General features: G+C 46.5%; 2 protein-coding genes across 2 annotated transcripts; both read right to left on the minus strand.

Annotated features, from left to right (window-relative positions):
• Nucleotides 1-1,154: 1,154 nt before the first annotated feature.
• Nucleotides 1,155-35,066, minus strand: LOC114599865 (papilin-like). The gene is given in 18 exon segments (XM_077929526.1): nucleotides 1,155-1,269; nucleotides 1,271-1,377; nucleotides 1,379-1,458; nucleotides 4,618-4,749; nucleotides 5,366-5,533; nucleotides 6,780-6,947; nucleotides 8,440-8,607; nucleotides 16,027-16,194; nucleotides 17,592-17,759; nucleotides 20,673-20,840; nucleotides 22,416-22,583; nucleotides 23,902-24,069; nucleotides 26,500-26,667; nucleotides 28,849-28,992; nucleotides 31,354-31,494; nucleotides 33,139-33,273; nucleotides 34,508-34,579; nucleotides 34,951-35,066. Coding segments are annotated over 18 exon segments (2,532 nt in total). The 5' UTR covers nucleotides 35,045-35,066.
• Nucleotides 35,067-51,674: 16,608 nt separating this feature from the next.
• Nucleotides 51,675-60,364, minus strand: LOC144327875 (actinia tenebrosa protease inhibitors-like). Its single transcript, XM_077929482.1, has 8 exons — nucleotides 60,190-60,364; nucleotides 58,077-58,244; nucleotides 56,735-56,887; nucleotides 56,049-56,204; nucleotides 53,900-54,037; nucleotides 53,612-53,794; nucleotides 52,050-52,226; nucleotides 51,675-51,888 (listed from the first exon to the last, which is right to left on the minus strand). Exons 1-8 carry the CDS (start codon nucleotides 60,362-60,364, stop codon nucleotides 51,863-51,865), a joined length of 1,176 nt encoding a protein of 391 aa, XP_077785608.1. The 3' UTR covers nucleotides 51,675-51,862.
• Nucleotides 60,365-68,413: the final 8,049 nt, after the last annotated feature.

Genomic DNA, 68,413 nt, shown 5'->3' on the forward strand with positions numbered 1-68,413 from the left:
AGACCCCCTCCCACCTCTATGCTTCTTGTGGGGTGTGAAACACAAGAGCAGTCAAGTTCAACATTCCTAGAGTGAACATGTTTACAGATGGGGAGGAATGTTTGTCCAGCCAGCAGGTAAACTTCCTGTTTCCTTCTGGGCTGGGACAGACTTCCTCTGCATGTGACTAGAGGTGGGCGTGGCCTCACCTGTGCAGGTAACGACAAAAGCACAGGGCAGGGCAGCCATCTCTCTCTCTTTGACTACATGCATCAAAGAAGCAACATCTGCTTAGCCAAAGATGCTCTCTTGGCCTCCAGTCAAGAGAGGACAAAGGGACTGTCTCCTTATGAGATAGTTTCCAGGTGTACGTTACTTTTCTAAGCTGCCTTCTGGGATCCTCTTGTGAACAGAATGTGAGTAAACTCTTTTTATACTTTTACAGAAGACAGTGTCGTGTCTTATCTTTTATGAGGGAATAAGGGGGAAATAGCAGAACAGTTATTATAGAGGCTTAAGCGAGTCTCAGCAAACGCATCTGCTGTGAGTTTAAAAAGGGAATGTTACTCTGATGAATTGTGAACTTGTTTACACAAGTTGGAAAGGCTATAATCAGACAATATATCCTCTCCTGCATCCCTGAACATTCCCACAATCCTGAGGCTTGTTGGCTCATGCAGGAAGGAAGCATCCCTTGACCTGATGTCCTTTGACCTGATACCCCTCCATTGTCCTGTGCTGCGCAACTTGCAGCTGAATCTGTGGCTAAGCTTCAGGTAGGATCAGACCTTCCTCTGGGGTGGGTCTTTCGTACGTGCATCTCACCTCTCAATGCTGCAGTGATGAATAGGTGTGTGTGAATGGAGCTTGAGAGTGCTTGCACATCTGATGCAATGAACTCCTCTTTTTGTGTGTGTTTCCAATGCCTCTTGGAGGTTAGGTTTGAAAAAAGGCTGTTTTAACCTGTGGGATTGTGGCTTGTTCTTCCAGTGGAAACTTCTTTCCCAATTCCTGCAAAGGGGGTGTGCAGTCATTTCACAGAACCATGGAATGGCAAGGGACCCTAAAGAGGCCTCTGGCCCAAACCCCTGCAATGCAGCAATCACACAAATTTCTCACACTGAAATGTTGCACCTGGCTTTCCTTTGGGGCCGTGGCCTTTTGCAAGGATCCCCTCAAAGGCAGTGGGGGTACACCAGGCGGCGGCAGCCCCCCCGCAGAGTGAGTCTAGAGGGAAGGAGAGTCAGCTTGATGCCCCCAGAGGCTCCCAGGGTGTGGGTGATGTAGGGGCAGCAAGGAGTGGCTTGGAGGAACACAGCCAGGTGCCTCACCTCTAAAGGATGGGCTTTGTGCATAGGAGGCCACACCCATCACTGCAGCACTTCTCTGGGCCAGGGCAGTCACCATCATGCTGGCAGAGGCTCTTGGGAGCCACACAAGCAGAACCAGGAGGAACAGGTGGCCACTCTCCAGACTTGGCTGCAAGGGAGTGTGGGATGTGAAACACAAGAGCAGTCAAGGACAACATTCCTAGAGTGAACATGTTTACACATGGGGAGGAATGTTTGTCCAGCCAGCAGGTCAACTTCCTGTTTCCTTCTGGGCTGGGACAGACTTCCTCTGCATGTGACTAGAGGTGGGCGGGGCCTCACCTGTACAGGTAACCACAAAAGCACTGGGCAGGGCAGCCATCTCTCTCTCTTTGACCAAATGCATCGAAGAAGTAACATCTGCTTAGCCAAAGATGCTCTCTTGGCTTCCAGCTAAGAGAGGACAAAGGGACTACCTTCTTATGAGATAGTTTCCAGGTGTATGTTACTTTTCTAAGATAAGTCTGCCTTCTGGGATCCAATTGTGAACAGAATGATGTGTGAGTAAACCTTTTTATACTTTTATAGAAGACTGTGTTGTGTCTTATCTTTTATGAGGGAATAAGGGGTAAATACCAGAACAGTTATTATAGAGGTTTTAGCGAGCCTGAGCAAACGCATCCACTGCAAGTTTAAAAAGGGGGATGTTACTCTGCTAAATTGTGAACTTGTTTACGCAAGTTGGAAAGGCTATAATCAGACAATATATCCTCTCCTGCATCCCTGAACATTCCCACAGAGAGGACAAGCCCAGTGTCATTAGGACCTTTAGGAAAGGAGAAGGTCCACCCCAGGGCCTGCAGCCAGCATGCCAGGTCAACCCCAGCATTCAGCACCAGGATTGGATCTCAGCCTCCGCTCTGCTCCTCTTCCACCTTAGCCCAGTCCTGGGAACACTGACTCTGCAAGGTGGTAGCAGCAAGGACACAGTCTTCTCCTCGGCTTGTCAAAGAGCTTCACCCAGCAGCTCTAAGCAACATTTGGGAGGGCTGCTGGGGCCATTTCAGGTGGGTGCCTGGAGCTAGGCTAGCCCTTGTTCCAGAGATGCACCCACCCACCCATTTTACCTCCCTGCTACAGATACCAAGAGCATTCCCATGAACAAAGGCCAACTGTGTCAGAGAAGCTTGAAAGTCACATTAAGGAGGAATCTGCTCTTGGTCCTCTTTGCCCTCTCTTCATGTCCACCTGGACTCTTCCTGGGAGCCCAGGAAAGCTACCCAAGACTCGTACTTGGCTTGTGGTTCTCCATGGAAGACACATCAATAACAGTCCAGGAGGATATATAAGAACATAAGGAGAGCATTTGCAGGATCAGCCTAATGACCCAACTAGTCCAACATCTGGCCAACCAGATGCATCTTCTGGGAAACCCACAAGCTGGACCTGAGCACAAGGCCAATTTTCTCCAGCTGTGGTTTCAGCAACTGGGATTCAGAAGCATCGCTGCCTCCAACTATTGTGGCTAGCAGCCTTTGATAGCCTTCTCCTCCTCCTCCATGGATTTGCCCAATCCTCTTTTAAAGCCATCCAGTTGGGTGCCCATCACTGCCTCATGGGGGAGGGAGTTCCATAGATTAACTCTGTCCTGCTTACTGACATGCTTTTTGTCAAGAGGTTCTGCTCAGCTTCCCCACTTCTCCCCCTCCCCTCACAGTCACCCAAGAGATCGAAGAGCACCAGGGAGTTCTTTAAACTGAAGTGACCCCCCCAACATAGAGATGGCCTTTCCCTCCCTCTCCTTCCCCTTCTCTCCTACATGTGTGTGGAGGGAAAAGGAAGCTTTAAAGCAATTAAGAAACCTAAGGATGGTAAATGTACACCTCTAGGCTGGGTGGAATGTAACAAACTGGGTGGAAGGTCTGCACAAACTGATAGTAAGAGGCACCCCTAAAAAGATCAAGGAGGCTCCTGCAAGCTGGTCTCAAAAGGAATGAGCAGGAGGGGGAGCAAAGAGCACAAGACCCCCCCCCCTTTTTGTGACCTTGCTATTGTGGGAATTGAAAATTCCTGCTGTTGCTGTGTCACACAATGTAGTGGTCATGTAGGATTGCTATGAGGAATTATGAAAAATGAAGCAAGCCACTGTGTCAGCAGTGAAAGCATCACTTTGACTGGGTTTGGGTCATTGACACGATTTCTGATCGATCCCACAAGCCTCTGCATCTCTGCCCCATTTTCTCTATGCCTGACCGTCATGTATAGAGCATTCTACACAGACCAGTTGCTTCACCGGGCATCCTGGGTACATAAAAATGAGATAGCTTTGAAGGAGGGAGATTTGATGTAGCTTTTGTTAATCTTTAGGTAGATCTTAGGGCCAGGAACAGAGTTCACATGGAGGTGGTAAAATGCCCGTCTTTCCTTTTATGACCTCCGGGGTTTGCTAAATGCATTCCTCCTTGCTTCCTGTTTATTTAGCCTGAACATGTATGCATGCTCAGATAGTAAATAGTTCTTTGTGGTTAAGAGGCTTCCTCTGATCTGACTTGGTCCCCACGTGGGGATTTTTTGAAACGCTCAGAGGAAATCTGATTGGTTCTTACAAATGCTGTGTTAAAGTTCTTTTGTTAATAAAAACAACCCTATTAATCAGGGTCCAGGGACGCGGGTGGCGCTGTGGGTTAAACCACAGAGCCTAGGACTTGCCGATCAGAAGGTCGGCGGTTTGAATCCCTGCGACGGGGTGAGCTCCCGTTGCTCGGTCCCAGCTCCTGCCAACCTAGCAGTTCGAAAGCACACCAGTGCAAGTAGATAAATAGGTACCGCTCCGGCGGGAAGGTAAACGGTGTTTCCGTGCACTGCTCTGGTTCGCCAGAAGCGGCTAAGTCATGCTGGCCACATGACCCGGAAGCTGTACACCGGCTCCCTCGGCCAGTAAAGCGAGATGAGCGCCGCAACCCCAGAGTCATCTGCGACTGGACCTACTGGTCAGGGGTCACTTTACCTATACCTTTAGTCCTTCCTTTGCCTTCAGAACGCAACATCACAATGTATGCTTGGTAGAAAGAGGAGTGTGTTTTAGCTCTTGGTGTAAGTCAGAGCACATTGTGGTCCTCGAATCAAGATGCACCTTGCTTGACAACCGTCTCTGGAGTCTAACCCAGGCAGCTCTAACTCTGACATTTCCCTAACACACACACACACACACACACACACACACACACACACACACACTTTGTGTGCCATGGAGCTGGCTGAGTTACCCCCCCCCCCCAAGGGCTTGCCAGGAGCCCCACAGCACCAACCTGACCCCGCAGCCTCTCACCTTTCACGGGCTCCTTGCACACTTGACCACACTGGTTGCTGCAACACTTCTTGCCCCCTGGGCAGTCACAGTCCTTCTGGCAGGTCATCAGGCAATTGGCAGGGTCCGGAGGGGGGCAGACGCCGGGCTTCTCTGCAAGAGATCAGTCAGGTGTCTTGGGTCATGGAGAGGATGGGTCCAACGAAGCATTTTTGTTTTCAAAAGCTGCGCCCCATGGAACTCAAGGGGGCTGACAAGACACTCCTCAAAAATGGTATCTCAAAGGCATAAAGCCAGTCCTCAGATTGAGTAATAAGTCCAGCACAGGGGAAGAAAGGCCATAGCTCAGTGATAGAGCCCTTGCCTTGCATGCCAAGTTTCCTGGATTCAAATTCCAATGGCATCTCCAGTAGGGCAAGGAGAGGCTCCCTGTCTAAGACCCAGAAGAATGAACGGTCTGACTCATTGCAAAGTATTCTCCTACGTTCTCAAAAAACGACAACCCAAAAGGCCTTTTTGATCAACCGCGTCCTCACCAAATGCGTAGAACCAGATGATGACGGCATTTTAATTTATTGTCACCCACCCTAAGGTCCCAGGCTGGGTTGCGAGAATTTAAAACGGCAGATTAAAGCTTTCAATTGCTAAAAGAAAATATAACAGCAAAAAACAGGGTGGGTCCTGAAAGATACATCTCAGGTGTCAGCGATCCACTGTGGAGACAGAGCGCAGCCTCAGTCGCCCTCCCGGCATCTGCCCAGAGACCCACCTGGGCCCTTGCAGGCCAGCTGGCATTCCTCTTCGGTGGGGAAGTTATTCAGGTTCCCTCTGCAGTTGCCATAGTCGAAAGGGGTGCACTCTCTGCTGGTGGAGTTGAAGTAGAACCTTTGGACGTAGGTGTCGCAGGGACCCGGCTTCTGGGGAAGCTGGCAGATATCTGCAGCCAGAGAGCAGAAGCGGCCTTGGGTTTTGAGCTGCTAGAAAGAATGAAAGGGGTGGGGTCTGGTGGGGGGGGGACTGTTGGATATGCACAAATGAGCTTGCAGGTTCTGGGATGAAATAAAGGCTAGTTTCGCCCCTGCCCACTGCATAAGTGTTGGTGCTGACCTTGAAAGCCCTAAATGGCCTCGGTCCAACATACCTGAAGGAGCGTCTCCACCCCCATCGTTCAGACCGGACACCGAGGTCCAGCGCCGAGGGCCTTCTGGCGGTTCCCTCACTGCGAGAAGCCAAGTTACAGGGAACCAGGCACAGGGCCTTCTCGGTAGTGGCACCCACCCTGTGGAACGCCCTCCCACCAGATGTCAAAGAGAAAAACAACTATCTAAAGACATCTGAAGAAGGCCCAATATCACTGGAGGCCCACAATATCTAGTGTCATGTATGGCATTTCTGATTCGCGGTAGAGGCTGGAGGAAGAAATAGGAGGCCACCGGTGATGGTGAGAGAGCGTATCCCCACAGGGTCTGTCCCCACCCTAGTTTCCTAATCACTGTACTCCGACTTTTCTTTCCATGAAGCCTCTTCTCTCTGCCCCTAGGGGCTGGGCCACCCTTTCCCCATGTCCTGCAGAGAGAGAGAGGGAGCCCAAATAACAACAACAACAACAACAACAACAACAATAATAAAAAATTTATTTATACCCCGCCCTCCTTGGCCAGAGGCAGGCTCAGGGAAGCTAAAACTAGTAAAATTACAGTAAAAACATAATAGGGAAAAAAATACAGGTTAAAATGCAATTTAAAATGCAGCCTCATTTTAAAAGTCAAAACCATAAAGCGAGGGAAACATAAGGGTCAGACTGAGTCCGAACCAAAGGCCAGGCGGAACAGCTCTGTCTTGCAGGCCCTGCAGAAAGATGTCAAGTCCCGCAGGGCCCTAGTCTCTTGGGACAGAGCGTTCCACCAAGTCGGGGCCAGTACTGAAAAGGCCCTGGCCTTAGTTGAGACCAGTCTAACCACCTTGCAGCTTGGGACCTCCAAAATGTAGTCATTTGTGGACCTTAAGGTCCTCCGCAGGGCATACCAGGAGAGGAGGTCCCATAGGTACGAGGGTCCTAGGCTGCGTAGGGCTTTAAAGGTCAAAACCAGCACCTTAAACCTGACCCTGTACTCCACTGGGAGCCAGTGCAGCTGGTATAGCACTGGGTGAATGTGATCCCGCGGCAAGGACCAAGTGCTTACCTGGGTCCCTGCAGGTCTCCTCACATTCCACCAGCGTTGCAAACCTGTTGGCGTTGCCCTTGTGGCCTCTGTAGGTGAACGGGTAGCAGCCTGCTCCAAGGCGGCTGTAGTAAAACAGGTGGATGGAGTGGTCCCCCTCTCCGGGATTGCTGGGCAGCCGGCAGATATCTGGAGCCGCAGAACAAAGAGAGATGGGAGAGAGAAATGGACCTGGGACTTCTGGGCAGGAAAAAGGCACGTCAAGACCATCCTGGCTGGGAGTCCTGGGAGTCCTGCTCTCTGCCTTGCAGGCTTTCCCCAACTGGCCTGGGAGGGCAGGGCCCGGACTGACTCCAGCTGCAAAAGCTAGGGCTGCTGAACAGACTCTCGGGCTGAGGTGTTGTGTGGGGGTTTTTGTTGCAGGCTTGGGGGGGTTGCTGCTATTTATTTATTTTTTTGCATCTTTATTTGAGACCTTGTTGTGATTTATGTGGAAATTGTTCACTTTGCTTGTGTATTTTTTTAATGCTTTATTTGTTATTTATGTGGGCATGTTCAGGGAGGCAGGAGAGGATATATTATTTAATTACAGTGGTACCGCTGGTTGCGAACGGGATCCGTTCTACTTCAGTGTTGTCTATACTGACTGGCAGAATTGTTTCTCTAGGATTTCAGGCAGGCATCTCTCGCAGTCTTACCTGGGGATGCCAGCAGGGATCTCACCTGGGGCCGATGCTCTGCCACTGTTCCTTGGCTTTGGCTTTTGCCCGGTTAGAGTGGAAGCAGGTTATTTCAAGGGACAATATCTGATAAAGACACTTCCGCCTACAAAAGGAGGTGGGGTTGCGGGCTTCACGCTCCCACTAGCTGCCGGTGGCTGGCACTCAGCCTCCGCACGATTGAGGGAATCCCCGGCCGAGTTATCCCCTAGACAGCCAATCAGCTGGCTCGGGGGTGGGGCATGGCCTGCCCTATTTAACACAGGCATGGCTGGGGATCTCCCACTTTTGCTGCCTCCAGCTGTTCCTGTTTCCCACCTTCCCGCCCTTTACGGTTTTCATTCCCTGACCTTGCTATGGATTTGGTTGAGGTGCCTGATAGGAATTTTTCCACTTGGCAAATTGGCACCAGCCACTTGGTTTTCGCCTACCTCGTAGCAAATCATCACAACTTTCTGGATATTGGCTGTTAGGCATTGGTATTGTTCTGTAGATTGAAGAGGGGAGGAAGTGCCATCACCTGCCCCACATATTGAAGGGTGGTCCAATAAAGGATTATGGGGGGCGTGGCCCTGTCCGAAGCCTGGGGAGGTGAGGGCCTAAGCCACGCCCCCTAGCGGTGAACCTGGGGGGGGGGTTCCTAGTTGATGTGCACCAGCAGGACTCCCCCTACTGGTGGTTAACCCTTCCCGGCCTTCTAGAGGACGGGCTGAAGCCGGATATAGTCAGTTAGGACCAATGCCTAAGCCAATACCACTCATCACATGTAACCAATAAAGTTGTGGCCTTATTTAGCCCATTAACCTTAATAATTGTGTCATGTGTCTTTATTTCCTGGGCGGGGGTGGGGGGGTGGAACTTGCCACGCAATGAACCCACGACAAGAATCTTGGGCCAAGGGACTCTTTTGCCCACCCGTTGGATGGGCGGCATGTAAATATTAAAATCATTATTATCATTACCCGGCTTCTTGCAGGCGTGCTCACATTCCGAGAGAGATTCAAACCGGTTCTCGTTGCCCTCGCAGCCTCCGTAAATGAACAATTCGCACGTTTTAGTTGCGGGGTTGTAATAGTACCTGGGCATGGCTGCCTTGCAGGGACCTGTCTCCTTAGGCAGCTTGCAGATATCTGGAAGGATGTGAGAGGGTCAGGCAGGAGGGTTGAAGTTGCTTGGGCAAGAGTACTGGGAAATAATTCATAATGAACTGGAAAAAATGTTTAAAAGTACTTTCCCCAAAAAACCAGAGTCCTTTTTGTTGGGGATAATTCAGACTGAAATTCCCAGGTGTCAGAAAAGGTTATTTATGTATGCCCTTACTATGGCCCGCATTTTGTTAGCCCCCAAATGGAAATTGAGCCCAACTAAAGAAAGGACGCCGGTATCGCTGTGGTCTAAACCACAGAGCCTAGGGCTTGCTGATCATAAGGTCGGCGGTTCGAATCCCCGCCACGGGGTGAGCTCCCGTTGCTCAGTCCCAGCTCCTGCCAACCTAGCAGTTTGAAAGCACGTCAAAGTGCAAGTAGATAAATAGGTACCACTCCGGCGGGAAGGTAAATGGCGTTTCCATGGGCTGCTCTGGTTCACCGGAAGTGGCTTAGTCATGCTGGCCACATGACCCAGAAGCTGTACGCCGGCTTCCTTGGCCAATAAAGCGAGATGAGCGCCGATTGGAGTAAATTTATGGATTATATAAATAATAACTGTAGAAATCCGAAGACTCTGGCAGGACTGAAACACATCTTACGACCTAGATTGGACTGGATATAATAAGAAACTGTGGAAAGGTGACTGAAGCAAGAAAATGTTGAAGGGAAGGAGGGAAGTCAGTGCTTGGCAGAGTGTTGGGAAAGAATGTGGGTAAATGACTGTTGAATATCATTATACTTTGGGACTTCCGGTCGGTGCCAGCGCTTAATGGCGGTCCTTGCCTCAAGCTCCGAGGCAGGACTGCTCCGCGAGTTCGGGTCTGACCCGCTACGGCGAGCGGGGGACCCCTAAAAATCACAGGCGCGGAAGCCTGTGAACAAGGAGACTCGGTGGGCACCTTTGCGCCCCCCGGTACTGTGAAGGAGCCTTTCTAAAGGCTCCGGAGCGGCATCGGGTGTGAGCGCGGTGCTGAGAGTCGCTACCCAGCCCGTGGAGTGAAGCCGCGTCGCCATTAACGGAGAGCGCCGATTCCTTCCTGAAACAACAAATTGACTGTAATACCTGTGAGTAAGATCGAGGGATTGAACGGGACTTTAAATCTTGAAATTTGGCTGAAAACGGGAAAGGCACAAATTAAGGAAGTCTGCCTCCCGGAGCTGCATGATAAACAAAGCAACGAAAAGAGTAAGCTGTATTTGAAAGGAAAAATAATCTTTCTAAGCTGTCAAACTTGACATCGGACTCAGACCTCCCCCCAACAGGCAGGAGAAGGGGGGAAGAAAAATTGAATATTGTTAACCTGCGTGAAAATAATCGAGAAAAAAGATCTTTCACTGTCAAATCCCCCAGGTCGGGCTGCCTGAGCAAGGCACCGGGGAAGTGAACTGTCAGTTTAAACTGGATACAAAGTGGGGTTTTGTCTGAAACAAAGTAATCGGACTTTAGTGGAATTACTCTGCTGAACTTTTGGTTATATTGAAACAATTGTGGATTTACAGTGTGGACTCTTGAACTTTTGGCTCATTGCTCTATGTTTTCCTGGCTCCTTTGTTTCTCCTTTCCATTTGGATACAATTGAATGCTCCCTCTAGAGGGTTTAAAGAGAAACTGTTACATTGAAAAAAGAAACAGTGGGATTTTCCACTTGTAAGCTTTTCCTGTGAGAGCGACCTTGAGGACATGAGTGGCCCAGCTGAGGAGATAGCAACCAGATCTAAAACAAAGCAAGGACAAAAGAAAAGGGGCTCAATATCAAGTACAATACCAGCTGCACAGGAAAAGGCAGTAGCAGCATCTATGGATCCTATGACACAGGCACTGCTTAAAATAAACCAATCTCTGGAAGCACTGACAAAGTTGTCTACAGAGAACTCCAAAAAATTGACAGAACTGACAGCAAGATTGGACTTGAACACTGCAAGTGTAACATCTAATACAGACTCTATCAATAAATTAATTCAAGAAAGTTCTGAAACAAGAAAGATTGCTGAAAGTGCAAAAAATACTGCTGAGGAGACAAAGGAAAAGTTTGTGCCGATTATAAAAAAAGTGAATGAACATGATGCAACCTTGTCCTTACTGGAATTACAGAGGAAGGAGAAAAATTTGAAATTAAGATTGGTTGCTGAAAGTGAGGGGGACAACCTGGCGGAATTCCTCACAGAGAACTTTGCAGCTTTTTGGCAAGAGGAATGGGGAGAAGATGATGAGTTTGAAATAACAACAGCCTTTCGGCTGGGCAGGAGACAGGGTAAAAAACCAAGGGATTGTCTAATTACATTGAGATCCAAGGAAGAAAGAGATAAAATATTGAACCTGCATTACCAAAAGGCCCTGGTGATCCAGAATTGTCAAGTACAGATTTTTAAAGACATCCCTAAATATATCTTGGAGGTGAGAACCCTCTTTAAAGACTTGGTCGACCTGCTGAAGAAAAACAGTATACCTTTTAGGTGGGAGTTCCCACAAGGACTATCCTTTAATTTCAAAGGAAGGAAGATTAAAATAAGAACAATTCAAGACAAGGAACAGTTTCTGGAGAGATTTCTGGAAGACCTGAAGAAAGGAACTGTAGGGGAGAAAGAACCACCTGACATTGCCAACCTATCATTTGGACTTTTACCACAACCATCGGAGGAAGAACAAAAGCTTGGAGCAGTCGGAGGAATAGGCACCTAATAACAAAATGTCTCTGCAACTTTTTAGCTGGAACTGTAATGGTTTGAACCTTCCCCGAAAAAGACGTCAAATTTTTCACATTTTGAAGAGAGAACAATTAGACCTAATATGTTTGCAAGAAACCCATATTGCCAGGATACACAGGAAATTATTGATCAACAAGAGACTTGGACAGGAATTTATTTCGTCAGATAAAGTTAAGAAAAGAGGTGTGGTGATTTATGCAAAAGAAAAATTGGTTCCAAAAATGATATTTAAAGATGAACAAGGAAGATATCTGGCAATTGAAATACAAATCCAAGGAGAAAAAATTTTGATAGTAGGAGTTTATGCGCCAAATGAAGGGAAGGCCGAATTTTTTAAGAAGTTGCATGAGACTTTAATGGACTATTTAGACTATAAAATTGTAATGATGGGAGACATGAATGGAGTCGTTTCCACAAACATGGACAAAGTACAGAGACAAGTGATTTCCAAGGAAGGGAGACTACCAAAGACTTTCTTTGAAATGACTGAAACTATGGACTTGCTTGATATTTGGAGAACAAGGAACCCTCTTGAGAGAGAGGGAACTTTTTTCTCTGAAGCAAAAATGACTTGGACAAGAATTGACCAAATCTGGGTTACTAGTAGTCTGGCGCCAAGGATAAAAAAAGTAGAAATCTGCCCAAAAACCTGCTCCGACCACAACGCGGTAAAGATGGAGATGAAATTAACAACAACTGGATCCTTTAGATGGAGAATGAATGACACCCTATTTAGAGATGAAGAGATTTATAAGAAGGCCCAAAAAACATTGAAAGATTACTTTGAGATAAATTTGAGAACAGAAGTGGAGAAAAGAACAATCTGGGACGCTAGCAAAGCCGTGATGCGAGGTTTCCTAATTCAACAGAACTCTATAAAGAGGAAAAAACAAAATGAAAGGAAAGAAAGGATCTTAGAAAAAATGAAAGAAGGAGAAAAGAAATTGAGGTCTAAACCAAAGTCTCATGAGATTCTGAGAGAAATAAAGTATTATCAGATGCAATACATGGAACTGATGAATCAAGAAATAGAATGGAAAATAAAGCAAATGAGACAAAAGACATTTGAATCAGCAGATAAATGTGGGAAACTTCTGGCATGGCAATTGAAAAAGAGGCAGAAATTGAACACTGTGACAAGTCTAGAAATGGATGGAAAGATTATCCACAAACCTAATGAGATAAGTAATTGTTTTCAAAGTTTCTTTAAGAAATTGTATGTACAAGGGCCAGTTAACGAACAAGAAATAGAAGAATTTATTAAAAAATATGGACTACCAAAAATTCCAGAACAAAGTAAAATGATCCTGAATGAGAGAGTAACAGAACAAGAAATAGAGGGTGTCATTCAGAATATGCAATTGGGAAAATCACCAGGACCAGATGGTTTGACTGCCAGATACTACAAAGCGCTGAAGGAATGGTTAATACAACCACTGAAGGAAGTTTGCAACGAAATTTTGGAGGGGAAAAAGGCACCTGAATCGTGGAAAGAGGCTTTCATCTCACTTATACCGAAAACAGAGACTGAAAAGAACCAGGTTAAAAACTACCGCCCTATATCTTTACTTAATGTGGATTATAAAATTTTTGCAGACATTTTGGCAAAAAGACTGAAGAGAGTGTTGGTAGGGGAGATTCATAAGGACCAAACTGGCTTTCTTCCAGGGAGACATATGTCAGATAATGTGAGGAACATTATAGACATTTTGGAACTGTTAGAAGTGGACATTAATAGGAAAGCTGTTTTAATTTTTGTGGACGCGGAGAAAGCCTTTGATAACATCTGCTGGAGCTTTATGAAGAAGAATCTCCAAGGGATGGGGGTAGGCCAAGGTTTTGAAAACGGTATAGGTGCAATATATTCTAAACAAAAAGCAAAGTTAATTGTAAACAATGTGGTAACGGAAGAAATATCCATAGAAAAAGGTACACGACAGGGATGCCCAATATCCCCTTTGCTCTTTATATCAGTCCTGGAGGTTTTGTTAAACATGATTAGAAGGGACCAGTTGGTTAAAGGAGTTCAGGTCGGAGTCAGACACTACAAACTAAGAGCATTTGCAGATGACTTAGTATTGACCTTGCAACAGCCAGACACTAGTACTAAGAGAGTACTAGAACTAATTGAGATATTTGGTCAAGTAGCAGGATTTAAATTGAACAAACAGAAAATGAAAGTGCTGGAAAAAAATTAACAAGGGAGGAAAGAGAGAGATTCCAGACTGAAACAGGTTTGGAAATAACGAAAAAAGTGAAATACCTGGGGGTAAACTTAACATCTAAGAATGTGAACTTGTTTAAAGACAATTATGAAAAATGTTGGTCAGAAGTAAAGAAAGATCTAGAAATATGGTCAAGGTTGAGACTTTCCTTGTTAGGCCGAATTGCCACTATTAAGATGAATGTATTGCCTAGAATGTTATTTTTATTTCAGACTTTGCAGATTTTGGACAAGATGGATTGTTTCAAGAGGTGGCAGAAAGACATATCAAAATTTGTCTGGCAGGGCAAAAAGCCCAGAATAAAATTTAAGATTTTAACTGATGCAAAAGATAGAGGGGGGTTTGCCCTGCCGGACTTAAGACTCTATTATGAATCGGCAGCTTTCTGCTGGTTGAAACACTGGCTACTTCTTGAGAACACAGACATTTTGGATCTGGAAGGGTATGATAATAGCTTTGGTTGGCATGCATACTTATGGTATGACAAGGCAAAGGTGCATAAAGGGTTTAAAAACCATATTGTTAGAAAAGCATTATACAATGTTTGGATCCGATATAAAGATTTGTTGGAAAGTAAAACTCCCAGGTGGTTGTCACCAATGGAAGCTAAGGAGGTGAAAAAACTTAACATGGACTCTAAATGGCCAAAATATTGTGAAATCTTAGAACATGATGGTGAAAAGGTTAAACTTCAGAGTTATGAGAAATTAAAGTCCAAAGTTCGAGATTGGTTGCATTACCATCAGATAAACGAGACATTTAAACAGGACAGGAAAATAGGATTTCAGAAGGAGAGGTCAAAACTAGAAATAGAATTGTTAGAACCCAATACTAAGAACCTGTCAAGAATGTATAATTTGCTGTTGAAATGGAAGACACAGGATGAAACGGTGAAATCAGCTATGATTAAATGGGCACAAGACATAGGTCATGACATTATGTTTGCAGACTGGGAACAGTTATGGACCACCGGTGTTAAATTTACGGCATGCAATGCCTTAAAAGAAAACATAATGAAAATGATCTACAGGTGGTACATGACCCCAGTCAAGCTTGCAAAAATTTACCATTTGCCCAATAACAAATGTTGGAAATGTAATGAGACTGAAGGTACTTTTTACCACCTTTGGTGGACCTGCCCGAGGATTAAAGCCTTTTGGGAAATGATCTATAATGAAATTAAGAAAGTCCTTAAGTGGACCTTTCCTAAGAAACCTGAGGCTTTTCTCCTGGGCATGGCTGGCCAATTGGTGCCAAAGAAGGACAGGACCTTTTTTATGTACGCTACCACAGCAGCAAGAATTCTTCTGGCAAAGTATTGGAAGACGCAAGAACTACCTACTCTGGAAGAATGGCAGACAAAGGTGACTGACTTTATGGGACTGGCAGAGATGACTGGCAGAATCCGCGACCAGGGGAAAGAGACAGTGGAAGAGGATTGGAAAAAATTTAAAATGTATCTTAAAAATTGTTGTAAAATTGAGGAGTGTTAAGATGTCAAGGGGTAAGAAGCAGAGAATTACAGCTGTAACTAACAAATTAAAGAAAACTCAATGAAAGGGAATTAAACAGATAAATTGACTAAAGGGTTGCTAAAAAATTGTAAAATAAGGATGCAGCGAAAGGGAGGTATGGGGAAGTCGGGCGAAAGAAGGTGCATGAAATTAAGAGTATGAAATTATACATGTTTAAATGTTTTGTATGTTTCTGTTTTGTGTTGTGTTTGTTTTTTATTATGTGTTTGAAAAATGAATAAAAATTATTATAAAAAAAAAAAGAATATCATTATACTTTGTTTGTTGGTATTAAATGAAAAACCAATAAAAAGCATTAAAAAAGAAAAGAAAAGAGGAGCCCCTGGCCTGATCCAGAGGCCTCTTCTCATGTTCCTAGGATGCTCATGCTCACACTGGTGCCGCCACCAACCCCACTCTATTCTTCTGTTTTTAAATCATTTTAACAGATTTTAGTACTGTTATCTGCTCTTGCTGTAACCCAGACCTGAGACCTTATAATGAGAAGGACTTAAGAAATTAAAGTAAAAGCAACAAAAGCAGAAATAATAGCGGCAATGATAAGGTGGTCTGCCCCGAGCTCATTTAAAGTAGGAAACCAAAATATTTCCTTTTGTGAAATGCTAAGTGGGGTGCGGATTCTGGGCAAGGACTGCAGATTTCCAGGGCTGCCCCAGGAGGTTGGCTGTGCATTGATGCAGCTTGTATCACCTGCAAATGTCATAGGATCATAGGATCTCAGAGCTGTAGAGTTGTAAGGGACCTCCGAGGGTCATCTAGTCCAACCCCCCCTGCAATGCAGGACTCACAGCTAAAGAGGCCCTGACCGATGACCACCTGTCCTCTGCACAATGCTCCCCCTTTGTCAACAACAACAACAACAACAACAACAACAACAACAATAATTTATTATTTATACCCCACCCATCTCCTCTGCTCCCCTTCCTTGGTCTGACCTGGGTTGCGGCATCTCCAAATGCATTCCATCTGGGTCTCAAACTGGTTGTCGTTCCCTCCGCAGCCTCCGTAATAAAACATCTCGCAAGTCTTGTTTTGTGGGTTGTAATAGAATTTGGGGAAGAGGGCCAAGCAGGGGCCAGAATCCACAGGGAGCTTGCAGATATCTGTGGGCACAGAACAGAGAGTGGGGACAAAACAGAGGCACTCTCAGGCATCCCCACGGAAATGAACTGGTGTCGAAAGCCAAATCCTGCACATTGGAGAAGTGAGGGTGCCTGGGATGTGTGGCGCACTCTGGAGCCAGAATCTCTGGTCCCCCACTGACTTATCAAATTAGGCAAGCTGGCATTTCTATACCACTTGGAAAGAGAGGGGCTTTTCGGTTGCCCTCAATTAAGTTAAAGGAACCACCAAACAACAGGGAGTATTTACAGCAAGAGAGAGACAGTGTCGCACAGTGGTTAGAGTGGTTAGACTAGGACCTGGGAGACACCAGCGCTCAAATCCCCACTCAGCCATGAAGCTCACTGTTAAACAAAAATCTCCAAATGGGTCTGAACTTCAGTGTCTAAAACTCCTGGTAAAGGACAAGGATCTGGATATTATGCTCAGGGTGGCCAAATTCTGTGTGACTGCCATAAAACGTAGGGAACAAGATGTACTACCAAAATGATTAAGGTTTTAAATGATAATTTTTGGTTATATTTTAGTGATCAAGATATACACACACACACACACACACACACACACACACACACCCCGTATTTTTTGCTTTATAAGACGCTCCAGACCACAAGACGCACCTAGTTTTTGGAGGAGGAAAACAAGAAAAAAATATTCTGAATCCCAGAAGCCAGAACAGCAAGAGAGATCACTGTGCAGCGAAAGCAGCAATCCCTCTCACTGTTCTGGCTTCTGGGATAGCTGCGCAGCCTGCACTCGCTCCATAAGATGCACACACATTTCCCCTTACCTTTAGGAGGGAGAAAGTGAGTCTTATAGAGCAAAAAATTCAGTATATCTTAATTGCCGCTACATCTGAATTGTCTCTGTTGTACTCAATTGCAATTCAATGTATCCCTGTTGTGTTTTATGATTTTCCTGATATTGTAAGTGACCCGGAACTGGTCTGTGACCGTAATAATACAATTCATTCATTTACTGGGTGACCTTGGCCCAGTCACTGCCTCTCAGCCCAGAGGGTTGTTGTGGGGCTTGAATGAGGAAGGGGGAGAAACTTGAGTTCCTTTTTCTCCAAGGAAGGGTGTGAATGCAGTTAAGTAAAGGTAAAGGTACCCCTGCCCGTACGGGCCAGTCTTGACAGACTCTGGGGTTGTGCGCTCATCTGAATGCAGTTAGTAAGGCATTAAGCCAAGAAAGGCCCTAAAGCACTGGCAAGTATCTGCACCACTGTGACATCTGTTTATTTTGAGCATTCACATATTGCTCATTTAAAAGCGAACAGTGTTGCACCAGTAAAAACCAGCCCAGTCAGACAGAAGTTGCCCCATAAGAAGGTATGGGGCTAGAAGGTAGGGAAACGACCCCCAAGTCTGCCCACCTTTGCTCCCGCAGGTGTCCAGGCATTCCTCCGTGGTAGCAAACCGGTTGGCGTTGCCCTGGCAGCCTCCGTAGGGAAAGGGCAAGCAGGTCTCCTTCGACGGGGAGTAGTGGTACATGAGGGAGTAATCAAGACACGGACCCGAATCCCGGGGCAGCACGCAGATATCTGCCAGCAGAGAGCCAAGAGGAGGAGTCAGCAGTCCCCACCTTCCCTTCATAAGAACATAATGTGAGCCTGCTGTGGTGGTCACATGGGATTGCTATGAAGAATTATGAAAATACGGAGCAAGCCATTGTGTCCGCAATGAAAGCATTGCGTTGACTGGGCTTGAGTCATTGACAATAATTTCTGATCAAATCCCACAAGCCTCTGCATCTCTGCCCATTTTCTCTACTGCCCATTTTCTCTGCCTGACAGGCACATATAAGCATTCTATAACACAGACTGGTTGCTTCTCCGGGCATCCTGGGCCATAAAGATAGGAGGTAGATTTGATGCACCTTTCCTTGGTTTTGTTAATCTTAGGGCCAGGAAATAGAGTTTCACATAGGAAGTGATAAAGATACCTATCTTTCCTTGCCATCCTTCCCCTCATGTTTACTGCTTGTTTATGACCTCTGGGGTTGCTGAATGCATTCCTCCTTTTTAAGGTAAAGGTAAAGGTACCCCTGCCCGTACGGGCCAGTCTTGACAGACTCTAGGGTTGTGCGCCCATCTCACTCAAGAGGCCGGGGGCCAGCGCTGTCCGGAGACACTTCCGGGTCACGTGGCCAGCGTGACAAAGCTGCATCTGGCGAGCCAGCGCAGCACACGGAAACGCCGTTTACCTTCCCGCTAGTAAGCGGTCCCTATTTATCTACTTGCACCCAGGGGTGCTTTCGAACTGCTAGGTTGGCAGGCGCTGGGACCGAACAACGGGAGCGCACCCCGCCGCGGGGATTCGAACCGCCGACCTTTTGATCGGCAAGCCCTAGGCGCTGAGGCTTTTACCCACAGGGCCACCCGCGTCCCTATTCCTCCTTTTTAGTCCTGTTTTGTTTACCCCAGAATGTATGCATGCTCAGATTAGCTCTTTGTAGTTTTAACTTTGTCCCCACGCGGGGTTTTTGAAATGCTCAGAGGAAATCTGATTGGTTCTTACGAACACTGTGTAAAGGGTTCTTTTGTTAATAAAACGGCCTGGACGAGGGTGTGGCGATACGCACTTCCTCCAAGAGCCTTGCCGGTCAAGCCTCGTGTATTATTTTAATCAGGGTCCAGTCCTTTCCTTTGGCTTCAGAACACAACAGCCCACTGAATCAAGCCAATGGGGGCCCATCTAGGCCAGCACCCTATTCTCCCAGTGGCCAACCAGATGCCCATTATGGGAAACCCACTAGTAGGGTCGAAGCACAAGACCAACTCTCTCTTCTCCTGTGGTTTCCAGGCACTGTCATTCAGAAGCATCGCTGCCTCCGAGTGTGGAGGGCAGAAAAGAGCCATTGTGGCTAATATCTATCCATAGCTCTCTCCTCTTCCACAAATTTGTCCCATCCTCTTTTAACGCCACCTATTTTGTTGGCCATCACTGCCTCCTGTGGGATCCTTTGCTTAAGAGGCTCTCCGATCTTTCAGACAAGTCTAAACTTAATTCTCTCCTCTTAGGCAAAGATCACAAAGATCTGTCTGGTAGCCAGATTCCGCGCCCGGATTTGTAGGCACAGATCATCCTCTAGTATAAAATACGGTAGCTTACTAGGGAACTGCTGAAGTCGCCCTTTGGGGCGCCTCAGGGTCAATTTTTATGGTAGCCCAAATCTCAGCTGTAGGGGTGTATGAATATATCTCAGTTTTAACTCATGAGCTATTGCTGCAATCTGCTCCGATTGTATATTTTTTTCTTTATGAACGCTGTTTTTATTGTGTTATGTTATGTGAGCTGGTCTTTGACCATAGTAAATTATCTATCTCACCTTGCCATTGTAACCTACTCTGTCCACCCCCCAAGAGGATCAAGGCAAAGTGTTTGATATGGCTCCTGTGGGAGGGAGTTCCACTGTTTAACTGCACTGCTTGACATTTGGAGACATTTGGAGTATAATGGAACGGGCTACTCTGGTGTTATGTACTGAGTTGAATAGGATCCAAAATGCAGCAGTCTGATTGGTCCTAGAACAATAGGACCCAGAATGCAGCAGTCTGATTGGTCCTAGAACAATGCAGCAGTATGATTGGTCTGCAGGAGCCACCCAATCCAGCTCCAGGTGGAAGTGAATCCACAACCTGATTGGCCTACAGGAGAATCCCGGAATTAGCCAATCACGTGCAGCCCATTGTGTAAATAATGTATATAAAGCAGTTACTTTGAGGGGACATTCATTCCTCCTCACCACTATGAGCTGAGTAAAGAGCATGAAATCCACTCTCGACTCTGAGTCTATTTCATCTGGTGATATTACAGTGCTGCTGATTGTATGCATTGTTGTGCTTAATGAATACCAAGAACGTAAGAAAAGCCTGCTGGGTAAGGCCAATGGCCCATCTCATCCAGCCTCCTGTTCTCCCAGTGGCCAGCCAGATGCCCATTATGGGAAACCAGGATTCGAGCACAAGAGCGACTCTCTTCCCTCCTGTGGTTTTCTGGAACTGGGTCCCTCTAACCATGAAGGCAAAGCACAGCCATCATGTCTAGCGGCCGTCAACAGCCGTCACCTCCTGATTTGTTTGTTTAAATATTGTGTGCCTCCCCTCCCCTCCCCTTTTCCCTGCATTTTAAAGGCACATTGTTGGTCACTTTTTCTTTGGCAATTACAGTCATACCTCGGGTTACAGACCCTTTGGGTTGTGTGATTTCGGGTTGCGCACCACGCCGAACCCGGAAGTACCAGAACGGGTTATTTCTGGGTTTCGGCACTTGCGCATGCGCAGAAGCACTAAATTGCACTTTGCGCATGCGCAGAAGTGCCGAATCGCAACTCGTGCGTGCGCAGATGCGGCGTTGCGGGTTGCGAACGTGCTTCCCGCACGGATCACGTTCACAACCCAAGCGTCCACTGTGCAATGACGATGACAGCTCCATTGGCAGGAGTCCTGCCTTACCTGGGTTCCGGCACTGCTGTACGCATCCCTCCAGAGTCTCGAACCTGTTGAGGTTTCCCCCACAGCCTCCGTAAACAAAGGGAAGGCAGGACTGGTTGTGGTGGTTATAGTAGAACATGGGGAAGTAGGCATCACAGGGACCGGGGTCTGCCGGGAGCTTGCAGATCTCTGCCGCCACAGAAGAAACAAAGACTCATCAGGACAAGGGCACCGTGGGAACTGCGAAAGAGTATCATGCCCACCCCTCTTAAAAACGCTGCCCCAGTTGGTAAAGGTAAAGGGACCCCTGACCATTAGGTCCAGTCGTGGCCGACTCTGGGGTTACGGCGCTCATCTCACTTTCCTGGCCGAGGGAGCCGGCGTACAGCTTCCAGGTCATGTGGCCAGCATGACTAAGTCGCTTCTGGTGAACCAGAGCAGCGCACGGAAACACCGTTTACCTTCCCGCTGGAGCGGTACCTATTGATCTACTTGCACTTTGACGTGCTTTTGAACTGCTAGGTGGGCAGGAGCAGGGACCAAGCAATGGGAGCTCACCCTGTCACGGGGATTCGAACTGCCAACCTTCTGATTGGCAAGCCCTAGGCTCTGTGGTTTAACCCACAGCGCCACCCGCGTTGGGTCTAGTCGATGGTAAATGGATCAACAGGAATCTGCAAGTTTCTTGCATGGTCTCCCCCTAGAATTGCATCATAGAATTGTAGAGTTGGAAGGAACCCTATGATTCATTGGAGGTCTTTCAGCAGAGGTTGTGGGGGGTGGAGTGCATCTGTCAGTGATCCTTTAGCAATAATTCCTCCATTGGGCTACTAGAGGACTCTTGGGATCCCTTCCCACTCTGCCAATTCTATGATTCAATTCTAGGATCATCACCATCATTATATTCATTTGTACCCCACCTCCCCCCCAGATGGAGGCTCAAGGCAGCCTACAGACGAAATAAAAATTGCTAAAAACACGGACTTCCGGTTTGCCGCAGCCATCGGCAAGAAGCGTGGAAGAATGGAGTAAATTTATGGACTATATTAGTGAGAACTGTAGAAATTTGAAGATGTTAGCAGGGCTGAAATAAATCTTATGACATGGACTAGATATTACTAGGGAACTGTGGATTAGAGACTTTTATAAGAAAACCTGCTGGAGGGAGGGAGGGAAGTCAATGCTTGGCAGAGCGGAAAGAAAGATAGATGTAAATGGATATGAATTATCAGTGTATTTTGTTTGTGTATATGAAATGAAAACCTAATAAAAAGCATATTAAAAAAGAGAGAAATTGCTAAAAACATAGACGGGAATCATTAAAAAGCAAATCAACACGAATTAGAATTATCTAGCCATGATCTATTAAAACACGCAGATAATTGCAATAAAAACGGCACAGCACCAGCCCTTTCCTTAAAGACAGTCAGTTCCCAAAAGCCCGTGGGAACAAGGACAACAAGGGGGGAGCCAGCCTAGCTTCTTGAGGCAGGGAGTTCCAAAGTTGCCTGGGAGCAAACACAACGGAGAAGGCCCATTCCCACATCCCCACCAATTATGCCTGTGAGGGTGCTGAGAATGGTCTCCCCCCGAAGATCTCAGAGGCTGGGCAGGTTCGTATGGCAAGGAGAGAGTCCTTCAGATCGCCTGGGAGTCCCTCCCCACTCTACAGTTTGATGAGTCCCTCTCCTTCACTCCACGGCAGCAAGGCTCCCCTTCGACAGCCAAGCCTTGCTGGTGGCTGCTTCTCCCTCGAGGTCTTACCAGGGTACAGGCAGGTGCTCCGGCATTGCTCCAGTGTCCGGAACCGGTTCTCGTTGCCATCACAGCCGTGGTAGGTGAAACGCTCACAGGTTTTGTTAGCGTAGTTGTAGTAGTAGCTGAGCTTGTGGTTATTGCAGCTGCCGCTGTCCTCTGGGAGCTTGCAGATATCTGGGGAACAGGAGGGAAGAGGGGAGGACATGGGAGGGAGCATACTGAGGATCCTGGGTTTTATCCCCACCATCTCCAGCCGAAATGTTACAAAGCTTACAGTTCTGACCGCAAGCCAGATACCCCTCTGGGGTTCTGTTGACACAGAGACCCAGACGTTTCCTAAAACTGGCACTTGATGGAGCCATAGAAAGCCATGGAATATTATTCAAGCTGTGGTGATTCAGGCAATAAAAAAGACAAGGGTATGTAGCAACTCCTCTAGGAAGAAAAATTGCAGCATTTGGTATGCTACAACAGCGGCAAGAGTCTTGATAGCACAAGGGTGGAAGAACGAGGAAATCCCAGCGAAAGAACAGCGGCAAGAAAAACTGACGAGTTACACAGAGCTGGAGAAATTGACCTACAAATTGCGGGACAAGGACAACTGTGACGTTAAGGAAGAATGGGAGCTTTTTACAAATTATGTAAAAAGACAACAAAATGAACTGGACTCCTTGGCAGGTTTTGAATACACATACACAAATTTATTGGTTGGTAACAGGGGAGATACCTGTAGATAATGTAAGGATATGTATAATTTCATAACATGCAGAGAATATGTGCTGAGAAATCAGAGACAGGAGCTGAGGGAAGTCTCTGGGGGGGGGAGGGTTAGAAGGGGGGAAGGGCGGAAATAATGAATGTATGTTTTGATAATATGTTATGTTGAAATTGTTAATAAAAATGTTTTTTTTAAAGAAAAGTTGCAGCATTTGGGACTTTTCAGTTTAGAGAAAAGAAGTGATGTAATAGATAGGTCCAATGTGTGGCTCGAGACCTTTGGCAACATTTGACAGCCACCCAGCCTTTGCACCATCATCCCAAAGCTAGGTAAGTGAGGTGCTGGGCTTTGGGAAGGAGGCACGAGGCTCTGGCAGGATCCTGGCATCTCCCCTCCTTCCCAAAGCCTAGTTAGTGCTTAGGCAGCTTTGGGAAGGAAGAGGGAGGGCTCTAGGACTCTGCCAGAGCCTGCGTCTCCTTCCCAAAGTCCAGCACCCTAGGAAGGCTGGAGGGGAGGCATTAATTTTGGGCTTTCCTCACCCTCAACCTGTGTGACAAGGGAGTGTGCAGCCTGCGGTTTCCGTGTCCAAGTACACTTGCAGCCCACTTCGTATGGACTTGTGGACATGCAATGAAGCCAGATGTTGGAAGAGTCAGGGCAGAAAAATGAAAGTCCTTCTGCACCCAGTGCATAGTTCAAAAGTTTAGCTCCCTCACACAGGAAACGGTACCTGCATCTCCCTCTCGTTTCCACCTGCCTGCATCTGCCTCTCACCTGGGTTTCTGCAGGTCCAAAGACACTGCTCCTGAGTGGAGAACCGGTTGCCGTTTCCTTCGCAGCCACCATAAATGAACATCTGACAAGTCCTGTTGCTGGGTGAGTAGTAGAACATGGGCTGGTAGCTTTTGCACCGACCTGGGTCCATGGGGAGGCTGCAGGTATCTGCCACCAGAAACCAAAGAGGCATCAGAGGAGGGCAGTTCAAGAGAACTGCGGGCGGGTGGGGGTCTGGGGAGGAGACTTCACGACTGAACGGCAATGTCACTACCCGGAATTTCAGTGAGCGGAAGAGTATCAGCATGTGAGAAGAGGCCTTGTGAGATCCAGGAGGGGAGAAAGTGGGGCAGGTGGCTCCTGAGATCATAGAATCATAGAGCTGGAAAGGAACCCTGAGGGTCATCTAGTCCAACCCCCTGAAATGCAAGAATCTCAATTAAAATCACTGGCTGGAGAATGGTTTTCTGAAGTCCAACATCTACAGTTGTTTTGGCTATTTGAAGGTTGCTAATAAGGGGTCCAGATCTCTCCAACCCAAGGATGCACCGTTCTCATCACTATTAATTTAAAAATAGCTTTGAAAACACCTTCTCTGCTTGGCCTCTAGCACTGACGAAGAGTTCTGGAGACCCTGAAAGCTTGCAAACAATTACATATGTTGAATTTTGATTGTTCTAATATGAGTTTAAGATGTCTGCTATACTTATTCCCCTTGCTTTCTCCACTGTGCTTTGAAATGAACTGCCCTGAGATCTTATGATGAAGGCCAGTATATAAAATTAATAAGTAAAATAAATAAGGTATCCATGACAGATGGCCACCCAACCTCTGCTTAGAAACTTCCAATGTTTAAGAGTCCACCACCTTCTGAGGGATTCCTTCCTGATGTTTGGTTGGAATCTCCTTCCTTGTAACTCAAATCCATTGGTTCAGGTCAGGGGCAGAGGAAGGGGGATGCGGTGGGTGCTGTCCACCCCAGGTGTCCCCACTGAGGGGGGTGACAAAATGCTGGCTGGCACTCACTGCGAGGCCTGCAGCGCGCCCGAGCCATGAGTCTCTCCTGGGAGTGACGCGGTGGCTTGGGCGTGTGCAGGCTCCCTGCTGCCCCAAATGGTCCGCCCGCCACCTCCCCCTCACCTGTAGGGCGGCTGAGTGGGAGGAGGCAGGCAGACTCCTTGGAGGCCCTGCAGAGTATCCTGCCCTGGCTGGCTTCGCCCCCGCACACAGGTCACGCACGCTGCCCCAGGCGCCCGATTGGCTTGCTCCACTGCTGGTTCAGGTCCTCCAATCTGGAGCAGCAGAAAACAATTGTTCCATCTTCCAGGTATGTGAAGATGGCTTTCATATCACCTCTCCATGATGCAGGACTAAGGAGGAAACTGGTCATTTTTTATTTTGTTCCCATTTCATGGGAAATCTCTGACATCCCTCAGTGCAAGGTGCTAACCCGCCTTCCCTTTGTGCAAGCAGCAAAGTGATGTGGCCTTGTGGACTTGGCAACTCAGGTACTCTGAAACTCACCCTGGATATAGGATTGCAACCTGTGTAAACCAGGACCTCCAATATCCACCCCATTAATTTGGCTTAGAAGGATGCCATGGTCAATGGTATTAAAAGCTGCTGAGAGATGAAGGAACACCTTGATGGCCACCCCCTTCCTTCCCCTGTCCTTCTGCCAAGAAGGCTGAACAGGGCCAGTTCAGCTCCATAACCAGGCCTGAACCCAGACAGAGATGAGCCAAGATGACCAGTTTCATCTAAGAGTACTTGCAATTCTTGCTCTGCCTGCAACCCTCTTTCCATAAAATTTGCAACCAGCTGATGGTTGTCAACAGCCAGCGGGTCTGATTCTTTCCGATCAGAATGAATGTTCAGTAAACCAGACCGTTGCATGACCTCCGTGGGACTTTTGTGCAGATAGATCATTCGCTTATCCTGATTCATTCATTGCCGAATAATTCATTCATTACTGATTCATGCTGAGGCTGTTAATATTGTGCATATGGAAGCAAATGGGATGAATACAAGCAAACTCTTCTTGAAATAAAAAAATACTCCAGTCCAAAAATATGGTTCAAAAGCTTTACTTCAGAACTTAACTCCAAAACAAACTTGGAACAATAAAGTTACACTCAGATAGATGCATGATATCTTATGCTGATCCCAACAGGTAAAATATCTTAGATTATGAATATCTCCCATCCAGAGCTGAAATCAAAGCTCTGCCTCTCTTGCAAACAACTTCCATCATTAGCCTGAGGCTGTTTTCTTAGAGTGAGAGAAGTTCTTTCTCTTCAGTGGCTTCAGAACAAAACTGAGACCTACAGATTAACATATGCATAGGCTGGCGATTGCATCATTTTCATGTGATTTAAGTTAAATACCAGTCTCACTTAATCATTAGCCGTTAGGCTCTCTACTTGGCGTCAATGGAATTTTCCATGCCGTGCTACACAGTATACATACAGACACATTACAGAGTCATTTTCCATTTCAGTGTACTGTACAATTAAACAATTATACTTAACAATTCACCCATCCATCCGTTCCTGATCTGCAAACCAACCTTCCAACAGAGCTCGACATCTCACCTACCAACTTCCCCACAGACGTCCATGCAATCCTTTCTGGTGTAGAAGCGATTGGAGTTCCCTTTGCAGCCGCTGTACTTGAACCTCCTGCACTTCTTGGTGCGGGTGTGGTAGTAGAAATAGTCCAAGGACAAATTGCAGGAGCCAGGATCCCTGGGGAGGTTGCAGAGATCTGCCACAAAACAGAAGGGCGTAGGAGAGGAAGCAGGGCAAGTTGAAATAATGGGAGACCACTGTCTTGACCTCAGAGAGGAATGAACCAATCATCATCATCATCATCATCATCATCATCATCATCATCATAATGTTGTTTAGTCGTTTAGTCCTGTCCGACTCTTTGTGGCCCCCTGGACCAGAGCACACCAGGCACTCCTGTCTTCCACTGCCTCCCACAGTTTGGTCAAATAATACTAATAATAATTTATTATTTATACCCTGCCCATCTGGCTGGGTTTCCCCAGCCACTCTGGGCAGCTTCTAACAGAACACTAAAATACAATAGCCCATTAAACATTAAAAGCTTCCCTAAACAGGGCTGCCTTCAGATGTCTTCTATAAGTTTGGTAGTTATTTTTCTCTTTGACATCTGGTGGGAGGGCATTCCACAGGGCGGGTACCACCACCGAGAAGGCCCTCTGCCTGGTTCCCTGTAACTTGACTTCTCGCAGCGAGGGAACCGCCAGAAGGCCCTTGGCGCTGGACCTCAGTGTCCGGGCAGAACGATGAAGCCCTGTAGCTTCATCAGAACTGGCAGGGATCCTAATTTGGTTCGTGAGGCTGTTCCCTTCCCCCAACAAGCCAAGCCCATGTGCCCCACAGGTAGGTGATACCAGGTGTAGGGCAGGTAAAGGTGCCTTAAAATGTGCTCTGAAACAGTCCTCGGAGGGGCTTGGATTGGGCCCCTTTTATTGATTTACTTATTCCTTAAAATTTATACACTGCTTGATTGTAAGAACAAACACACCTCAGTATGGTTTACAAAAAAAGAGAAAACGATATAACTATTGGAAAATCAACAGCAACTACTTGAGACATTCAAAAAGTTAAAGAGCAATAGGCTGCTAACAACAGACATTAGACCTTACACCAACATTCTAAACATCTGGGCAGATTTGTTTAAGAAACATTTTTAGCAGGTGACAGAAAAGGTACCGTGAAGGCACTTGCCTGAGACCAACAGGTAGGAAGTTTCAAAGTGTAGCTGCTGCCACGAGTTCTTGTAAATGCAGATCAGGGAGCAGCAACCATTCCACCCCTTGAAGTGTGTTGTGGTTCTGGACTGTCAGGAGTTAACACTCCAGGAGCGTTCTTATCAACTGGGTGCACTGCCCCACAGGATCCCTGCTTTTTTCCTTTGATCTGTGCTCTGTGGGATCTGAGCTCTCTCTGGAGAGCAGTCTGTCTGAGAATGTGAGCAAGGTCATTCCGTTTTTGTTAAGAGGCAGAAAGCTGCAAACATGCAGCTAGATTCTGCAGGTTTTCTTTTCTGTTTTGAATGCTTCTAAATAAAGAGTTTTAGATTAGAAGCACTGGTGTCGAGCTGAGTTATTGAGGACACCACGTTGACACAGACAAGCCATTTTATGCTGCGTGTGAACTCTGCTATTATCCGGCAACTGAGAAGAGTGGCAGTGCGCGGAGTGGAAGCGTGTGGGCGCCATTGGAATTTTGTCGGAGTGGCAATAAATCAAATTTATTGCAGGGCGTTGCAGCAGACTCAGTGGGTCAAAAGATATACGACCCAACAAACTTTAACAAAGTGGTCGGGTGGGCATATTTGGGGTAAGGCAATCTTGTAGGTAAACTGGCCCCAAGCCCTTAAATTGGGCATCAGATGCAATGCTCCCCACCAGGGCGGATTCTGCTCAGTAGCTTCCAATCAGAGCTCCCAAGCCGAGTTGATCCCAGATGAAAGTCAGGCTTGCAGTCAGTTCCCATCAGTGGATTAAGCTCTGCAAGGAATAGCTGCCCTCTGGAGTTTCCCACTGGGAACTGAGGAGTGTGGCCCATTCTGGCCAAAAGTGGACCTTGAAGACAATGCCAATTATTATTGTATTATTGTTGCTGTGATTAATTAAATTTGTATACTGCCTGATATCTGCAAGTCTCAGGGCAGTTCACAAGTGTGTTCAGGAGCCAGTGGAATCTGCCATACTCCAGAGTATGGATCGCTTGGGATCCTGCTCTGCAGAGTAGCTGTGACTTGCGCTTTGGTGCAAAGGAAACATGGGGAATGTCTGGCAACTGCCAGGTAGGCAGATGGGTTTTAAGAGGCAGAGAAAAAGCCCAGAAAGGATCACCATCACCACCACCATCTCCAGCTCCAGAGCTCTGCTGGTCCATTTCCTGGTACCTTTCTCAAGGCCGACACACTCGCGGCCGCATCCTGTGAAGCAGCATTTCTGTGTGTGGTCACATTCCCGGTCGTCCTCACATTTGTTAGGGCAAGAGGGAAACCGCCTCAGGGCATCTATCTTTGGGCACACCCCAGGATTTTCTGGGAAAAGAAGGGCTGGTCATTAAAATCACATCAAACCAAAACACCCAGTAAAATAATAATAATAATAATAATAATAATAATAATAATAATAATAATAATAATAATAATAATAATTGTGGGAGTGCAGATATCCAGAGTGTGGGGGTCAGGTGGGATTGCTATGAGGAATTATGAAATATGAAGCAAGCCATTGTGTCAGCAATGAAAGCATTACGTTGACTGGGTTTGATTCATTGACAATAGTTTCTGATTGAATCCCACAAGCCTCTGCATCTCTGCCATTTGCTTTCTCTACGCCTGACAGGCACGTATAAGCTTTCTAAATACACAGGCCAGTTGCTTCACCAGGCATCCTGGGTCATAGATATAGTAGGTAGCTTCTTTGATGTAGCTATTTTTAGTTTTGTTAATTTTAGGGCCAGGAAGAGAGTTCAGGAAGAGAGTTCACAAGGAGATGATAAATACTGTTTTCTGCTGTTTAAGACCTCCGGAGTTTCCTAAAAGCATTCCTCCTTACTTCCTCCTTTATTTACTCTGAATTGCATATGCATGCTCAAGTAGGAAATTAGCTCTTTGTAGTTTTAATCTTTAACTTTGTCCCGCGTAGGGATTTTTTGAAATGCTCAGAGGAAATCTGATTGGTTCTAACGAACACTGTGTAAAAAGTTCTTTTGTGAATAAAACGACCTGGGCCGAGGGGTGGAGAGGAATTATTATACGCACTCCTCCCAGAGTTTTGCTGGTCAAGCCTCGTGTGTATTTTATTAATCAGAGTCCAATCCTTCCTTGATTTGGGAATGCTACAAATAATAATAATAATAATAATAATAATAATAATAATAATAATAATGGCCCGCTCATCTGGGTGGGTTGCCCAAGCTGCTCTGTTGGATTAATGGGAAACACTTAAGCAGAATCTGAGCGGAAGAGCAACTCTCTTCCGTCCTGCAATTTCAGGAACATTGCTGTTTCCAGCTGTGGTGGGCAGAGCAGAGCCAACCTATCTAGCAGCCATCAATAGCTCTCTCCTCCTCCGTGAATCTGCCTAATCCAGTTGGTGGCCATCACTGCCTGCTGTGGGAGGGAGTTCCACAGTTTAACTCTGCACTGCATCAAGAAGGACTTTCCCCCTCTGTTTTGAATCTTCCGATGACGTCCCTCTTCTCTGGATGACCGCGAGTTTTAGTGCCATGAGAGATGGAGTGCAAAGGCAAACCTCGCACCAGACACGCAACAGTATGTCAAGGAGTGTTGCGCCTGCTTTCCCTGACCTTTTGCCTTCTTGGCTAGAGAACAGGGTTTTCCCCCTGACCTTTTGTCCTCTCACAATTTGTTTGCTAGACATATCGCTTGGCTGGAGCATGACGGGGGACGCAGACGTCATCAAGTATTCAGGGGGAACATTTGAGGGAAACACCTGCTGACACGCGTATTTGCTAACGCTGGAAATGTGCTTAGATGGAAATACGTCAAGTTCAGGGTGGTTTCACTACTGTTTCCAATTGCTGACGTCTGCTAATAAAAGGAGCCTCTGCAGAACTAGCCGGCAGCTTGCTTGGAGCATGTTTCCCAGCGTGCTCCTGCACAGCTCACCTGCATTCAACCTCCTGTCGTCTCCGTTATTCCTACAATGGAGGAAAACCTTTCTCTATTTACTCACTCCATGCCATACTTAATTATATAAAACTTCAGTTCTGTGTCACCTCTTACGTTTTCTCCAAGCTAAAGGTAAAGGTAAAGGGACCCCTGACCATTAGGTCCAGTCGTAGCCGACTCTGGGGTTGCGGCGCTCATCTCGCTTTATTGGCTGAGGGAGCCAGTGTACCACTTCTGGGTATGTGGCCAGCATGACTAAGCCGCTTCTGGCGAACCAGAGCAGCACACGGAAACGCCATTTACCTTGCCACCAGAGTGGTACCTATTTATCTACTTGCACTTTGACGTGCTTTCAAACTGCTAGGTTGGCAGGAGCTGGGACCGAACAACGGGAGCTCACATTGCAGGGATTCAAACCGCTGACCTTCTGATCAGCAAATCCTAGGCTCTGTGGTTTAACCCACAGCGTCACCCATGTCCCTTTCCCCAAGCTAAAAAGCCCCTAATGCTGCAAGCTTTCTTCATCAGCGAGTCGATCGGCTCTGTCCCTATGATAATTGCAGTTACCCATTTCTGAACTCTTCCCAACTCTTTCCTTTTTCAGGTAACGTGACCAGAACTGTACACACTATTCCAAATGCAGCCACACCAAAGGTTTCTTTTGAGAGGCGTCTCCAGAGGACGCTTCCATCCCTTCTCCCAGCCCACCTACAAGTACCAGCAGGGTCTGCCCCTTCCTCCGGCTCCCCCCCCCCCACTTACCTGGCTCTGCATCAACGCAGCTGGATAAACAGCCCCAGCGGCAGCATTTCTTCCCCTTGCCACAGCTTTTGTCGTCAACACACCTGATGCCGCACATTGTAGGGGGGAAGGGGTTGGAGTTGGGGCAGTAGCCGGGATTCACTGAGGGGCAAGGAGAGGGAGGAGATTAGGCCACGAAGAATGCATCCTTCCACAATGGTTAACTGAGGACTGTTTTTAATTTTTCATGGTTTTCACTGTATGGCTTTATATTGCTGTAAACCGCTTTGATGTATATTTTCATGACAAATAATAAAGCTAAGGCAAGGAGCCAAATATCTTCTCATTCAGTGGTCTGTGAACCGCCCTGAGACCTCTGGGTATAGGGCAGTATATAAATTCTAATTCTAATAATAATTCTAATAATAATAGAGTGTCCTCTTTCTGAAGAAATTCAGCACTCCCCATTTTTCTTCCCACCATCTGCTGCCGCCTACAGAGGACTATTTTCAAATGAGAAGTGGAAAAGAAGGAGCAAATAGCACAGTCACCATCATAAATGTGGCCCTCCAGACCTCTCTATATGGCCCTTTGGACCCTCTCCAGGAAACCCTTCCCTGCACCTGCTTCATATACATCATTTTGTGGCAGGACAGGCATCCGTCCTTGACCTCTGACAACATCCCTGCAAGGGTATGTAGAAAAGGGAACTGTTCAAAAGGTAAACATTGCATACACAGCTCACCTTTGCCTCTGGCCCCACCCACCCCTGGCATGTGGCCCCTGGAAGGCTGCCCAGAAGGGAATGCGGCCCTCCCCCCCCCGTTCCTGGAATCTGAAGACAGAGAGAGCAGATTGCTCTGTGCTGGATCCAAAGGTGTGACGAAGGAAGATCTCCTGGAAGTGTGTTCATGCTGTGACTCCTCCATCCTCAGGTAGCATACCTGTGCAAATCATAGGTGCCGACTCCCTGGGGCCCTGTGTGCCTGAGCACCCACACAGTTCCCCATGAAGAGGTTGGGCACCCACAAATTGTTAGAATATTCTGTTCCACCTTAAAAGGAACAGGCATCATTGTTGTGTATCACGTGCCTGTTTACACTCCAGCACAGCTTGCTGGGAACTTCCGTTTGTGTATAGCTTTTGCTTATTCTGTCTTGCTTGGACATGAAAGGGAGAAGACATGTTTTCCCTTTGTCCTGATGTATGCTGAATAAACTGCTTGTAAATATGTTTTACATATGCCTCTGTCCGCCCTTCCGTTGCGAAGAGTTTGTTATCTCTGCTGGCTTGCGTGCTCAGCTTCTGAAAGGCTTCTGAAGCTCTGAGTCGCAGTTTGATGCTGTTCCAAGGACCGGAGTTCGCCCAGCTGCCGGCTGGTGGGCTGGAGTCAGCTGGTGGGGGGCTGCCAATTGCCCCCGTTTCCTTGGACACATCCCAACCCAAATTTCAGCGCCAGGGCCATGCACAGTGCATGGCACCCAGGGCCCCAGGGACCCATGGTTGCGGGGCCAAGATGGCACTCCTGGTGCAAATTAAAGTATATATCCTCAAGGCACCACAGTCTCCGCTGACCTTTGTTCCAAGGAAACAGAACCTGTGTAAGTACCTGGAGTCTCACTGGGTTGCTCGTAACAATACAAGATGGTGGGAGAGCTCCCCCTGAATACTGGAATTCCCAAGGGCCAATTATGTGCACAGACAAAAACTCTGAAACATAGGGAAACTTTCCCCCAATGAGTTCTCCATAAATGTAAATACTGAAGCAATTTACAAGCTGAGAAGGGACAAGGGGAGAGGACTCACCATTGACGGGCAACACGCACCTCCGCTGGCAGCCATACCTGCAACACATCTGCTCTCCTGGGCAGTTGCTGTGTGATGTGCACTTAGGGCCACACTCCAGCTCTTGCTCCTTCAAGTTGCTGGGGCATCTCATGGCTGGGAGAGAAAGGAACAGCGTCAGCAGAAAGACGGCTGGCGCTGCATGGGAGGCAGGGATGGGGGGAGGGCAACTGACCAACAGCGCAAGAGCCTAACCCTCTCTCTACTCCTTCCAGGCAGTTTGTGATTTAAAGCTGCATGTCTGAGCACCCTTTTTTCTTTTGCTTAGCAGCTTTCCCCTCGAAAACCCACTTTTTAAAGCTCTGTTTTAGCAATCAGCAATCTGCAGGAAAATGATGTTTGCTCCCATTGAGCACTAAAGAACAGGTTTGGGGGCAGAAAGTTCTAGGGTGTTGTTGTTGTTGTTTAGCCATTTAGTTGTGTCCGCCTCTTTGTGACCCCCTGGACCAGAGCACGCCAGGCACTCCTCTCTTCCACTGCCTCCCGCAGTTTGGTCAGACGCATGTTTGTAGCTTCGAGAACACTATCCAACCATCTTGTCCTCTGTCGTCCCCTTCTCCTTGTGCCCTCCATCTTTCCCAACATCAGGGTCTTTTCCAGGGAGTCTTCTCTTCTCATGAGGTGGCCAAAGTCTTGGAGCCTCAGCTTCACGATCTGTCCTTCCAGTGAGCACTCAGGGCTGATTTCCTTAAGAATGGATAAGTTTGATCTTCTTGCAGTCCATGGGACTCTCAAGAGTCTACTCCAGCACCATAATTCGGCTTTAAAAACCCCAAATGCTCAGACACAGAGCTTTAAAAAGTAGACAGGTGTCTGGAAAGAGCGGGGGGGGGGGATGTGTGCATAAGCCCTGAGAGGAGATATGAGAGCCACCTTCAAATATATCGAGGGCTGTCACATGGAAGGTGGAGCAAGCTTATTTGTTCCCAGTGGAGCAGACAGCCTTGGAAGGTAGTGGCCTGTCCTTCCTTGGAGATTTTTCAAGCAGAGGTTGGATGGCCATCTGCCAGGGACACAGGATTCCTCCAGGTGTGGTCTGGCCAAGGCAGAATAGAGGGTACTATGGCATCCCTTAATCTACTGAGACCCCTAGATCCTTCTCACGTGTACTACTGGCACACCAGTAGTGTGCCATCTTGTAAAGAGGCCCCAATAGTGGCACCCTTGGGAGTTTTAGTTTCCAATGCAAAAGCAGCACTAGAGGGAGGTGGGCCAGGGTCAGCGGAAAGACATCTGGTGCTGCATGGGAGTCAGGGATGGGGGGGAAGGACAACTGACCGGCAGCGAAGGAGCCTGCCCACAGACCCAATAGGGAAAGTGGCGGACATACCAGGGGGTGTTGGCAGAGGCACACCAGGAGGTGCTCGGTGTTCCTCAGATGACGATGACACTGAATCTGAATCTGTGGAGAAAGGAGAGATTCCCAAGGATTTGACCTCAACACAGTTAAAGCAACAGCAGCCCACACCAAGTTCTTCAGGCAACAGTAGTACCTGTGAAAAGAATCTAGGGGTCTTAGTGGAGAGACAAACTTAACAGGAGGGATTTCAGCTGGATTACGGGTGGCAGGGATGGTTAACGCCCCTTCCTACACTCCTGTTCATGATCAGCTCCCCACCCCCACCTTCCCAAGAACAGCAGCAGCAGCAACAACAACAACAACTGCTATTTGCATTTTGGAACCCTGTAGATTAAGCGCAAAGGTCCTTGCCAGGGCAACATCACACCTAGTTTTCAAGCACAGCTTCAGGGTTTTGCTCCATGTCCACTCACCTCCCTGAGCTGAGGCAGGTGGCACCCTGGCCCAGAAGGCTAAGAGACCCACGAGGAGGAAGGTGCACTGGGTCTTCTTCTCCATCATCTCCATGGCACTTTGGCCGGCTCCAGCGTCTGTTTATTTTATACCTCCCATCAGAAAGATGGGAGGGGAGGAGGAAAGAGAGGCACAGCAGCCGGAGCCAGCCCCACCCCTGCTGGAAGAAGGAGCAGGCTGTGTTGCTGCAGATTCACACACCTGTACACCTGAGCGGCTTCTCCTGCCAAGAGAGCCATTGGACGTGCATGGAGCCACACTCCAGGAAGGTGAAGAAAGAACACCAGAGTGCAAAACCTCATAGAAAAAAAATTCTTAGTAGCTCTATCCTTTTGCTTTTGAATAGATTTCTGGCTCTAAAAATAAAATTTAACAGGTTATGATCTAGAAACGCGACCATACCGAGTGACCGTCTTGATAGAAGTACTCTATGGCAACTATGTCAGATGTTTTAACCACCCCTGGTAAAATGCCGTTTAAAATGGTCAGCAGGTGCTTCATGCAATCCATCCCAGCACATCGGCCCAATGGCTTTGGATAATTGGCCAAAACGAGCTTTTGAGGAATGAGAACCAAGTTCCATCCTTTTTTGGGACACAAAGCTGGCCGATCCTGTGGCGAATTCCCATCGATGTTTAGGGTCACCGACTCGAAACCTCATAGAATTGTAGAGTTGGAAAGAGCCCCAAGGGATATCTAGAAATCGCAGCTAAAGAATCCCTGGAGGATGACCTAACCTCTGCTGAAAATCTCCCAACCACCTTCCATGGTTGTCTGTTCCACAGTTGAATAGCTCACAAACTTCTTCCGAGTGTTTAGTTGGAATCCCCCTTCTTCTCTGATATATTTTCTCACCGAACCCTTCCTGTTCATTGTCAAACTGGAGGTGACAGAAACCCTAGATAGGTTCTCCAAAAGGATCTCTCTGCCCCTGTGATTACACTTGCAAAATAACGTTTAAAACCCCTCTATTTCTATTGCACTCTGTAGGGCTGAGAGCTTCACCTTCCTCTGAAAGCTGGACTCCAAAAGTTCCTGAATGCTGAACCACAGAGGGAAGATTCCAGACTTCCAACCAGGCTCAGAGCTATGTAGAGACTAAAATTAAGAACAGTCTGTCTAAGCATGTGCAGAGATCATTTCCCACTCACTATGGAGCAACCCTAGCTTGTTTCCACAGTCCTGGAACTAGCTTCCAGTCCAGATATGTAGCTGTCAGAGTTGGAAAATGCTCTCTGCTTTCTTTTTCTTTTTCTTATCAGTAAGGCAGCTCTAGTGGGACGCGGGTGGCGCTGTGGGTTAAACCACAGAGCCTAGGACTTGCCGATGAGAAGGTCGGCGGTTCAAATCCATGCAACGGGGTGAGCTCCCGTTCCTTGGTCCCTGCTCCTGCCAACCTAGCAGTTCGAAAGCACGTTAAAGTGCAAGTAGATAAATAGGTACCGCTCCGGCGGGAAGGTAAACGGCGTTTCCGTGCGCTGCTCTGGTTCGCCAGAAGCGGCTTAGTCCTGCTGGCCACATGACCCGGAAGCTGTACGCCGGCTCCCTCGGCCGATAAAGTGAGATGAGCGCCACAACCCCAGAGTCGTCCGCGACTGGCCTAACAGTCAGGGGTCCCTTTACCTTTAAGGCAGCTCTACCAAGGAGTAATCTCAAAGATGTCATATCCTCTTCCAAACCCGGGGTCTTGCCCGGGAGGCTCCCAGCAACCTGAACCCCATGGGGCTTGTTAGAACATAGGAACATAAAGAAGAACATCTGCTGGATTCATGGGCAACCAGGTGCCTCTGCTGGGAAGCCCACAAGCAGGATTCAAGCACAAGAGGAACTCTCCTCTCCTGCAGTTTCCAGTAGCTGGTTTTCAGAAGCATAGTCCTCTTGGCTAGTAGCCATCAATAGCCCTCTCATCCTCCATCAATTTGTCCAACCCTCTTTTAAAGCAATCTAGGTTGGTGGCATCTCTGCCTCCTGGGAGGGTGAGTTCCCTAGTTAACTACGCGCTGCATGAAAGAGTCCTTTCATTTCTCTGTCCTGGTCTCTGTCTGAACTATTGTCAAAGGTGATGAGAAGGCAGGGGTGGCCACTATCGTCCCATGAGATGAAAAGGGCAGGTCAGAAGGATAGACCCGCCCTGTCTGGAGGCTCCAGACCCCGCAGAGAAGGCCAGGAGGACTCCACAATATGGTTTGGTGGCGGACACATCTGGGTGGGGAAAGTGTGAGCTGAAAGGGAGATTGGTTTGATTTGGGCCATTGCTAGATCACACTTGCACCCATTTCACATGAACGGCAGAGCCCCCAATGGGAAACCAGTAGGCAGGATTTGAGCCAAGAGTCTTCTGCCATCCAGTTGTCTCTTGCAACTGGTATTCAGAAGCATTGCTGCTTCTGACTTTGGAAGCAGAGTTGAGCCATCAAAAGCCTTATTCTCCTCCATGAATTGGTCTAATCCTCTTTTAAAGTCATCCAGGTTCGTGGCCATCACTGTCGCCTGATTTTTGAGCTCTCTGTATATTTTGGTTTCATATAGCTCTTTGGGCTAAAGTGGATTAATGAACAATGATGCCGACAATGATGAACTAAGCCATGGATAGGCAAACTAAGGCCCGGGGGCCGGATCCAGCCCAGTCACCTTCTAAATCCGGCCCGCAGATGGTCCGGGAATGAGTGTGTAGAACGTGCCCTTTTATTTAAAATGCATCTCTCGGTTATTTGTGGAGCATAGGAATTCATTCATTTCCCCCAAAAAAATATAGTCTGGCCCCCACAATGTCTGAGGGACAGTGGACCGGCCCCCTGCTGAAAACGTTTGCTGACCCCTGAACTAAGCGATAAGTATCAAAGACGTAAGACCAAAACTCCGTCTTGGAAACGCAAAGCCACCTCGGAAAAAAATAGAAGGAACTCTTGTCGTCGGCTTTCTCTTTCCAGACAAAGGATCATTCCGTTCATTTCTGAGCCTCCACCTTTCCATGGAGAAAGTCCTGACCCAGTTCTTGGAAATAATGTCCACACTTTGTTCTAAGGAAACAATAGATTAATAAGGAGCAGACGCAATTCTGGTGAACAAAAGGAGAAAAGCGTGTGACTCCTTAGAAGCATCTGGTTGGGCAAGAGGAAGCGAGATCCTGAGGGGCTGGATAGGTCCAGCAACAGGGCGGCACCCCAAGAAGGCAGGCAGGGAACTGACTTGGGGACCCCACTTCTGTTCCCTGCTCTGAGAATCATTCCCCGCTGAGACCCAAAGAAGCCTCAGGCTTAGCAGAAGACCAACGATTGGCTACAAACACACCCACAGCATACATTGAAAGCCAGGAACCTTGGAACAGGAGCTTCCCTCTTGCAGACCTACAATTCCCAGCACCCTTAACAAACTACAGTTCCCAGGATTCTTTGGGGTGGGTGTGGAAAATGTGCCTGAAATTTGCTTTCAGTATATGGGATTGTTTGTTTATTTATTTATTTACACCCAGACCCTTTTCTCTAGGGAGATCAAGATGGTGCCCAGGTGGTTCTTCCCCATCGCATTTCATCCCCCCACCACCCTGAGAGGTAGGGTAGGCTGAGAGGCAGTGACTGGCCAAGATCACACCCATTGAGCTTCCTGGATGAGTGGGAGACCTGAACGCTGGTCTCCTAAGTCTGTATCTAACCACTACACCGTACTGTCTCTGACCAATGAGAGGCCCTTTCACCACTTCTACAGCAAGGTCATCTGCTGCCACCCTTTATTTATTTATTGCAATGGTTGCATTTATATCCTGCCTTTCTGCCAAGGCACCCAAGTGCTTTGCCTCTCCTGGTATGCCACGCGGAGGACCTTAAGGTCCATAAATAGCAACACCCTAGAGGTCCCGGGCCAGCTTTGGTTTCCAAACGTTTTGGAAGTCGAACGGACTTCCGGAATGGATTCTATTTGACATCCAAGATACGACTGTAGTACTGAATCAGAACAAGCAGCAATCTGTTAAAAACCCGGCTGAAGTTTGCTCCGATTCTGTGTTAAGGAGTGTTTCTTCCCATGGGGAAGCAGAGGGAGAAGCAGAAATGCGTATGAGCACATACCCGCCAGCATTTCCCTAATTAAAATTGGGACACACATCTTTTGGTGCTGCGCAAATCAGCTGGCTTGGACTTCTTTTGCCAGCAGTGACCCCTGTGAGAGCACTGCACCACTCGCAGCACAAGTGGCGGCTCGTTCCTGGATCAAATCAGAAACCAGGATGGATTAGGTAATTCCGGGTTTCCCACTCTGCTGTGGTTGACAGCTGCTGTTTCCCTTACAGTGCAGAGCTAGAGAACAGGAGCTCTTTCTCACTTGCAGGTCTTCCTGGCATGCTACATTTCCCACTGCGATTCTGCCCAGGGCCTGCAAGATCTCTCTCCCCCCCCACCGCATTGTTCTGAACCACAAGTGACTTTGATCTTGCACAATACCTTTGATAGCATCATAGAGGCATTAAGATGTTCTGAGATGTTATGTGCAACCGATAGGGATCTTATTGTGAGCAGGGAACACTCAGTCTCTGTCACACAGACCTGGCTGCTGGGCCTGCGCATGTCTATCTGCAGCAGGTCTGAAATCTGCCTGCAGGAGGAACTCTGCAGGGATCCTCTCTGAAATATACTCAGAGTCGAGTGTGAATGAAACTTTTCCCAAAACGTCTAGCTATATATACATTATTTACACAATGGGCCGCGTGTGATTGGCTAATTCCGGGCTGCTCCTATAGGCCAATCAGGTTGCGGCTTCACTTCCTCCGGAAGCTTGATTGGCTGCTCCTGCAGGCCAATCAGGTCGCTGATTCCCTTCCACCTGGAGCTGGATTGGTGGCTCCTGTGGACCAATCAGACTGCTGCATTCTGGATCCTATTGTTCTAGGACCAATCAGACTGCTGCATTCTGGAGCCTATTGTTCTAGGACCAACCAGACTGCTGCATTCTGGATCCTATTGGTCTAGGATTCAGCTTAATACATAACACTCTTTCTTTCTTTCTTTCTTTCTTTCTTTCTTTCTTTCTTTCTTTCTTTCTTTCTTTCTTTCTATGATTTTTATTGGTTTTACATATAATCACTTTACGTAACATTGTACCCTCTTACTTCATCTCTTTGGCTCGACTGAACCTCACGACTTCCCTCTCTCCCATCTGGTGGTTTGCAGAATTAATCTTCACATCTTTACATTTCGCTTCATTTCCTATCCTTGTTTTATCATTACCTAAAATATTATATTGCTCAACCTGGACAGGTAGCAATTACATCTTACAGATCTTCAGATAACCCTGCTAGTGATGTTAATTGCTCACAGTTGTCTTTCAAATAGAATATAAATTTGTTACAGTCCTTTTGGTTCCAGATTATTCCCGTCAGTTTTGCCAGTTCTGCAAAGTCCATCAGCTTCATCTGCCACTCTTCTTTTGTTGGTACGGTAACTCCTGTTGTTTCCATCTTTGGGCTAACAAAATTCTTACCGCAGTTGTTGCATATAAGAATTTTTTTATCTTGTCTCGGTATCTCTCTACCCACTATACCCAATAAAAAGGTCTTCTGAGGATTCGCTCCTTTCTTAATAAGTTCCTCAAAGGCAGGGCCATCTTACCCATAAAGGTTAGTGGCGCGGGGTGCCAGGGTGCCAAGTTCTGGAGGGCACCAGGGAAGAAGCGGTGGCTGGACGTAGCGCCTCCCGGCTCTTAGGATATAGTTCCATTCCACCTTTAGAACAGATGTGTGGCTTGTTGTAGGTCACATGTCTGTTTACTTCCAGCACAGTCTGCTGGGAACTTGCGTTGTGTATTGCTTTTGCTATACTGCTTTTTGCTTGGACACGAAGGGAAGCAGACATGTTTTTCCTTTGTTCCTGATGCTGAATATACCCCTGTAAATATGCTTGCATATGCCTCTGTCCGCCACTTCCGTTGTGAAAAGTTATTCACTCTGCCAATTAGAGAGTGCTCAGTCTCTGTTTGTTTATGTACGCCACGACAGCAGCAAGAATACTTATTGCAAAGTATTGGAAGACACAAGATCTACCCACCCTGGAAGAATGGCAGATGAAGGTGATGGACTATATGGAACTGGCAGAAATGACTGGCAGAAACCGAGACCAGGGAGAAGAGTCAGTGTAAGAAGATTGGAAGAAATTTAAAGACTATCTACAGAAATATTGTAAAATTAATGAATGTTAGAATGATGTTGGATAAAAAGTTAAGTGGTTTTTAGCTATAACACTATAAGGAATATGAAAAAATGGATTATTAACAGGTAAAAATTTAATATTACAATATTTTAAGATTAAAGACTAGGATAAACAAAGAGGGGAAGGATTTGCTGAACTAATAAATTGAATTGGAATACAAAAAGGGAGGTGTGAGGTGGTGCAGGAAACAAGCAAATGAAAGATAAGTGATGGAAAGATGGAATTGTTTTTTAAATATTTTTATTTTGTATTTTTCTTTTTTCTTTTTTCATTTTGTAATATTTCAAAAATTTTAATAAATATCTTTATAAAAAAAAAAAAAAGAGAGAGAGAGTGCTCAGTCTCTGAAGGCTTCTGAGGCTCGAGTCGCTGATAGATGCTGTTCCAAGAACCGGAGTTCGCCCGGCCACCGGCCGGTGGCTGGAGCCAGCTGGGGGCCTGCCAGTTGCCCACGTCTCCCCGGACACATCCCAACACCGGCATCAGCTCACTGCCCTTACCATGCCACGCCGAAGCAGCGCTGCGCCACGCCCGGAGCCTCCGTCTGCCATGGCCACTGCGGCACAAAGTGGCCAGCTGTGGCAGGAGGTGCCGCGTCCAGCCTCCGCCTCTTCCCTGCCGGAGGAGCCGCCCTCCAGCTGCTGCCCGCCTCCTCCAGCCCCGCCAGCAGCGCCATCCTCTCTAAAAAAAACTCTGGGAAATGGGAGGGGGGCACCAGAGGGAACTTTGCACCACTGCGCCGGATATGCTTAAGATGGCCCTGCTCAAAGGGACTCTCTTCTGTTCCCATTGGTTTAGCTATTGGTCCTGACTCTACTTCTCCTCTCCTGCCAGTGCAGAAACAGCAGAGCAGCCTGAGGCTCTCAGGATCTTTTGGAGCCCCAGCTCCCAATGGCCCCAGCAATGGTTGCCAGGGATGGTGGGCAAGAGGAGTGTCACCAGCTCAGTCCTGCGGAACACCCTGCCACTGGAGATTTTGTGCCAAATTTAAACTTCTGCTGGATACAATCTTGCTTAAAATGTACAGTATTTTTCGCCCTATAAGACGCACTTTCCCCCCTCCAAAAATGAAGGGGAAATGTGTGTGCGTCCTATGGGGTGAATGCAGGCTTTTGCTGAAGCCTGGAGAGCGAGAGGGGTCGGTGTGCAACCTTGCCATCGTTCCCGGAACCGTTCTGGGGGTTGGGGTCGGGGGAAGCTCGGGCTTCCCCCGCCCCCAGCCCGACAAGCTGGGGGGGGGGATAATATTTTTTTTCTTTATTCCCCCCCCCAAAAAAATAAGTGCGCCCTATGGGCCGGTGCGTCCAATAGGGCGAAAAATACGGTATATAGGAAGTGCAGTGTAAGTGATGGAAGTCAGTCAATGAAGTTTTATTATTGAGATTTTTGTAGACTAAATTGTTCAGTTTCAGTTTCAGTTTCTGTTAATTGGTTCTCGTGGGAAACTTGCAGATTCTAGCTTCGCACAATTAACTCAGGCTGGTGTCAATTTACTCTTGGCAGAAAGCCCAGGTCTGCTTGACCTAGAAACTACTTACTCTGATTGGTTAACGACCAGCACTCAACTCTGTTATCAAGGGATTGCTAGCTCAGTTTGATGTGAGGTGTTGTTAGGAGTAGAAGTGCTGTGTATGGTTTTGAGAGAGAGAGAAAGAGAGGATTTATTTTTGCTTTGTTTTGTATGCAGAAACTCTGCTGGTTTTATTTTTTTCCTTTTAATAAATCCTGTAAATAGTTATTCTGAGTCTAGCTGACTAGTCATTACCGCCGCAACTAGCTTCTTCGCTGTGCAGGAAAACTCTGCTACGTTTGGGCTAAAGCCAATAGGGCTATGCCTGACACTCCAAAGTTCCATGAGGTTATGGGCATTGTGCTGCCAGCCTGAGTTGCGGTGGTGTCAGCATCAACGGCGTTGGTTCCAGTAGTTCCAGAGGTTGTTGTTCCTGGCTGGTTCCTGACCGTGGTGAGCTGGTGACGCAGCGGACACAAGGACAACAGCTGCAGCGTGTGAGTGCTGGGTGCTGTGGTTCCTGTTTTCTCTCTCGGTGGTCGTGAGTAGCTGGTTCCGGGTTCCAGGGACATCGCTCTCAAGATGGCCTCACAACCAGTTCAGATGGCTTTTGAGCGTCTGAATGACTCCAATTACTTGCTGTGGTCGGAACGCATGCAGGCAGTGCTGCAGAGGGATCGTCTCTGGCAAGTGGTGAGTAAGTTTCCTGCGAAGCCTGATGATGAAGACCTCGATAAAGACCAAAGAGCAAGGGCCACAATTGTCTTGGGGCTGGAAGATTCCCAGTTGCTGTATGTGAGGGGAATCAAGACAGCTAGAGGTGTGTGGCAAGCACTTAAAGAACTCCATGTGCGTGAGACAGCGGTTTCCAAGCTGTTCATTCACAAGGCATTGTACAAGGCAATGTTACAGCCTGGGGTTACAATGCAGGAACACCTACACAGTTTACAGTTAAAGTTTGCTGCGCTACAGGAAAGAAACTGTGCGTTAGACCAGCAGGAGAAGGTGGCTATTATTTTGAGTTCTCTCCCGGAAAGCTGGGATAATTTAGTTTTGTCTCTAGAAGGCATGCAGGAGCATGATTTATCAGTCAGTTACGTTACTGGGCGTTTGATTGAAGAATGGCAGAAGAGGCAAGAAAGGTCGTTGGCTGCAGAGGCTTCTACAGGCGGGCGGTTTGGAAGGAGTTCTCATGCCGTGCCAGAGGTGAAGCAAAAGCAGCGTACCGGTGAGGAGTCAGCGTTTGCTGTTAGGCGTTGTTTCCGATGTGGGTCTTCAGCGCATCTAAAACGACAATGTCCGGAGTTGGTCAAGTCTCAGTTGCCGGTGCAGGAGCAGAGACGAGATCAGCAGCAGCAGCAGCGTAAAAAGAAATTCTTCAAACGAAAACAGTCGGCTCAGCTGGTGACCGGCGAGGTCAAGATTGCTGATGAGAAACAAGCGGTCTGGGTGATCGATTCGGGAGCATCTCGCCACATCGTAAATTCAGATGAATTGTTTGTTTCCAAGAACTCAGCACAGCGCAGCCAGGTGGCTCTAGCAGACGGAAGTACTTCCGAAGTGATTTCGGGGGGTGCAGTTTTTGTTCCTTGTCTTCGTGAATGCCTGCAAAATGTACTTTGTGTGCCGTCATTAAGGAGCAATCTGATGTCTGTAGATTGTTTGCTAAAAGCTGGGTTTAAAGTGTATTTTGAAGGAGACAGTTGCATTATTAAGAAGGCTGGTGAGATTTTAGGCACTGCTAAGTCAGAGGGAGGCTTGTTTTGGCTTAAAGCAGGATCTCAAGTTGCAGCAGTAGTCAGTAAATCTCAGCCTGCAGTGAATAACAAAGCTATACATGACAACTGTGTGCACTTATTGCATAGGAAAATGGGGCATGCTTGCTGGAAAAGTGTACTAAAAATGTCTGAATTGGCTGATGGGGGTAATTTAAAGAGTTGTAACAAGTACCTTGATTGTAATGTGTGTAAAAAGGTTAAAACCCACAGAGTCTCTTACCCCAGAAGTGACAGAGTTAGTGAGTCACCGCTACAGCTGGTTCACATGGACGTAATTGGTCCATTTGCTGTAAGCAGGGGTGGATCGCGTTTTTCACTAACAATTGTGGATGATGCCACACGTTATTCTTGGGTTTTTCCCATGAAGAATAAGGGTGACGTGTTCACTAAGTTTAAAGGCTGGGTGGCATCTGTGGAAAGATTTCTGTCCATTAAACTCAAAAGGATTCAGACGGACAGAGGTGGTGAATTTATGTCAAATGCCTTTAAAGATTGGTTACAAAAGCGTGGCATTGGGCATAGAAAAACGAACGTTTTTTCCCCAGAGGAGAATGGCGTTGCAGAGCGAAAAAACAGATCTTTACAAGATATGATGTTTGCCATGCTTGACGATGCTGATTTGCCCATGTCTTATTGGGGGGAGAGCATGCTCACCGCGTGTTATCTCCAAAACAGGCTCTTTCATCAAACAATAGGTACAACCCCGTACTTTAAATTGTTTCAGAAAAAACCCAAAATTGACCATTTGCATGTGTTTGGATCAAAAGCCTGGGTATTAATTCCGAAACAAATGAGAAAGAAGGGAGATCCTAAGACCAAACAGTTAGTGTTTGTGGGTTACCAGGAGCTGGGAAAAGGTTTCCGCTTTGCTGAAGGGACAAATGGCATTGTGATCTCCAGGAATGCCAGTTTTTGTGAACATAGTGGCTGGGAGAGACTACATGCCAATACTGAGGTTTGGTTTGAACCTTCCCAGGAGCTTCATGACTCTGAAAGTAGACACAGAGAGTCAGAGTCTGAGGGGGAGGAAAGTTCAGATAAGAGCTCTCAAGAAAGTGGAGTTAGCCAAAGACCAGTTGCTATGCAACAAAAGAGAGGTCGTAGTTCTGAGGAGGAAAGTGGGTCAGAAGAAAAATTTTCTCCCAGAAGATCTAAAAGACAAAACAAAGGAGTGCCTCCGGTGCGTTTTTCCCCAGATACTGCAAATGTGTTTAGTGTAATTGCAGAACCCAAGAGTTTTCAGGATGTGTTAAAGTTACCAAAAGAGGAGGCAGAGCGCTGGAAACAGGCAATGGAGGAAGAGATGTCCTCTCTAAATGAGCACAAGGTTTTTACACCAGTAGCAGCGCCTGAGGGGGCAAAGATTGTAGGCTGCAGGTGGGTGTACAAACTTAAACCTCTGGTGACAGGAGAGTACAAATACAAAGCTCGTTTAGTGGCTCAAGGATACTCTCAGAGGCCTGGAAAAGATTATGACGAGACTTTTTCCCCTACTGCCAAGGGGGACAGTGTAAGGCTGATTTTAACGCTTGGAGCAAAGAGAAAACTCCTGTTAAACCATTTTGATATCCAGACTGCATATTTACATGCGTCAATATCAGAAGACCTGTATCTAGCCGAACCGCCTGGTTATGAGACGGGTTCCAATAGAGTGTTGAAATTAAACAAAGCTCTATATGGTCTCAAACAGGCTGCAAGATCTTGGAACAAATGTTTCCATGAGGCCTTAGCGTCATTTGGTTTCAAGCAGAGTACAGCTGACAATTGTGTTTATGTACGTGGTACAGGCAGTGATCAAGAGTTTTGTCTGATTTATGTAGATGATGTTTTGTATGCCTGCAAAACAGATAAACAAACTAAAAGGTTTGCCAAACAATTGTCCAGTAAGTTCAAAGTGAAAGACTTAGGCCCGGTTAGGACATATCTAGGGTTGGAAGTGTGCTGGGCCCAAGATGGCAGCTGCCTAATTAATCAGCAGAACAAAGTTAAACAACTACTGACTACATACAGGATGCAGGATTGCAAAGGGGCAGTGGTGCCTATGGATCCAGGTTTCATAAAAACACTTCATATAGATGAGAGTCCTGAATTTGAACATCCTGATGTATATCACTCTGTAATTGGAAGTTTATTGTATCTAGCACAGTGGTCCAGACCTGATATTAGCTATGCAGTAGGCATATTAAGTAGATTGGTCTCAAAACCCACACTAAATGCCTGGAAAGGGGTAAAACAAGTTCTGAGATATCTCAAACAGACAATTGGCTATATGTTACAATTAAATTCTTCAGAGGATGAAATGTTGAGTTGCTACTGTGATAGTGACTGGGGAAATTTGCCGGATAGAAAATCTGTCACAGGACTAGTCATAATGGTCGGTGGAGCTTTAATCAGCTGGCGGTCACGCAAGCAAGACGTTGTAAGTGTGTCATCAACGGAATCAGAGTACGCCGCATTGAGTGAATTGTGCAACGAGGTGATTTATTTCAAGCATTTGTTAGCAGATTTAAATGTAAATTGTGGAGAACCAGTACAAGTTTACATTGATAATCAAGCTTGTATAACCTTAAGTAAAACAGAGGGTTTCAAATCGCGTTCCAAACATATCTCTGTAAAATACCAAAATGTACGTTGCTGTGTACAAGACAATGTAATCACCTGTACTTATGTATCAAGTGAAGAAAATGTAGCAGATGTGTTAACTAAACCATTGGCAAAGGTAAAGAACAAGCAAATGTGCAAGGGTTTAGGTTTGCTGGAAAAATAATCTCCTACATAGGTGTATTTGATGTTAATTGTTCAGCAGAATCTGTGAGGGGGTGTTCAGTTTCAGTTTCAGTTTCTGTTAATTGGTTCTCGTGGGAAACTTGCAGATTCTAGCTTCGCACAATTAACTCAGGCTGGTGTCAATTTACTCTTGGCAGAAAGCCCAGGTCTGCTTGACCTAGAAACTACTTACTCTGATTGGTTAACGACCAGCACTCAACTCTGTTATCAAGGGATTGCTAGCTCAGTTTGATGTGAGGTGTTGTTAGGAGTAGAAGTGCTGTGTATGGTTTTGAGAGAGAGAGAAAGAGAGGATTTATTTTTGCTTTGTTTTGTATGCAGAAACTCTGCTGGTTTTATTTTTTTCCTTTTAATAAATCCTGTAAATAGTTATTCTGAGTCTAGCTGACTAGTCATTACCGCCGCAACTAGCTTCTTCGCTGTGCAGGAAAACTCTGCTACGTTTGGGCTAAAGCCAATAGGGCTATGCCTGACACTCCAAAGTTCCATGATAAATTTGGAAGAAATTCTTCCAACTTTTCTTCTTCTCCTCCTCCTTCATCTTTTTATTTTTTCTTTTTCTTTCTTCTTTTCTTCCTTTTTCTCTTTTGTTCTTTTTTTGTATATGTGTTCTTATCTGAAATATATATGTATGCATTTGCAATATTTTGTTTATATTTTGTAATAATTATGTTAAATAAATTAATAAAAAAATAAAATAAAACAAACTTCTGCTGAATATATCTCTATTCCACAAGGTCTGGGCAGGCAATTAACAAGACATCCATCCTCGGTGGTTAATGGATGGCTGTATTTAACTCTTTCGTGGTTTTTATTGCACAGCTTTTATGTTTTATTATTGTAAACTGCTGTGATGCATGTTTTTAATGATGCAGTAATCTATAATCTTTTTATATAAACAACAAACATGGTGCCTTCCAGCTCTCGTTGGGCTCCACCGCCCACCAGCCCTTGCCAGCATGGCCAAGGGTCAGAGATGAGGGCACCGTGATGCTGGCACCACTCCAGACTGGAAGTCACCCTGCTGCAGGCCTGTATTAGGTGCCACCTTGGAAATAAAGAGCACTTGCCTCTTCCCCCACAATTCATACCAGGCCCAAGGACCCCTTTACACTGCCCTGCTACGCGGGGTGAGGGGGGGGGTGAGGTGCTTGCTTTTCTCATGTGGGGAGGGGTAGCAGGAATAGGCGGGCTTTGGACAGGCTCCAAGAACCGGACTCAGGATCTGATTTCTTTCCACAGCGCCTGTAAGACAGAGTTGTTCCGCCTGGCCTTTGGCTTGGAATCAACTTGATCCCCTCCCCTCTTTCCTTTTTCCTTTCTCCTTCTGTGATGGAACTCTTATTTGGGGACTTCCCTGCCTTTTTTCTGGCCCACATAGGACCAGTCTGGATAGTTAGCCTTGGTGAAGACTTGACGTTTTCATCCCCCCAAAAGTTTTTGAGTTTCTGCTGAAATGAGGCTGCATTTTAATGTTGTATTTCAATCTTGTTTTTAAAGTTGTATTTCAATCAATTGTTTTATATCTGGTGTTAGCCGCCCTGAGCCCGGTCTTGGCTGGGGAGGGAGGGGTATAACATATCAAAAAGAGAAAGACCAAGAAAGAAAAAAGAAGAGGAAGAGGAAGGGGGAGGGAGTGAGGGGAAGGAAAAAAAGAAAACAAACACATTTGGCTTCCAATTAGACTCATTCTATTATTATTTCTACAGTTTTTTTCAGACACAGTTCCAAGTGTGTGAAAAGTGTAATATGAAAACTTCAGTAAGTTGAAAGTGATCTTATGTCATATTTTTTTTACTATTTATATACAGTGGTGCCTCGCAAGATGAAATTAATTCGTTCTGCGAGTTTTGTCGTCTTGCGATTTTTTTCGTCTTGCGAAGCACGGTGTCGGGAAAGTTTTGGAAAAGCTTCAAAAATCACCAGTCTTTAAAAACCTCAAAAAAGGCTACCACACCGTGTTCTATGAGTTGCTCCTCGAAGTCAAGTCGCAACTGTATTAACGGTTTTAAGAAAAAGGAAACAAACTTGCAAGACGTTTTTGTCTTGCGAAGCAAGCCCATAGGGAAAATCGTCTTGCGAAGCAACTCAAAAAACCAAAAACCCTTTCGTCTTGCGAGTTTTCCGTCTTGTGAGGCATTCGTCTTGCGAGGTACCACTGTATTTTTAAAGTTGGTTAATTGTAATGAATTGATGTAGCAACTACTGTGGTTTTTTCCCTTTGTTATTGCTGAATTCTAAATAAAGTATTATTCCGGGGGGGGGGGGGCAAATCAAAGTGCTGCTTTTGACCTATAAAGCCTAAATGTCTCAGGACTGCAAGACCTCAAGAACCGCCTCTCCCCATATTAACCCTGCAATTGCCATTGGAAGCACTTCTTCATGTGCCTCCTCTGCAAGATGTCCGGAGGGGGGGCAACACGAGAACGGGCTTTTTCTGTGGTGGCTTCCGACTTGTGCAATGCTCTCCCCAGGGAGGCCCATTAAATATCTTCATTGGCATCTTCATTATATATCTTTAAGCATCAGGCAAAAATCTTCTTCTTCAGCCTGGCCTTGGGCTGCTTAACATTCTTTGGCCTTTTAAAAGGGGTTTATTTTGGGGGGGGGGTATTGGTCTGCTTTTGTTTCATTGTGTATTTTGTGTGCTCATTTTGTATTTTTTGAACCGCCCTGTGATCTTTGACTGAACAGAGGTATGCAAAATTAATAAATAAAATAATAGATAATTCTAATCCTGTTTTGGTTATTTGTTGTTGCTGCTGTTTTAAAAAAACACTCCTGTTTTAATGCATATTATATTTTGTATTTTATTGTTTTCATAAATCGCTTTGGGAAATGCATTTGGTTGTGTGGAACGATGTATAAACCAGATTAACTGAGCTAACTAAATTCTGCCTTGAAAGATCACTGCCCCCCCCCCGCTATTCCTAATATGATTCTACATGCAATAAAGCTTCATACCAAATTCAAGTTGCAATAATAATAATAATAATAATAATAATAATAATAATAATAATAATACCACCCCACCTATCTGGCTGGGTGCCGTTTTGTGGTTTGCCTCAGATGCCAAAATGTCTCCGGCTGGTCCTTACTAGTCCCCCCCCCCCCCCGGTTCTTTGGATTACAACTTCCGGCAGCTCCTCCCCTAGACAGCACCAGGTGGGGGCGAAAGAGATGCTTGGGATCTTTTTAGCAGGAAAACCTTCTAAAATGGATGGCTGCCTGTTATGTACTGAGTTGAACAGGATCCAAAATGCAGCAGTCTGATTGGTCCTAGAACAATAGGATTCAGAATGCAGCAGTCTGATTGGTCCTAGAACAATGCAGCAGTATGATTCATCTGCAGGAGCCACCCAATCCAGCTCCAGGTGGAAGTGAATCCACAACCTGATTGGCCTACAGGAGAATCCCGGAATTAGCCAATCACGTGCAGCCCATTGTGTAAATAATGTATAGAAAGCAGACATTCTGGGGGAACTTCCATTCCTCCTCACCACTAGGAACTGAATAAAGAGCATGAAATCCACTCTCGACTCCGAGTATATTTCACTGCCGAAAATGGCACACCCTCAAATTTTGTAATTTCGATTGGGGAAAAACTCTTTCAGTTTAGCAGGGATATAGGTGTGAAATGCAGAGCAAACTAGCGAGGCATCAATGCACAGAGCTGCAACTTGCTCCCCCAGGAAGGAACAATGCTGACCAACTTGGATGGCATTTCCGCAGGGCCTGGAAGGCAGAGTTGTTCCGCCTGGCCTTTGGCTTGGAATCACCTTGATCCCCTCCCCATCTTTCCTTTTTCCTTTCTCCTTCTGTGATGGAACTCCTATTTGGGGACTTTTTTCTGGCCCACGTAGGACCAGTCTAGATAGCTGGCCTTGGTGAAGATTTGACGTTTTCATCCCCAGAAAGATTTTGATTTGAGTTTCTACTGAAATGAGCCTGCATTTTAATGTTGCATTTTAATCTTGTTTTTAAGTTGTATTTTAATCAATTGTTTTATACCTGGTGTGAGCCGCCCTGAGCCCGGTCTTGGCTGGGGAGGGCAGGGTATAAATAAAATTTATTATTATTGAATTGGATAAATTCCTGGAGGAGAAGAAGGTTATTGATGGCTACTAGCCCCATTAGCTATGCTCTCCATAATCAGAGGCAGGGATGCTTCTGAATCTCAATTGCTGGAAACCACAGGAGGGAAGAGAATTGCTCTTGTGCTTGAATCCTGCTTGCTGGATTCCCATTAGGGCATCTGGTTGACCACTGTGAAAACAGGATGCTGGACTAGAGGGGCCATTGGCCTGATCCAGCCAATTCACCTTATGCTCTTACATAATGTTCTTATGTAAGCCTTTGGTCTGATCCAGCGGCCAGACTTTTATGTTAACTCAAGAACCAGATTCAGAGGATGCAGCTGAACATCTCATGTCTTTATTTTTGGAGAGCAGAGTTGACCCCACCAGCCTCCCCGAAGGTGGAGGGGGGGAGGGAGGAGGCAAGGGTCCCAGGGCAGGATTCCAGGTTGATGTCTCTTCCTCGGACTTTGGGGGATCAGGATGAAGAATCATGCAGACAAGGGACTATGTCAATGAATGACTCAATCAGATGTTGTGGTGGAGTTTGCTGTGGACAGGAAAGAGAGACAGTTAAAGGGCAGGAAGGAGATTCTTGCCTTGAACTGGCACACAAGAGTCCGTGGCCAGCAGGGCAGATGATGGAGACCCCGCCTCCTGTCCGTTTCCCAAGCCAGTCCCATTCCTGAAGGACAGATCCTCTTTGTTCACCTGGTTTACTTGAAGTTCCGCAGACCATTTTGCACTCCAGTCTTGTGTAAAACCGATTGTCGTTCCCTTTGCAACCGCCATAAACAAACTTCTTGCAGGAGGAAAGAGTTGAATTGTAGTAGAAGAATTCTGAGTAAGCGCGACACGGACCAGTCTCACTGGGCAGCTCGCAAACCTCTGGTGGGGTGGAAGTAGAAAAAGTGGCGGTGGATACACACACACAATTGTATAGCAAATGAATGCAGAATATAAAGTCGACATAAAACACCCCTCACCACCCATAAAAAAACAAGAGAGCAAAAGCATTAGCACCATATAGAAAGAACTCATACATCAGTGGGAGGCAAAAGGCTGCCTCTCCTCATATGAACCTACCCGGACCCTGAGATCATCTTCTGAGGCCCTCCTTCGTTGCCTCCTCCTCAAGAGGTCCATAGGGTGGCAACATGAGAGCGGGGCCTTCTCAGCAGTGGCTCCCTGTCTATGGAATGCTCTCCCTAGGGAAGTTTGCCTGGCACCTTCATTATACACCTTTAGGCACCCGACAAAAACGTTCCTCTTTGACCAGGCCTTTGGTTGATTGACATTCAATGACCTTTTACAATGTGTTGGAGAGTCGAGTTGTTCTTGCTTTTATTTTTATTATCTATTTTGTGTTTTTCTATTGTGGTTTTATGTTATGAACCACCTTGAGACTTGCGGGTATAAAAATTTAATAAATAACAGCAGTAATAAACAGTAAGTACGCATGCAAGAACCGGAACTGGACCTGAACAGAAGGGCGGGAGAAAGTCATGCAGGCTAAACTGTCAAATGGAGAAAGCCTTTACAGCCCCACGCTTCCAGCCCCACGCACACTGCCGTAGTTGAAGGACAATATCGCCAGATTCCTTCTGAATGGAGAGTTTGGTCATGTGCCTGAAGATTTACCCTACAACTTCCTGGTTTGCTCAATCTATGAAGACTGAAGAGCAACCTTGTTCAAAGATTTAAATCTTCCAGTTGAGCCATTGAGTGGGTATCGGATTAACATTTTATTGGAGGACAGGCCCCCTCTGAAAAAGTGGCTCGTTATGCCCTTAGAGCTGCAATTTTAAGGACAAAAATTTGTCGGAATGGTAAGTTAAATTCTTCAGGGGAACAGACCCTTTTCTGACAGAACGCCTGATTTTAATAAGTATTTTAACTGCAATGTTTACACGGTTCTGTTTTATGTATTTCATTCTGTTTTATGTATTTGGTTTTGCAGTGGCTTTGGCTAAACAAATAAATAATATTCCTAAAAGCAAACTCAATGCACATTGAAAGCACATGACTTTCCCCCAGAGCATCCTGGGAACTTCAGCTTTCCTTCACAGAGCTATCTTTTCCAGCCCCCTTAAGAAACTACATTTCCCAGGATTCCGTGGGGGGAGTCACGTGCTTTAAATGTGCATTGAAGAGATGCTTAGAATGTATCGTGTGGACCTGCTCTCTTTGAGCACAATTGTGTCCCACTGACATGTGGGCTGCGACTCCCTTTCAAGGAGGTTTTGGCAGTGCATGAAAGGCATGCGCTGTACCTGGGCTGATTTTCCCGCAGGCCTTCTCGCATGCCTTCTTGGTTTTGAACCTGTTGCTGTTGCCCCCGCAGCCGCCGTAGATGAACCGCAGGCACCTCTTCTGCGACGGGTTGTAGTAGTATCGTGGCATGTAGCCGTAGCACAGTCCACCATCAGAAGGCAACTGGCACCGGTCCCTACGGACTGTAGTAAAGAAGAAGGGAAGGTTTGGGGTGTGGGCTGACTAGCTCTGTGCTACTGCCCGGGTACCCCAAGAGGAAAAGGTGTGGGGCAAGGCTTTGCCAGTACCTGAGTCCAGGCAGCCCAGGCTGCACCCAGTGAAGCAGCACTTCTGGGTGAGGGGACAGTCTCGGTCATCCTTACAGGTGTCATTGCAGGGGGCAAAGGTGTACACCAGTTCCCTTTTGGGACACACACCAGGGTGCTCTGGAAGAAAAGAGTTGGAGAGGAGAACGACTTTATTTTTCACTCCACAAGACACACCTGACATAAGACGTGCCTAGCTTTTAGAGGAGGAAAGGGGGAAAGCCCTCTTTTTTGAGGATCAGCTCAAAGTCGTTGAGCTTACTTTGCAAAGGGAAAAATCCTGTTTTTATGGGGTTCAACTCACAGTTCTGCAGCTTCTTTAGGAAAGGAAAGGGAGCCGTTTCTACAGTTTCCAGGCAGATAATCTAATCAGCCAGTCACATGTTGCTGGGGAAACAAACAGCCTCCAACTGCAGAACATTCAACAATGGAGGCCTGGGCAAGGGGCTGGAAAGGGAGCCAGCGAGCGACCACACATTCGCTCCATAAGACGCACAGACATTTCCCCTTACTTTTTAGGAGGGAAAAGGTGCGTCTTATGGAGCGAAAAATACGGTAGCTTAGCTGTGCTTCCTGAATCACAGGGGGGGTGTGGACTAGATGGCTGCCCAACTCTACAGTTGCATGATTCTATGAGGAGAGGCTTTGTTGGTGTTGACATGAGCCTAGTCAAGAACATAGGAGGAGCTCTGTGATAGGATCAGGCCAAGAGCCCATCTAGTCCAGCTTCCTGTTCTCATGGTGCCCAACCAGATGCCTCATTGGAGAAGCCCACAAGCAGGACCTGAGGGCAACAGCCCTCCATTTCCAGCAGCTGGTATGCAGAAGCACACTGCCCCTGACCAAGGAGGCTCTACAGCCAGCCATACTTTTGCTGAGGAAGCCCAATGGAGAGTCTGAGTCTCTCCGTAACAGGCTCTGCTCCTTCCTCCCACCAGCTGCCAGGAAGACTGATCGTCTTCCTCCTGACGATCTCAATGGGCTTTCAGAGCTGCAAACACAAGACCTAGCATTTTTGCAAGAATATGGGTTCCGAAATCAGGATGGTGGAAATGTAGTCCCCTCTCTCACACACACAACTCAGGCCTGGAATGCTTAATATACACGCTTTTGCAAAGAAAAATTTCCTTAAACCTATGCCTTTTTAATGCACACTTTACCCTGTCATATGCATTTTTGTTCACATTCCTTGGTTGGAGAACTGTATTTCAAAATTCGGAGCTGTGTGAATTTTGAAGGATAGCTGTGTTTCAGTTTGCATATTGTTTTGGAAAGCATGAAGGAAAGAGGCTTGGTTTTAAGTGTGAGCTGAATCTCGTTTCTTCCCTGCCCTAAACCATAACACATCTTGATACTGAAGGATGGAGCAATCTGTCAGGGTGGGCTTTCTCTTTTCCAAACTTATTTCTCCTTTACCCTGAACATTCTCTCCATTTCCCTATCAGTTTGCACAACAGTTCATGAAAACTGGAGTATGCAATGCTGCCAATGTTTGCAAGAAATTTTCCCCGATACAGTGCAGTTTTGTACATTATTTCTACTACAGTCATAGCTCTTGTTGCATTTGTTTCACGTTGTGGATTTTCAGATTGTGAATGTGGCAAACCCAGAAGTGTATACTTTTGGGTTTTGCCACATCGCACGCGCAGAAGCATTCTGTACACTTCGTGCATGCTCAGAAGCGTTCTGCATGCTTCACACATGTGCAGAAGTGCTCTATCGCACTCCACGCTTGCGCAGAAGTGCCGCTTTAGCTGTGGACTTTTCTGGGTGCAAACGGCACCCCAGAATGGATCGCATCCACAACTAGAGGTACCATTGTACTGTTTTGCACCCTTCTCCTTTCGGTAAGGAATTTTCTGTTGCAGAGTTGCATCACAAAATCCAGACAATTGTGAACTTTAACAGAGAGCTGCATTTCGGTGGGTGTCTTAGTTCAGCAAGTGTGAATTGGGTTGTTTTGCCTTTAAATGCAAACTGAATGATACCCCCCATCCCCATTGGCATCCATGGGAGTGGAGAGTCAGGGAGTGGCACCCAACCACTTTGTTCTTTTATTCTGATATCGCCCAGCTGTTATTTTATTCTGACATCGCCCAGCTGTTCTTTGTCCTTGCTGGAAAAGCCGTACCTTCCTCAGCCTTTACACACAGCTGGTTGCATCCGTATCTGCAGCACTTCCTCCTTGGAATGTGGAGACCGAAGTCACAGTCCAAGTCGGTTGTGCAGCTGGTCAAGCAGGGGCGGTCCAGCCGGCGTTGCGTCCTTGGGCAGTATCCGGGGATGGCTGGGGAGGAAGAGGGAGCAACAGGTGGGAAGGCAGAAGGAGATGCTGCAAAGGCCACGGAGAACCTTTGGGCAGATTGTATGAGACTGATGTGCCATGATGACAATAAGAACATACAAGAATCAGAGCAGCATTCTGCTTTCACAGTGGCCAACAAGATGCCTGCCTGCAAGCAGGGCTCAAGCAGAAGAGCCCTCTCACCTTTTGTGCTTTCTAGCAACTGGGATTCAGAAATATTTCTGCCTCCAGCCGCGGAGGACAACTCTAACCCTCCAGATGTTTTTAGACTCCACTTCCCCCATCCCTGACCATTGGCCATGCTGGCTGCAGAGGATGCCAGGAGCTAGAGTCCCGCAACATCCCAAAGGCTGCATTTCCCCATCCCTGGCACAAGATGAGAGGGTCCATGGAGATGGGTTGCCAAGGGCACCCTTGGGGCAGCAATGAGTTGGGTGCTGGTCTTCTTCTCTCCTGGCATCTCCTGTCCGAGGGTCCCCGAAACCGGAACGGCAACCTCCCTTTGCCCTTACCTTCGGAAGGGAGCCGGCACTGTCGCCCACAGATGGTCCGGCAGCAGCGCTCGTTCCCTGGGCAGCTGGCATCCGTGGAGCAGAACTGGCCACACATCACCTCACCTTCAACCCGAGCAGGACATGTGCCAGGCTTGACTGGAAGAGTTGTTGCTGGAAGAGAACATGGGGCAGGCTGACTCCTTCGCTGGTATGACCTCCTGGGAAATTACAAGCCCTTCCTAACAAGCAAACTATGTGGACTGATTTACGATAAGTAACCCAAAACATCTCAGAGCACTTGTTGGCTTCACTCACTTTCCCTGCCATCATGTTCTTTCCACCCCATGCAGTGTGTGGCCATTCTCTCTCTCTCTCTGGGCCAGAGACTTTTGCAGCCAGCACTGAGAGACCTTCCTGTTGACCTTCCTGGCGTTCCTAAGTCTTTAATTTCCAAAATGTAAGAAGGGCTTCCTCTCAGGGAGAGGTGACACATAGAGAATAGGAAGGAGACTCCCCTGCCCCCTTGGGAAAGAGCTTGCCTCCAGGTCAGGAAGGCTCACAGGGATTTCTCATGAGTAGCTGAGCCTTCCCCACCTCTGCTTAAAGATTGGTGGGGAGGAGGAGAGACCTGTTGGGTTTATTGTTGCATTTCCTCTGCTCTTTCCTAGCTGCTGAGTTTGCATTGTTGGACTGCTGTGCTAAAAGCTTACTTCCTTTACTTGCAAGTAAACACCTCTGTCGTTGGACGGGAGCCACGATGAACAGCATTATGATATTTAACATTTTATTTCCAAATCATTTCCTAGTGATCCCTAGGATGGAATCTGCCATTTTGTAGCTGCTGCCCAATGAGCCAAGACCTTAAGTGCGCTATTTGCTTTGTCCTATAGGTCTTACTCCTGGTCAGTCACCACCTGTCCAGACCCCATGAACATCTATGTGCAACTGAAATTTTGGGGTGGTCTTAAATGTGAATCACTTGACTTCTGTTTACACTGAATTGCACTTGCCATTTTACCTCCCATTCACTCAGTTTGGAGAGGTCTTCTGGAGCTCTTCACAATCGCTTCTTAACTCTGAAAGTACCTTCAGCAAACTCACTGCTCCCCCCTAACTCTAGGCCATTTATGAACACGTCAGCAAGTTCAGGTCCCAACGCCAATCCTTGGGGACCTCACTTTCTACATCCCTCCAAATATTCCTGCTCTCTGCTTCCTGTTTCTTTACCCGTTCTGTACGAGGACTTCTCTTCTTGGTCCAACCCTCTTATTCTCACAGCTCCACTTATTCCAATGATTTTGGCTGAAAATCTTTGGCTCCTCCCTCCGCCTCCACCTGACCGTTTGTCTCGGGGTCTTACCTGGGCGCATGCACCGGCGTTCACAGGCGCTGCGACTGTGGAAGTTGTTGGCATTCCCTAAGCAGCCCCCATAAACAAAAACCAGGCACCTCCCGACCCTCGGGTTGTAGTACCAGCGAATGAACAGGGCCAGACAGATGCCTCTCTGAGGAGGAAGTCTGCAGATATCTGCGGGACAAGAAGAGATGCAACAGAATTGAAAACAATATATAGAATTTAGATCCCAGAACTTCTGATGTTGGAGGAGCAACGCTAGCAATAGACTTGCAAAGTCCTCTGAAGGCAGCCCCAAAAGCACAGCTTGCTTTCTCCTGCTGCAGAGGGGAGGACCTGAATCCATGGATTCAGACGACAAGGAAAGAGGGTCTGGCTAAACGTTAGGAAAAACTGTTGAACAGTGGACTGGACTTTCTAAGAAGGCTTTTTTGGGGGGAGGTTTTCAAAAAGGGGTTGGATGGTCACTGGTCAGGAATTATTTAGCTGTGATTCCTGCAATGCAGGGAGATGGACTGGAAGCATAGCTGCCAACGTTTCCTTTTTTTAAAGGGAAATTCCCTTATTCTGAATAGGATTCCTCACAAGAAAAGGGAAAAGTTGACAGCTGTGACTGGAAGCCCCTTGGGATTCCTTCCAACTCTACAATTCTATGATTCTCAGATTGGGCTGAAAGTATTTCTCCTGTCTTACCCCAAAAGCCCAGCAGGTAGCACCACCCTATCTGCCATTCAAAAACAGGCTTTGGTGGCATTCTGTCCCAGTGAGGATCAAGCCCCCAGATGAAGCTGCAGGGAGACACATGCATGAGGTTCTTAGAGGAAGTCAGAAGCGTACTGTAAGTTGTGTCTTAAAGAGTTGTGCAGCCTGGTGTCGCCCGCTGAAGCCCCCCTTTCTCCATCAGGGTTGGAGGTACAGGAGCAGATCCTTCATCTCCTTTCACTTGGCCACCTCAACAGACTCAAATGCCACCAGAATTGTAGTTGGTTTGCTGTCACCAGAGACTTCTGGATATTTCACAATGCAACAACATGGCTCAATGAAATATTGGACAATTAGCTGCCTGACACCCTAGAAAGGCACTGGCCACTCAGGGTGGTGTAGAAAGGAGATTCCGATGAAGGAAGAACTTGCTGAGGGTAAGAGCTGTTTGACAGTGGTATGGTCTCCCTTGGGAGAAGGTTTTTAAGCAGAGGTTGGATGGCCAACTGTCATGGATGTTTTAGCTGAGATTCCTGCATTGCAGGGGGTGGACTAGAGGTCCCTTGAGGTCCCTTCCAACTCTACAATTCTATGATTCCATGGACTGACAGGCAGAGCAGCTTCCTGTGCTCCTAAGGCCAGTGAACACCCAGAGTTATTTGTGTGGCTCATTTTTGACCAGGCAAAAGTTGAAGCCCACCATCTTTGAGGGTGTCAGTCCCACTGTCAAACATCTCTTACTCTCAGAAAGTTCTTCTTAATGTTTAGGAATCTCCTTTCTTGTCACCATTGGTTCGGATCCTGCCCTCTGAAGCCTGCTCCATCTTCCAGATATTTGAAGGTTGCTCTGGGATGACCTGTCAGTCTCCTCTTCTCCAGGCTAATCATACCCAGCTCCCTGAACTTGGTTTGCAGACCCTTGATCATCTCAGTTGCACATGTTCCAGCTTGTCCACTTCCTTCTTAAATTGTGGCACCCAGAACTGGGCACAGTGCTGTAGGTGGGGGTCCAACCAAGGCAGAAAAGGGTGGTACTTTTCCTTCCCTTCATCTGGACACCAGACCTCTATTGATGCAGACTAGCATAACATTAACCTTTCTTTTTTCCCCTGCTGCAAAAGGGGAAGGAAGGCTGGTGGCCACAATCCAAGGAGAGCTGTGCCAGATGACCAAATAGGCAGAGTAGGCACTTACCTATGAGCCCTATGCCTTTTAGGGGCCCTGCAACAAAGGATAAAAATGGACTTATTAACATAGCTGGTTGGTAAAATCAAAAACGTGTCGGGAGAAAAGGCCAGGCTAATGATGAGGAGAGACAAGGCAGGTTAACAGGGTCACCCCTGAACATTGGGGGACACTTGGAAGGGCCGGTTTAAAGAGAAGAGAGCGCTGAAGGGAAAGGGGAGGCGCCACTCACCCACAATGAGCTTGGCAGGTGCAAGAGGGAGCTGGTGCAAGAGCAGAAGGGTCCCCGCCAGGAGGAAGAGGCTGGAAGGATGGTGCATGGTGGACCCAGGAGCGAGTTCTCTCCACGGCTCAGGCAGAAGCACCTTATTATACTCTGACCTCACCAGGACGGCAGGTGGCTCCATGCAGGAAGCCCAGCCCAGCCCTGAACAATGGAGCTTCAGGGAGGGGACCGGGAGAGAGGCTGAAATGTTCCAGAGAGGGAGAAGGGCAGGGCAGGGATTTGGCAGCAGCTGCTGCCCAGGGAAAAGTGTGGTCTGATGGGGATGGAGGAGGGTGTTTGGCAGATTTATGGTCTCCTCAGTTCCCAGGCAGGGGCACAGCCAGGAACTGGCAAAAGGCTCTGTGGAATGACTTCTTTCTCCATGAAGCCTTGGGGTGGCTGCATAGTGGAAATCCAGTTCTGGGGCATCTCTAAAGTGAGATTGGCTGACATATCATAGGGTTGGAAGGGACCCAGAGGGTCATCTAGTCCAACCCCTTGCAATGCAGGAATCTCAACCAAAGCATCCATGACAGATGGCCATCCAACCTCTGCTTAAAAACCTCCAGTGAAGGAGAATCAACCAATGGGCTCAATATTTCTCAAGAGTTGCCTGGACCTCTCGCCCTTGACCACATACTGGGAGAGTCTCATGTTGTTGGTCTCAAAGGGCCCTGCGCTTTCCATGAGGAGGATGTCTCAAGCTCATTTTAGCTGGAGCAAGCCAGAAAAGACCCCCTCAGAGGGCAGAGTTCTGTGACCTCTGTCACTAGAGAGACCCACACTTTTCTTTCTTTATCTGGTGTCTGGTACATAGAAGTCCTCTTCCCTTGGGGATTTTTAAAGCAGAGGTTGGGTGGTCACCTGTCAGGGATTCTTCAGCCGTGATTCCTAATTAGAGTACCCTTGGGGTCCCTTCGAACTCTACAATTCTATGATTCTAATTTCTCTGCTCGGTATCTATACACATCTATGCATGTCTAAATGTGTGTGCATTTTTATGGCAGAAATAAGGAAATGAAACTGTGATATTTCAGCAGGTTGAATTTAGTGTCCATTCCAAATAGCAGGTTTTAGGGAGCCTGCGATGACTGACTCTAAAAGTGGCTTAGTGCAGAGGTTCCAGAGCAGAATTCTGCATGAGCTGGATTAAAAAAGAGAGCAGAAAATGGCCATTAAAATAATCCACCCAGAATCCACAGGCCTGCAGCATTTCTGCTCCAAGTGCAGATATCTAGGGCCTGAGGTGTCCCCCATTGTTCTAGAACTTGCATTGTTTTATGGATAAAATCACAAAGGCACTAGGATGTTACGTGCAACTGATAGGGATCTTATCATGCAGATGGAACACTTTGTCTCCCTGATGCAGAGCTGGCAGTCAGAAGTGTGCGTGTCCATTATGGCACGTTTGAACTGTGATGCAGTGCAGAAGCAATATTGCATGCAATCTCCAAGGGCACTAAAGATGAGATGCATGAGCACGGGTGGAACATGTCTCTGCCGTAATACTCTGCGGCCATTTGTCAAGCACTTGCTGAGGGTGACGGCGGAGGCATTCATCTCACTTTGAATTGGCTTCCTGGTATTGTCGTACTTCATCCCTGATTGGCTATGAACATGCAGTGTTTGGTGCCATCTTAGACGAAATCAGATGTGCATGGAAAGAAAAATGAAATCTTGATGCAATGAACTGTATGCTTCTGTTCCAAGGGGCCAGTGTTGTTGTTGTTGTTTTGTGTGTGTGTGTGTGTGTGTGTGTGTGTGTGTGTGTGTGTGACAAAGAGAGAGAGAGAGAGAATGAAATGGATCAGGAGAAAGTTCATAATCTTTTCCAAACATTGTTTTGGGGTGCTTGTTGTTTGAGATGCAATATTTCACAAGGAAATATTTCAGTAAGTTCTTCAGGATACTTGTGAAGTAGAGTGTATTCTCAGGATCATAGAAGCAGCAGAAAACTAGCTGGCTCCATTAACTCTCCTATATTCTGTGTTGTAAATCCTATAATCATCGCTGAGAACAATACTCTTTGCTGGGCTTGCCTCGTCATCATTTCTATGTGCTTTTTTCCCACCTGCATCTGCACAAAGAATTATGGGACTAGTAGTTCTTGAAATAGCAGATCACACAGAAAAAGCACACGCACAATGACATCTCTGATTCTCAAACGCCAAGTCCTAGTTCGATGGCTCAAGCACATTCTCTCTCTGTTCTAGAGAAGCACCAGGACAACCTGGTTGACGTTTGTTCTGATTCACAGCTAAAGAGCAAGTTCTCCCTGGGGAAAAGCAGAAGGACAGGCTTAAGTCTGCAAGAGTCCAATGTGCTTCATGAAGAAGGACTTCTTTTCATCTGTCCTGAGTCTTCCAGCATTCAGCTTCATGGGATGCCCAGGAATTCTCATGTTGCTCCCCCCTGGGGGCAATGGGATTGCCTAGCGGGGAGCTACAACGACTTTGGGTGCATGCTCTCCTTTGGTATGAAAGGCTCCTTGTTTTGTAACCTTGTGTCCCCTAACCATTATTTGTATGGCAAATATGGTTTTAGTTGCTACTTTCCATGCACTCACATACTTGTAGTTTATCTATTTTGATTTGAGAATAATAATAGTAGTAGTATTAGTATTAGTAGTAGTAGTAATATATTATTTACACCCCAGCCATCTGGCTGGGCTTCCCCAGCCACTCTGGGCGGCTTCCAACAAAGTATTAAAATACAGTGGTCTGTTAAACATTAAAAGCTTCCCTAAACAGGGCTGCCTTCAGATGTCTTCTAAAAGTCTGGCAGTTGTTCTTCTCTTTGACATCTGATGGGAGGGCGTTCCACAGGACGGGCGCCACTACCGAGAAGGCCCTCTGCCTGGTTCCCTGTAACTTGGCTTCTTGCAGCGAGGGAACCGCCAGAAGGTCGTCGGTGCTGGACCTCAGTGTCCGGGTAGATATCATGTCTGTATTTGTAGAACAGTGATCTGCAATTGTATGCAGGCTATGTCATTAGATCCTGTTTAATGATGCTGCATTTTGCACAATTTTGCATAAGTTTTAAAATAATAGTAATAATAAAGTATTTTTCTACCAATCAGATTTCCTCTGAGCATTTCAAAAAATGACCACATGGGTACAAAGTTAGATCAGAGAAATACTTTTAGCTACTAAGAACGACTTTGAGCATGCACACATATTTTAGGCTAATAATGAAAATAAAGATATTATTATTATTATTATTATTATTATTATTATTATTAAAGAGGAGGAATGCATTTAGGAAACCCTGGAAGTCATAAACCTCTGGGGTTTGCTAAATGCATAAACAGACAGTAAACAGGAAAGGAAGGACGGCAAGGAAAGATAGTATTTACTATCTTCTTGTGAACTCTCTTCCTGGCCCTTAAGATCTACCTAGAAATGGAAACAAGAGGAGCTGCTTACGATAGAAGATTGGAGAGCCAAAATGATGGACTATGCGGAATTGGACAGAATGACAGGAAGGATTCGGAATCGACGAGATCAAAGATTTACAGAAGATTGGGAGAAGTTTATTCAATATTTGCAAAAACTAAGTGATAACCAGATTACGTTTGTAAGTTTTAAGGAAGCTCTGTGATGTGAAAATCTAATAATAAGTATAAACAATGAAATTGAAGCTACCAGAATAAATAACAATAAGTAGGATTGTGTTAAAAGTTATAAAATGAAGGAAGTTCAGACAAATTGAGGGAAGTCAAAAAAAATGGAATTAAGAGGTAATTAAGAAGTTTGAATGTACAACTTTGTTTTCTTTTTTTGTATTTGTAAACCAATAAAAATATAATTCCAAAAAAAGAAAAAGGAAAAAAAAGAATGGAGATGGAACCACCATCTCTTCCTCCTCCTTCACCACACAGTGCATGGTTCCCAGGTCTGGGGCAATTAGCAAAATAAGACTCTTAGTGAAGCCTCTGATTTTTTTGGTCACCTAGCATAAATCAAAAGATCATGACATTTGATTTTATTGGATTGAGGGTGTTGCTGTCTTGGGTTCAGTGACTGCATTTCTCCCAAGAGGGTCATGTTCAATATTATGCATGCCTTTTCTTACAAAAAAAACATGCTTTTCCTGAATAAACTCCATAGAAATAAATAATAAAAAAAGATCTACCTAAAGATTAACAAAATCTACATCAAAGTTACCTCCTATCTTTCTGGCCCAGGATGCCCGGAGAAGCAACCGGTCTGTGTTTCAGAATGCTTATATGTGCCTGTCAGGCAGAGAAAATGGGCAGTAGAGAAAATGGGCAGAGATGCAGAGGCTTGTGGGATTTGATCAGAAATTATTGTCAATGACTCAAACCCAGTCAACACAATGCTTTCGTCGCTGACACAATGGCTTGCTCCATTTTTCATAATTCCTCATAGCAATCCCATGTGACCCCCACACTTGACAAATATCCTCTTCCCTTCCTGGCCCACATCTCACCAGCCCAGCAGCTCAGGGACTTTGAGAGATGCTTTCCCCACATTGGGACAGTAGCGGATGTGGGGCTCCCCTTGACACCTGACATCATGCAACATGAGAACCAGACTCAGCAGATTCAAGAAAGCTCAGGTTTTATTTGGGGATAGATAATTCCAGCAGCCTCCCCAATGATAGAAGGAGGGGGCATGGCAACATATTGGCATCTGTTTCTGGGGTTGGAATCTTCTCAGATGATGCATTTATGCTGAGTGACTCACTTCCCCTTAGTTTCCATTCCTGTATGAAGAAAAGAGAAAGAGTTACAGGGCAATATATCAGCAAATTTTGAACGTACCAATGTCAATATCAGAATTGCAGATGGCAATAAAGAAGATGAGCAAGACATTGGGGCCAGATGGACTTACCACAATTTATTACAAGAAATTTCAGGATGCACTTATAGAACCACTTAAGGATATTATGAACAATATTTTGGTGACTGGGGTGGTTCCAGCCTCTTGGAAGGACGTTTTATTATTTTGATTCCTAAACAAGCCTGTGACTTAACAAAGACAAAAAATTACAGACCTATTCCATTATTGAACTGTGACTATAAACTATTTGCAACAATTTTGGCTAATAGACTAAGGACTCTGAATGAGCCAGTCCACAGAGGCTAGGCCAGTTTTATACCAGGACAACAAATGAAAGGCAATATAAGAAATGTAATTAATCTAACTGAGTATCTAGAAGTAAGAAATGAAAAACAGGCTGCTTTAATCTTTCTAGATACCGAGAAAGCTTTTGATAATATCTATTGGTCATTTATGATTATGTTTTTAGAGAAAATGGAGACAAAACTCTACAAAGCTCTCATACATAGATTTAATTGAAGAGAATCAAGGCACATGCAGAAATCTTACTCGCATTCCAATAGGATGAAGTTTTCTTTGGAGTTCATGGAGATATGTAAGAATGAATGAGTTCCCCCTTCTTTCTAGGTATGCAGGCACTAGACTGAAGCAAAGGAGGAAGGAAGGCTTCTTCTTCCTCTCTCTGAAGGTTTGATCTTCTTGCAGTCCATGGGACTCTCAAGAGTCTCCTCCAGCACCAGAATTCAAAAGCATCAATTCTTCGGCAATAGCCTTCTTTATGGTCCAGCTCTCACATCCATACATCACTACTGGGAAAACTATAGCTTTAGCTATACAGACCTTTGTCAGCAAGGTGGTGTCTCTGCTTTTTAAGGTGCTATCTAGGTTTGTCATTGTTTTTCTCCCAAGAAGCAGGCGTCTTGTAATCCCTTCTACCTAATACAGTGGTGCCTCGCAAGACGAAATTAATTCGTTCCACGAGTTTTGCCGTCTTGCGATTTTTTTCGTCTTGCAAAGCACGGTGTCGGAAAAGTTTTGGAAAAGCTTCAGAAATCACCAAAGTCTTAAAAAAGGCTACCACACCGCGTGCTATGAGTTGCTCCTCGAAGTCAAGTCGCAACTGTATTAATGGTGTTAAGAAAAAGGAAACAAACTTGCAAGACATTTCCGTCTTGCGAAGCAAGCCCATAGGGAAAATCGTCTTGCGAAGCAGCTCAAAAAACAAAAAACCCTTTCGTCTTGCGAGTTTTCCGTCTTGCAAGGCATTCGTCTTGCGAGGTACCACTGTACTAATACACAGATTTTCTATCACTAAATAACAGAACCCTGTGGGGGCAGAACAGGTATCCTCTCTCCTCTCAGTCTCCTCTTTCCCAGGCTAAACATCCCTAGCTCCCCCAACCAATCCTCATAAGGTTTCGTTTGCAGACCCTTGATCATCTCGGCCGCCCTCCTCTGCACACCTTCCAGCTTGTGAATATCCTTCTGAAACTGTGGTGCCCAGAACTTGACACACAACTCCAGGTGAGCCTAAAGCAATACTATGACTTCCCTTGATCTGGACACTAGACTTCTGTTGAGGCAGCCTAGGATTACAGGAGCGTTCTTTGCCAATGCATCAATCCTATTTAGTTTGTGGTCTACTAGGATATGGTTACCAGATTTTTTTCAATGAATCCCGGGACACACTTTGGTTTTTTGTTTTTTTGTTTGTATTAATTGGGTAAAATTGGCAGTTATAATGAGGCTGCTATTGGAACAATACTGGAAAATCAATAAAAAATATTCAGACTGGTGGCAGCTGCAAGCATTCTTGAATGATGCCGAATATTTGGACCCATTCCAACCTGGGTTCAGGCCTGATGCATGACCTCTGCAGAGAGCAGGACAGGGGGAATCATAAAAACATAGAGCTGGAAAGGACCCTGAGGGTCATCTATTCCAACCCCCTGTAATGCAGAAATGCTACCTTGCTCCTGCTTCTAGATCTCTCTTTGGCTTTTGTTTCCATTGACCACATGGAACAGTTCTAGGGGTCTTAATAGCTCACAAACTTAACATGAGTCAACACTGTGATGCAGGAAGGGGAAAAGGCTAATGCTATTCTAAGCTGCATCAGCAGAAGCGCACTATCCAAAGAGTTTTGGGAAATGCTTCTTTGTTGCACAAGATAAGAATGGAAAAGTGCCAGGAGGGCTCTAACTACAGAGCTTCCTGGCACACCTGAGCACAGGTAGAGCCAGGTGATAAGAGCTGCCACGTCCTCTGTTTGAGCCAGACTTGCTGCCTCCATCCTTGAGGTGCCATGAATCACCCTTAGGGGAAGGCTGGAGGCTGATGAAGGCATGAAGGGAATAGTCTGGGAGCCGCAAGCACTGAAGTGCAGCAGGTGTGATCCCATCTAGGGATCTGGATGGGAGGGGCTCTTGCAGGCTCACAGGTGTATCATAAGGAAACCTGGGGGAGCAGGGGGAGCAGAGGAGGAACTTCTCTCCAGACAGCTCTCTAGGTGGAGAGTGTCGAAGGAACCCCCCCCAATCATTCAGTTTGTACGAACTCCACACACACACGACATACGCTACACTTCTGTTATAAATTCATAGAAAATCAACCATACATCGGATCTGCACCGTTCCACTTTTATTTTACTCCATGAAGGAAGGGCTACACAATGGGGAAGGTTTGATGCTGGGGAGCCATAATCCCTTGAGCATACCAGCACATCCACGGGAGCCCTGCCCAGTTGCAATGCCAACCCTGATGGTCCTAGACAGAAGACCATCAAGATCACAAAGAACTTGCATATGGGAGTGGATTCAGCATGGAGAGAAACAAAGGACAGTGATCAGATCTTCCCTCTGGGGGCAGGAAACTGCAAACTCCCCTTTGTCACCTGGAAAGTACTCATGGGGAGGGGGAAAGGGGGAACCAGCCAGGTGACAGGACACTCAGGTTACCACCACAACTCCTCCCTCAACCCCTCCTTTTTGTGATGTATCAATGATGTAGTTGTGATGTAGTTTTAGGGGTGTAGTTTGGGGGATTAGTAACTAATAAAAGTTGGGGGCTTCTTTTGTTCTGGACTTCCATCTTGCTTCATCTTGTTGTGGGTGGGAGTCCTGTCGCAACAGTTTCCAATAAAGGCCAAGCCTACAGGCTGCTGTTTTGCTCCAAATTGTCCTGGTTGGTGTCTTTGTTTTTTGTCCAAGTGAGCCCTCGGATTTCTCCATTAACAAGAGTACTAGAAAGCAGAGTTCATCGAAAACCGGTATTGAGACTTGTGCTTTTTAACTTTTTCACAAACAATCCAAAGATGAGATGAGCAGTGAGGTGGCCAAGATTGCTGAGGATACTAAATAGTTCAGGTTGCTTTAGCTGCTTTGTGA

Source organism: Podarcis muralis, chromosome 5, assembly GCF_964188315.1.
Source record: "Podarcis muralis chromosome 5, rPodMur119.hap1.1, whole genome shotgun sequence".
In the NCBI taxonomy this organism is placed as follows: Eukaryota; Metazoa; Chordata; class Lepidosauria; order Squamata; family Lacertidae; genus Podarcis; species Podarcis muralis.

Excerpts from the sequence above, each read along its gene's own strand:
- LOC144327875 (XM_077929482.1), bottom strand. The coding sequence starts at position 60,364 with ATGGAGCCACCTGCCGTCCTGGTGAGGTCAGAGTATAATAAGGTGCTT. Across the intron at positions 56,205-56,734 it reads GTGCCGGCTCCCTTCCGAAG|CCATCCCCGGATACTGCCCA; the intron begins GTAAGGGCAAAG and ends CTTCCTCCCCAG. Across the intron at positions 54,038-56,048 it reads GTGTGTAAAGGCTGAGGAAG|AGCACCCTGGTGTGTGTCCC; the intron begins GTACGGCTTTTC and ends CTTTTCTTCCAG.